The following is a 72,089-nucleotide window of genomic DNA, read 5'->3' as shown; positions in this document are numbered from 1 at the left end:
ATGACATTGTGATCTGCAGTGAGAGTAGGGAGTAGGTTGAGGAGAGCCTGGAGAGATAGAGGTATGCACTAGAGAAAAAAGGAATAAAAGTCAGTACTAGTAAGAGGGAATACATGTGTGTGAATGGAATGGTGGGCATGCAACGAATACAGGGGGCGAAGGTGGATGAGTTTAAATACTTGGGGAAAACTATTAAAAATAACAGAGAGTGCGGAAAACAGTCAGTGCAGGCAGGGTGGAGTGAGTGGAGAAGAGTGTCAGTAGGGATCTTCAATCTGTGTAGAGTGGTACCACCAAGAGTGAAACAGAAGAATTAAAAGAGGGTAGTGAGGCCAGCTATGTTGTATGGTTTGGAGGCGGTGACACAAAAAAGCAGGAGGCAGAGTTGAAGATGTTCAGATTGTTGTCGGGAGTGTCAATGATGGACAAGATTAAGAATGAGTATATTAGGGGGAAAGCTCAGGTTGAACAGTTTGAGGATATGGTGAGGGAAGACTCGCAGGTGGTTGGCCCAATAGAGGAAGATGCAAAGGACAGGAAGGATGGAAACACATGATTTGCTGTGGCGACCCCTAATGGGAGCATTCGAAAGAATAAAAGAAAGAGGTTGCTTGTAGTAAGGAGAATTATCACCTGGCACAGCAGTTCCCCTCAGCTCTGTGGAGCTTTTTAGCTTCTTTCAGCTCATTTGTTTTCATTGAAATTGACAAAAACAATTAGGGGTTCATTGTTTATGTTCAATGTACTGTAAGCTCCCTAATTGTCACCGGTTGACTGAGCTTAGAAGTGGTACATGTTGGCTATGAAGAAAGGGAGATTTGAATTGATTGAGTTTGGGAGGAACATGGTATTCAACAAGATGAATTAAATCATACAGAGCCAGGTAAACACATCTAACTGACTGATTGATCTTCATTCTGATGGTAAATGAATGTTATTACCAGCCAGCAACACATTTTCCAGGCAAAAATTATTTGAATCAAGGCACATTTTCTGTGTCATAGATGTGCCTGTTCAGTATTCCCCTTTGTCTATCAAAGCCTTCTCTCTACCACATGAAAAGCAGTTTTGTACTGTGCCCTTAAAGCAACTTTTGATTTGCATAAAAAAACTGTTGTCATGGCTGCTTCTCTCAATAGGCAGCAGTTGTAAACCAGTTGAAAGTACAATGAAATTAACTAAAGCACCATCTGATACTCAGTATTGTGAAAACTCAAGCCCAAAAAAAGCAGCCAGAAGCAATATTGGAAGGTTAAGTGTTACTTATTTTTCTTAGTGCCAAGCAGGAAAAACAGTTTTTTGTGACTTTCATTATTGTATTATTATTTTACATTGTGTCATTATAGTTGTTGGAACTTGTTTGACCTTTTGTATCCTACACAGTTTATTGAGGTTCTTAAAACATTTCAGTTCCATCAAAATTATATTCAAAATGGAACACTTAAGTCATATTGGCAGATGATTATGGCACATATGAGAAATAAACACATTTAATGAACCATGTCGCACTATGATAACATGCAATGACTTAGGTGTTGAAAGAGAAGAAAAAGTGGAAGACTCATATTTATGTCTTTCTATTCAAAGCTTTCATTTTTATTAATTTGCCGTGCAGCACATTTTAATTGATCTTAAATTACTTTTAAATTCCGACAAAACAAAATGCTTAATGACAAGCTGTGCTTAAAAAAATGTTTTAATGAATTGACTAAGTCCTCAAAAGAAAACTGGCATTCTTTCATAGAAATAAGGCATGTGTTACCCAGAATTGCAGAAAACAAATTGTTCAGTCGACCTTTTTATTCATTATGGACTATTGCAATGACATTTACATGTATTCTAAAAAAGAAAGTAAGATCATTGGCAGTGCATTCTATTTATTTATGAAGCACTTCCTGAACATCTCACGTCTTTTTAACTATTGATCAATGTTACACTGCACTAGGTCCCAAGATTCTGGTCCTGGAAATCATCTTAGTACAGACATTGGGAAACTGGCTTTTAAATACAATGCTCCACACAAGTAAAACTTTCTGCGGAAGCTTTTAAAATTAGACAAGCTAATCCCTTTTAATCAATCATAGCAGTGTGAACACGTATGTTTTTTAAATTGATGTTGTCCCATGTGTTGATTTCTTTGGCCTGTTTGTGATATCTGTTGATACTGTAATTTGTGTGCACTTTTATTGTTTCTATTGTTCTTATATATGATTTGTTGTTGCTGTTAACAATAACTTTGGTGTGCTTTTATATGATCTGTAATTAAGATGTCTTTGTAAAAGAGGAATGGCCTCTATGTTTAAATTAAGGTTACAATAATAATACATATAGCTGCTGTACATTTTCAAAAGTAGTTCAATTTGACCAATGGATCATGTGGCTCTCATTAATTATAGGCTAAATGTGTTGCTGATTTAGGCCAGTTGTTTCCATAGACCCATTGCTCATAATTTAATCAGTGAATGTAATCATACCTTATAAAACAATGATTCCCCAATGAAGGTATGACCTTACCGGCTTACTCATTACCACACAGCCAGTCAGTCCCTTGGTGCCAGCATAAACTGAAAACACATTTCCTTAAGAAAAGCTACAGATCCCAGTGCCCATTACTGTCTCATGAACCTTAATTCACATCTCTGCCTCACTGTTGTCTTCTTACGCCTCACCTAATTTAGAAAGGAAACATTTTTTGCCTGTGTAGCCGCCCCTCCATCATGTGATATAATTCTCTTTATCATGTGTAAACATGTATTGCATTTGTTACGTGGATGGGGACATGCCACTCCCTGTTGTTTAGAAGCATAGTATAAATGTTTTCAGAAAAACCTCAAGTTCAAATCGAGCATCCAATCTTACAAACAGACAGTAATGGGGCCCAGCCCAGATTGTGGTGACAGCAGTCCATCTCACTAACTATGTCTTCCTGGTGGATCCCTATAACTGCCTAGTGCCTCCTAGAAAAGAAGAGAGTCTAGAGAGATCCTGGTTTCCCTAGTTTGGATTTGGTTATTTTAACCCAAAGAATTAAATCCATAGGGGTTGTTTGAATCGTTTGTAGTCTGGTCCCTCACCTGGGACCCGTTTTCCTTCAAGCCTCCACCACATAAGGTGACAATTCTCCAACAAGAGCTCCCAGTACCTAGTATTATTCATTTGCAATCATTGTAAAATGAATAATAAAATTTGCCAATTTGTTTATTTGACATTCTGGAGTCGAAGCAATTCATTTAATAGTTAACAAAATAATAAAAAGTTAAATTTATGAACTATTTCCAGTTCCAGCCCTATTTTTTTATCCAATATAACCCAGTTGCAGAAAAAAAGTAAAGAGGCTGACTGAGAAGAGAAATTACTTTAGAAAAGGTGGATCAACTGCTTTTCAAGTTTTTATTTAGCAGTTGTTGCTGCTTCAGTTGTGACAAGTTGTTTCAGAGGCTAAACGGCTGATAGTTTTTTGCAAGTGTTGGAATTCCCCATGGTGCTTCTCATCTCCAGCCATTCCTCTCCTACTGCCTCCCACCTGTCCTTCTCCTCTTTCTCCCTCTCTCCCTCTCTCCTCTCCACTCCTCTCTCACGCTTAATTTGTCTGACTCTACATGTAGAAAGAACTCTTTGGCTTGAGGAGCAGAGATGTGGGGGAGAGAGTGAATTATAGATGGATGAATAGAGACTGAATAATTAAAAGAAACAGAGGCAGATGGGATTGCTTTTGGGCAATCAGGCAACTCTCCTGATATTGAACTTCAATTCATCTGACAGAAAATGCGGTTTGTAGATCCAGGGTGGTATGATGGTATGTATGTGCGCGTGCTTATTTGCATATATGTATATATATGTGTGTGTATTCATGGGCTTGCTCAATGTTCAGACGTCCCCTTCTAATGATTGTCCAGGCGTGAGCAGTCAGACATACTCTCCCTGTTTGTTTTGCCTCCTGCTTCCCTGCAGCTAAATCTGGTAGACACACAGACAAAAACGTCCGGTTGCTTGATGTATTCAAATAGCTTTGCTGAATAGAATGAATAATACATGGTGATTGTATGTGTTTTTTTTGTGTCAGTATGATAGAGGGCGGTGGCAGGGAAGGTGCCTATCTGAAGCAATAACATCAAAGCTTTCTGTGACTATACAGTAGTAGTGAAAACAAACAGCATAGGAGTTGTAACTGCCTGTCAACCTGTCCACCAGTCTGTCTGACTATCTCACCGCCTGTTGGTGTGCCTGTCTCCACATCACTACTTCTCTCTATGTGGGAAGTTTGAGCATAAACCTGGTTGAATATCGACTATAGGAGTGATGTTGAAGTGACATCTAATACATAAGTGAATGATACATGCACATGTTTATATATTACATTGTAAATCAGTGTTTGTGATCTGACACCACTATGGTACATTAACTTTTTCAGCTTCACTGATTAAAACAATCATATCCTGCAATTAAAGAAGCTGATTTGATTAATGATTTCTCTAAGCAATTCTTTTAACACTATTGGGAAGCAGGACAGTCAACAGCTGGTCTAGCACCTCAGATGGGAGGTGTGAGTGTCTCACTTCAAAGGGGAATCCAAGCTGAATACATGTACAGCACTATCCACTAGACTAGCCAACTGTGAAGTACATAGAGAGAGTAGAGACAAAGAGGAACGTAGGGTTAACTTTCTCAGTTAATATCCCGCTGTGGAGACAATGAAGACATGAAGACAGGAAATGAATGGCACAATCTGCCAGAAAACTGCACTCTCTCTACAGTAAAACCCTCTCAGAGATTACTGTGAAAACAACACGTTGCTTTCGGTCAGATTGCAACCTGCAGCTTGTACTTTGAACTTTTCCAGGAAAAATCACCACTAACCTGCTGTTACTGTGATTTTCTGTTCACAAACCTGTGTATCTATATCTATGTATATATACTCTTTGTGTGTGTGTGTGTGTGTGTGTGTGTGTGTGTGTGTGTGTGTGTGTGTGTGTGTGTGTGTGTGTGTGTGTGTGTGTGTGTGTGTGTGTGTGTGTGTGTGTGTGTGTGTGTGTGTGTGTGTGTGTGTGTGTGTGTGTGTGTGTGTGTGTCTGTCCACCAGATAGAGCAGTGATGATGATAGGGTAATTAGGTTGCCGATGTGGCTGCCTGCTCGCAGAATAGGTCAGAGACATCAATCACACAAAGCTCTACAATTCAGGCCTGCTGGGAGACTGTTGACGGTGTGTGTGACAGAGTTTGAGAGAGACACAGAGAGATGTTATTGTGTGCTCATACGGGTGTGGGCTCTCACTCTGTGTAATTACAGAAGCAATGTTTGTCCAGTCTAAAGATGTGTTCACAATGCAGCAAGAAAGTCACATCACAAAAACAGCCTTTCTTTTCTTTTTCTTTTTTTTAAACTTCTGCATATTCATCTTATTTCATCACATCACATCTCATAACTGTCAATGTGAATGGAGGAAGCCAAACCAACACCTGTTCTGGAAAAAATACTTTTTTAAGATAAACCGCACATTCACTCTAGTCCTATTGGGATAATTTCCCTGAGATACTATTAATCCAAGACAAGAGTCCTGATCCTTGAATCCTTCCTCTTATAAAAGTGAATTTAAATCCTGCATTTGTGTAGCTGGTCTATCAGTCACTCACACTCCCCACTAAGCCTCTGTGGAGTAGTCAAAATCATTTTCAGCGGTTAGCCTTTTTCAGATTGTTTCTGTCTTGATGATTCACATAATTTCCTAAATGAAATATCGTCCTGTATTCAGGCAGTGCACTGTACTGTTTCCATAGCTGTTTTCAGTCACCGTGACAGCTTCTGTTTAAGCCTCCAAAAGGGCTTACTGCTGTTTTTTCTCTTTAAAAAAAATGTTTTCTTGTTCCCACGTTCTCTTGCTCCCTCCTGCATGTTGACGTGGCATTTCATAGTCAGCCATTAGCATGACTCATGTTGTTTAGCAAGCATCTGATGAAGAGACACAATGCTACAGATGGAGATGTCAGAATCTCATACATTCAACATACCAAAGCCAAAATTAGAGCATAGCTGCAAGCCAGTGTTAATTTGGACAGCAAATTTTAATTTGGTTTTAGTCATAGGCTCTTGAGTAAAATGCCATTTAGTTGTAATCATATGTTAGTCATCTGAATTGTTTTTAGGAGGGAAAAAAGCAAAATAACACCAATGGGCATTAGAAGATTAGATTAAAAGAGTACAAAGTCCACATTTTAATGTAGCCCATTTAAACCACACATTTAAACTGGATCAACAAGGGATCTGTTAACGCTTATGGATTGGTAAAGTGGCTAGAATGTATTAATCAACAAAACAACAAAAACTGAGACAGTGTGCAAAAAATCTCAGTCAATGCATGAGAGTTGGCAGCTCCTTCACGATTGTCCCATCAGCATCAAGATAACTAACATTGACAGTACAATCCTACTTAGGTCATTTAAAGTTTGGCTGGAGTCAGTGGGCCAATGAACATACACTAGCCTATTAGCCTATTTTCAGTCAGTGATGATAGTTAAACTAAATGATGTGTTTCTCACCTTTCTAAACAGGCAGCCTCCTGTGTGGATTGACAGACAGTGATTGACAGTCAACACATGCTGTGGCAAAGATCAGTGACTCAAAGCATGGTCCAAAAACTTAGGATATGTAGATATAATCACCTGATTGCAGGCACTGTATGATGATTCATTTATTTTTTAAAAGACAGTCTTCAGCTAGCTTTTTTTGTCAGAAAACCAAAATATGCAACATACTCTGTACCAGAGTCTAATGTTGGATTCCCTTTGTGCAGCTCACATCATCAACATTTTAAAAGTCAGGTGGTGAGCTCCTTCTTCCACCCTGCAGCTTTACCCACCTGCCAAGTCAAGCATGGCTTGTAGATGATGAATCCTCCAACATTGAAGACCTCTGTCCTCTCCAACCGAGTCATGCATGACTTTTGCTGAGCTCTGCCTCATAGCTCCAAGGTTATTTCAAAGGCTCAGTGCAAGATGAGCCCAAAGAGCCTGCATGCTAAATCAATGCTTGTACATGTAGTCACACTGAGGCCACCAGGGAATATGCCGTCTGTGGTATCTGCACTTGATTTCCTTCTTATGTTGTTCTTGCTTTTGTAAGCATATCGTAATACTTAGTTTATGGTTATTACGCCTCATAAGAGACGCGATGAGCTCAGTTTGTCAGTTATTCCTTGAGCTGAAGTTAGCAGCATTATGCTGAGCTGTGTGGTTTGAATCTTTTGAAACAATATTCATGGGACTATGGAGAGTTTTCCCTTACCTCTTAAGTCTCAGAGGGACCATGTGTGTTTTTTTTGCAGCTACCAAAATGAAAATGAGAAGCACACTATGGATTTCTTTTTCTTTTTTCTGCATAATGATCCAAACAGTTGGGAATCAAAAAGGATGTATATGTACTGTATACGGTATACAGTACATATATAAACATAGGGACAAAACATTTCAGAAAAGAGATTAATGTCCATACAAGTAATATATTCATCCAACAAACTACACAACATGAACTGTCCACTCCTTGCACATAATCAAGAATCCTCACTAATTAGATTTTTTGTGACCCCCAACCTTGATTCACTGGCCTTGCTCCCTTCCAGGCCTTTCACTGCTGTCATCTTTGGTCTTGACCCCCTGACCTGCAGATAATTAAATGTGCTTCCTCTCTGGCTGTTTAAGGCATCACAAGCCTCATGGCCTTTGAAAGTTGGTTTGGTTCTGTTTTGGCTGGCTGCAGGCGTAGACAAAGCATGGTGTAACCATCTCCGTCTGACAGATGGTCGGTTTGTCCCCCACTGTGGTCCAGATTGAATTATTTCAGCATTCAAACAAACAAACATTCAAGGTGTCCACATGATGAATCCTACCAACTTCAGTGATCCCCCTCAAGTGCCCACCACTTTTTCAAACTATTGGCTGGATTGCCGCCAAATTTGTTTCCGACATTCACATCCACCTTGGGATTCATTGTAACAGCTTCTTAAATATGAACATTTCCGGTTTACTTAGTCTTCTATGATCATAAACTGAATATCTTTGCATCGTGGACTGTTGGTCAAGACAAAACAAGACATTTGAAGATGTCACCTTCGGCTTTGAGAAACAGTGAGTGACATCTTTTGCCATATTCTGACATTTTATAGACCAAATAACAAATCAGTTAATCGAGAAAGTAATTAACTGACTAATCAATAATGAAAATAATTGTTATTTGGGATTCAGACAACACGCAATGCAAAACTAATGCCACCAACTTTAACCGCATTGTGTGTTTAGTGCTGAAAACTAATGTCAGCATGCCAACATGCTATCTAATAGTAACTAATATTTCAAATAGCATCATTTTGTTTTATCTTGTACTACTTCAAAGCAATAATGGATTTACATTAATAGTGATTCCTTTTTTTTGGACTTCTATAGCACCTCATTTGTTTTAATAAAACATTTCACTGTTCTAAATACTTCACAGCTCAGTGGATAAATAAAACCCTAAAACAGCAAAGCTTGGCAATTCTTAAAACCTCAAGGTCAGGCCATGAGGAATGCTTGGTCTTCATTCTGCTTTCACAGTAAACAAACATCTCTAATTAATTCAGGCTTTAGCTGCTATTTTTAAACAACTTTGTGACACTTACAGTATCATAAATTTCCCAGTGATAATAATAATTGCCCCTCTAATCCTTCTATACATTGCAATTAATGGGTGGAAAGGTTTATCATTGTGAGTACAGAGATGACTTGAATTATTCTTGGGGGGGAGAAAATCATTTTCTGAAGTGTCAAGGATTTGTGGCTTCTTGATGCACATGCTCACACACACACACACAAACACACACACGCATGTATAGCAAGGAGCTGAGCAGGCAGAAAATGGACAATTGTGTAAGCAGGGTGGCAGATTAATTTGTGTGGTGCAGTGTGTGCATGTGTCTGTGTGTGTGTGAGAGAGAGACCAACAGACAGTGTCTTCTGCCCGAGGGGGTCAGCTTTGTGCTGCAGCAGTGTGGTGCTGAGTGGTGACTTGTGCAGCTTCCGTTGATAACGTACTCCAGAGAGTTTGTCACTCAAGAAAAAAACATGGTGGTAAAGAGACGGAGACACAACACAAGAGGATGATCTAAACTGCTGCACCAACAGATGCTGACACAGTCCATCCACTTTCTTCATCTCAAGTCTCTTCATCTTGCACTCCAGCTTTCTGCTTCAATCATCCTCTGGTAACTTTTTCCATTCCCAGCTATAGCTTCCATATTTATACCACATTACTATTTCCACCAACCAGATTCTCTTTGCATTTACCACACCAAAAGTGGTGTGTTGTGATTAGGGCCATTAATCATTTTTATACTGAAATCGCAACTTGAAAGAGTTCAATTTTCTGATGCTAATTATAACAATAATTATGTTAGTTTGCCGAGCAACAAAAAATAAATCTTGGCCGTTATCTGGTTAATATGCTCTTCACAGGCTCGTGTCTGTACATAATATGTTTAGCCACAGATTGTGTTGTGGGAAAAAACACTCAACAACCAAAGAAGTAGCGAGTATTTTTCCAGATAAACACATACACTTGATGAAATGAGAAGCAGCCACAGTTAGAAGCACTGGAAAAAAAAAACAAATCACAATGAATAACATCAGCATGGCTTTTGTACAGTGGCCATCAATGCACGAGCACGAACTGGAACCGAAATTCAAATCTGATTAGATACTGTATTAATAAAAGACAAAAGAATACAAAAGGGAAGATCTGAACAGCTGCCGGGTTGTCATAAAAGAGAAACCAAAAGACAGCTAAATATGCTTTCATGAGAAATATCTGAACTGTTGGAACGCATCTCACCAGACTCCTTGGATGAAAATGCTTCCTCTCTGTTGGAAAAGATTACAGTCCTCCGTCATCAATCTGTCATCCTTAATAATCGCGTTGGTGCTGATTCCAACTCCACACATCCTGCTCCTCAAGATTCATCACATCAGAGGCTTTCACAACCAACACTCTGGGCGTTTAGGTGTTGGATCAGATTAGTTTGAGGTCCAGTAATGCCCAAGCATCACAGCTTAGTTTTCAACACAGCCTCAGGGTATCAGTATCAGAAAGATACCTGCTGTTAGTGACCCGACAAGACACAGACAGAACGCAGCCTGGCTCCAGCTTCTCCGATACCGGCCATGAAATACCTTCATTTTCCCACTATCTCCAGTGGATGTGGCAGCAGAACATTGCCACTAAAGCAGTCAGCCGGTGACATAAATCATCGGGATGGGGCACCGTTGATAAGGGCTATCTGGCTGAAAGTTGGGGAGCATAGAGCCCCACTGACTAGACAGCAGGCAAAGTGGGATTAGGGTTGAAAAAAAAGCAAGGTGGTGAACTTAATTCTGAGTCAAAGTGCCACTTTCCCTCTGTGATAACAGCAGGGGGAGGCCTTCGCTGGCTTGATCAGTGGGATCTGGAGACTTTGATTGCTTCTGTGATGGCCTAGACTGTCCTCTTGTGTTTTTTTTTCCTAACATCTTTTTCTTGCCTCTTCAGAAAGAACTTAAAGGGGTCCAAGGTCAGTTCCGAGGAAAAAGGCTGGCTGGTCGAGTTTCAATTTCACCACAGTGGGGGATTGCAAAGGATACTGTAGCCTGGTCGTGTCTTTGGGGGATTGTGGGGCAATGAGATTCCTACGAAAGCCATTTAGAGATTTATCAGCACGAGCCAATCACTGCAGCCACTGTGGAGCTGCGAGGACCATCCATCACGGCAGAGAGAGCAGGGTCTGGGACGCCTCTGTCACTAGATAATGCATTGTGAGGAGGAAAGGGGCAAAGAAAGTCTCGGGAGGAGGGTGAGCGTCCTCCACTGTCCTTAAAGGACCTGTCTTATTTCAGTCTGATGTAGTCTTTAACTGTGGGCGTGACTTGAATGCTGCAGCCAAGACAGAGACAAAGTGAAAAACAGTCCATAATAAACACCACAAATACAGAACTTGCACAGAAACTTCAAAACCCTTCCCACACTCTAACAACCATGTTTTTCTAGCAGCTTCAGCCAAACGCCAGCAGCACCAACCAGGCCTGAGCACAGAGAGCCAGAGGATTCAATGTCCACCATCATCACCCAGTCTGGAGCAAATCCCAACGCCCAGCCACTGGAACAGTGGGTTTGATTAATGCCCTGACCCCTCCAACTGTTAACAAGTGAGAGAAATAGAGAGCCAGAGGATGAGAACAACCGAACAAAAACGAAATAAATGAGCAAAGCAAGGGTGTTCAGAAGAAATCTTTTCTCATGGGGATTTCCCCAGCAGCAGCAGCTGTCTTTAAACTGGAAGAGAAACCTGGCAGTGGGATGTGAGGTTATGTCCCACCTCTGCCAGAAAGAATTCAGCCTCGACAAAAAGAAAATCCACCACAGAGATTAGAGTGATAATATTTCAACTGACATGAGGCTCTGCAGCAGCCAATCTGAGTGCCAACGAGAGATCGGAGAGAAAGGGAAGGGAAAAAGCAAAAGATGCTTTTTTCTGAATCCAATGTGAGATAGATGAGGTCTATTATATTACCTAAGAGCCAGAGTATATTTTTTATTATTGGCAATAACATCTGCCCCATATACTACGATGAAAGAAAAAAATCTGAGCTCTCTTTAATAAAAGTGTCTATCAGATAGCTATTCTCTCTTTTGTGTCCGCAAAGGAACCGCAGTTTAATCCTCACCACCAAGACCTCTGACACTGAAAACTGGGAGATAACACTTACTAATACATATAATATTCTGTGACAAATCAGCTCTCTTTCTGAGGGCAAGCATAAGTATCAATACTTCATGACCAAGCATGTAATGAATGTGTACTGTAGTAATTTTTAAGGCTGAAAACACGCAACGATTGTTTAGTTGGTGTTGTAAGTTCATCATATTGCATTTGTGTGCAGACGAAAGAAGGACAAAATGTAATTAGGATAATAATCCGATCTACATGAAATGTATTTTTTTTAATTAATTCACCAACAGTAAGCTCTCAGTCATTCATCGTGGTTTTTCTTATTTCTCATTTTGGGAGTGCTGTGCATGTTGGCCTGCTGTACGCGTCTACAGTGTCCAACTTGGCCTTTAAAAGTTGGACATGTCGTTAGTGCACCCTTGAATACTGTCTGAGTGATATATCACTGTCAAAAACATATTGTGTTGTTAGTTTTTTCTGTGTTCTATTTGGATAAAATGATGGAAATAGTAAAGTTTTCCAGCCAAGATGAATCGTTGCCGAGGGTGTATGACTTTGCCATGCTTCAGACAGCAGATCCTTGAAGATGCCAGCTGTGGGTGGCTTCAGGTTTATTGAGGGTATTGGTGGAGCAGACGTTGGTATCTTGATATCTCTGTCTCTCAGATGATGGATTTCTATCTGGCTGTCTGTGCGAAATGTCAGCGTGAGAAAGAAACTCTTGAGCAGTTGACACTAAAACATGTTTTTCTGGTGATGTTGGTGTTCTCAGCAGTGGTGGGCAGAAACACATCGCTTGGTAACACAATACAATAATGTTATTTTTTCTGAGTAACATGTGGTGTTAGCGATTAGTATTTGAAATTCACAGATTACATTACAGTTACTAATCCGCTCTGTTACCTCCACAGCTTGGTGTCAGCTTGCTGTCTGTTTTACTGCAACTGAGATTAAGGGTTGATGTCTCTCACTATGAGTTTAGTGAAGAGATATTTCTGTTTCCAAAAAGAATAAAAGTACATTTGGTAAAGTGGGTCGACGTTATTTTAGCCATAATTGTAATGTATTTCACCTCGTAAATGGTGACATAGTTTAGTAATTAATGTTACACAACAACACAACAACATGAGACACTACTTTTGCTAAAAAAGCAACTTTTAAAAGAGACAATGATGAGCCCTGCATGGTATCTGGATGTCTCCTATATTAAAAGGTAGAATATGAAGTCATAACCGACCAGTCAGGCGTGTGTAGAGGTGTTTGTGGTTATTTTGTAGAACCCTGGTGTCATTTTGAGCCAATTTAAAGACAGTAAACACTGAATGGCTGTGCGCTCTGGCAATGCACTTCTCTAATTGGAGGCTGCAGATTTATCAACACCTCTGTCCTTCAGATGCAGCAGGCATTTAATGAACTGAAAGAGAAGCTTCTCATACAGTGTAAAACAGCTGTGGACAGCAGATACTGTTAGAATCACCCACATTCTTTAATAGATAAACACCGACCAATTTACTGACTTTCCAGTTTTGGTTGCAGAGTGTTAATTGAAACAACTTATTCATATTTTAAGATTGAATCCATTGTTGCAGCACCTGTGCCTCTCCTGAGGATCAAGGTCAGGAAAATGCCAAACAGTCGGAGCAGCTGCTTGTGCTGCACAGCCACAAAAATATGGCCCAATGTCTCATTTTCTATTTCCACAGTAAATGCAGAAAACGTGACATGTGGATGTGAAGGCTTTGGTTTTTTAAATTAAAAGCACCCTTAACAGATCGGTGCTGGCTAATGAAAGTACTGTATAGAGTCATTTAACAAATTACTTGAGGATAATCACATGTAATTACTGAGTGATGTGTCATTAGTGATTGATTACATTAATAAAGTAACCTTTCCAACATGGATTATTTACCATTAAAATACAGCTGCTATCAAAAGGTGCTACAGTATTATGTAAGCTGAAGAGTTAGTAGGTGGCTTGGATAATTTTCTTCCAAAATGAGAAAATGCACCGTCAAACAGAATGATGATAGCTTACTTTGGAAAGTGATTTAGGATGGGCTTTCCTATAACTCTTCTTGTCAGCACACCTTGACTGCTATTTGAAGACACGTGTCCCTGTTGCAGGCCAAGTCATTGAAAACACATTGTGAAATGTAAAAGAATGATACTGATAATTCCATCCCTGTTTTTCTTTTTTTGTTCAAAAGAGACTCTAGAGAGATAATGCACATACACAATTTAAACTGTGTGGTATTTCCATGCAGTAGTCAGCCACCATGACTTCATCTGTTTGACTTGGGGACCATTTCTACCCTTAACATCTGTCTGTGAGTGTTGTATGAAGGAGAATGATCCAAAGTTAATTTCCACTGCTGGCTTGTGTGTCTGGATGCCTTTAAGTTAAACACTCATCTTCCATTAAAAGAGCTACTCCTATTGTCTTGTGCACACTAATGTCTTTATAGCTGGGCGGCTTTGCTCAGGATTGATAAATATTGTCTTCACAGATGATATTTCTAATAGGCCAAAGGGGTTTGTCTCAGGAGATTGCCTGAATTTTCCCAGAAACCACAGTCATTAAATATTTGCTTGATGCACAGTGATGTCTGTGTAATGCAGGGTAAGCACCACACGCCACCATATACTTACTTAGTTTAAACTCTCCCTTCAGACTGCAGATGCAGGTGACCATGCTGTCACATTGAGATTCAGATTTCACTTACTTTGGCCCTTATTTCACTGTCCTGAAAATGTCAGTTTCTTCCTCTATTTTTTTCTTTCATTAGGTGACTGAGTCGAGTTTTACTCTATAATCTTCTTTGCCCCAGGGAACTCTCAGTCTCTCATGTTTCACCACCAGACTGGAGGCACTCCATAGGCAATTGTAGAGTGAAGAGTTCATGCACTCATAATGAATGACGCTGCCACCTCCTTTGGCTTTTTACGGAGTCCTGAAATGACTGCCTAGCTTGCCTAGAAAACCGAAATAAAACACAGTGTTTCTTGCTTGACAGTAAGCTGGGTAGGATTTCCTTGCACCTGACTAGTCCTGAAAGACTCTCTACCTCGGTTGACCCTCAGAGCGGGATGGAAAGGAAAAGTCATTTAGCATTGTGGCGCTCCACAGGATGACTCACTCCTCTATTGCCAGAACCAGATGAGAGGGGAACTTCCCTTCTTTCTTCCTTCAGCGACTCCTGTCTCTCCCCTCCTTTCTCAGTGTTGACGTTTCCACTGCATGATGAGTGCCTGGGTGATATTTATGTTCTGCTTCTTTTTCCCCTCCCGGCACAGTGTCTGACACATTTAAATAAAAAAAAGGAAAGATGGGCATAAAATGAGGTGAGCGCCAGAGGGTGAAAATGATGGCGGGGAAAGTAATCTGGAGAGATATTGTATTTCCAGTACTGTATGGCTGCAGGGGGTTTTATCACTGGACAGGCCATGGTGCTACAAAGCTGCTTCCAAGCACCTGTCTCATATTGGAGAGGGACGCTCTGCCTCCAGTGTTGTTCACTCCATCATTCCTGTGGCAGGCAAAGTGCTGGCAGAGACTTTACAGCTATCTGATCCATCTCCCGGGCTGGCACTGCATCGACACACATCTCCTCCTATGCATACTCTACTGCATTAAAACATTTTCTCTAGTGCACATAAGCCTAGCAAAGACAGCTGTGGATTTGAGTACCGTGCAGTGTGCACAAGCATGATCGACTTATCAGTCTAGATGTATATCACGCTACGAAAACATGCAGCAGCTCCTCGGTTTGATTCATCACACACAGCACACTACTCACATTAACAGGGCTGAGGCTCAACAGAGGGGAAGATGGTTAAATCATTTACTTATGAGACTAGATATCAGTCCCACCCAGAATACTGGCACCACTTCTTTGGTTGTTCAGTTAATAATAATAAAATACTTAAACATACCGTAGTCCTGTAAGCCTCTTGTTCCTGGAAAAACCTGGAAAAGCAGAGTTTAGAGGCAAAACAGAAAGCTGGAGTGAGCTATGCTTTTGTACACTGGTCCCAATTAAAGGGTAATTGCAGTTTCAAATGTGGATTTTATTCAATCCACAGACATTCCATTGACATTATTCAATATTTCCTTTTTCTGTGGGCCGTCATCCCTAATGGAATATCATTACCTTTCAGACGTCTTCAATAGTGTACCCTCATTTCATTTTAGATGCTGTATCATACAAACTATAGTCTATAACCCTCACAGGCAGTCTCTTCTGGCCCAGGAGTCATTTATAAACCTTTCTAAGGGGAGGTACACTTCCTGGGTCATAGGTGACTTGAAGTCCCTTCTCCAGCTGTGCAGAGTTGACCTGTGTGATAGTTAATCATTGAAAGAGGGAATCAGATTGGCATTCCGGACGAGCCCGTAATTGTTGTGGAAATTTACCTCTTGCACTTGACTTCAATAAGTAAAGAGACAATTCTCATTACAGTATTGTCACACTTTCTTTAATGCTGAGAGCGTAGCACATTAGACACTGACATACCAGCTGCTGCAGAGGAGTGAACCCAGAAGAGTGGGGCAAATACTCTACTCAAATCTGTTTCTCACCAACCTCTACGAGTCATTGTGACTAATCTATGCGTGGTTATATCCAAACAGACATGACAGGATATGCTTCAGCATGAACAGATGTTCTTTGTTTCTCTTCCACTTGGGAACATACTGTTCAGATGCACAAACTTGATTTCTCATAACTTTCGCAAATCATTTTGAGTTCACACAAGCATTTGTACATATTCATACAATAATTTCCCTCACAACTGTAAGATCATTACCCAAACTGTTTCATCATCATCATCATCATCATCATTACAGTTTATGCAACCATAACCACTAGGGTCATGTATCTCTTCTTCTCGGAGAATTTGATACATATCAAAGCTAATTCGAGAAGATTCAACTCAATTGTTTGTTTTTTTAATAATTAAAGTGTTACTAGAATAAATTATTACCTCATTTGTTTATTCAAATGCTGAATCAGAAATACCTCTGAAAGATTATGTCCTCTGCTGCACAAACAAACATGGACAGTGTTACACTGGACAACTTCTTAGTTAGTTCCTAAGGCATTTTCACTGAGATGCTGATGACAGGGTATTGTTTACCTCACTCCATCAATATAGTATTTTCTGTCATGCTCTGTGGTCGCAAGTAACAGTTTTGCCTCCAACTAGTATAACATGGCCAGTTGGAAGTAATATTAGCTGCTAGTGCTAGCATTTTTCATCTAGTGCTGACTGCTTGTTTTTGTCTTTCTTTGTGTAACTTTATCATTAGCACCTCTTTAAATTAGAGTTGAGGTTGTATGTTGCTTGACCAGTAATGTCAGGCGGTGTTGTAGTTTCTTTTAGTGTGGAAAAGTTGCAGATGACTTGAGGCAGGTATGTGATTGAGAAGAGTTATTTGGAAAGGTCTGTTAAAGGTTTATTGACAGCCATTTTTTTCCAAATTTCATGTAGAATTTGGGTCAGATCTGTGATTTTGTATTGACGTAGCCAAATATCTGACTCTTTCCCAATATGTGTCGGTTAATCTTTACACCCCTGATATTTGCTGAATATGAAGGTGCTTAGCAGCTCTGGCGTTTATGAGCACACACAGGAAAATCACACTTGGATGACCATATCAGGAGAATGGAAATATTGTCCGATGAGGAAAAAAATAGAGAAATAAAATAGTGTCAAAGCAGATTTAAAGCTGTGAAAAAGCACAGGTGTTAGTGAGAAAATTTACTTTTGATACATTCTGTTACATATCACAGTAAGCCATGACAGTGAGTCAGCATGCACAAAAACAGCTAAATGGAATCCAGCCATCTTTAAATTGATTATTTACACATTTCTACTGTGACATGTCAAAATGTCTTCAGTGAAAAAGGCCTGTACAGTGTCACTAACAACCTGACCTATAAAAAATGGATATGTTTTCAATAAAACAGACTAGTGCCTTGCTATGCCAGCAATGCCAGTCAGTATACATCTGTGGTGAGTTTGCCTAATGCAGCTTCAGATTTTCTGGATCAAATGACTTTGTCGCTTGTTTAAGTGGATCCAAATGTATAGTTGATTCCAACTGGAAAGCAGCATGTGTGGTGGGAGTGTGTGTAGAGGGGTTTAGTCAGCTGAATTTATGTTTGATGAAACCAGTGAGTTTTTCCACTGATTATTTCCTACTGACTTTACTTGTTCGGTGATTAATTCAACACATCAATAAGACCCAACTTTTAATAAACTGGAATAATTACTTAAAATCATTACAGAATATAACATAGTGAGGACCAGAGCCCCTTACTCTTAGCAGGACCAGCAGCCAGGTTACACGGGCACATCAATGAGCTTAGCTTTTATACCATGAGTCACTATGTCTGATGCCTCAGGACTTGCTGCATATTGATCACAGCCTGTAGTTCAGTGGACAAACACAGACACAAAACCAGAGCAGGCTGGCTATCACATTTCCATATCCACTCTAACATGATGGTGCCTATTGATTGTGCTCATCCCAATGTCTGCTAATAAATACCTTGTTGCTTCAGCAACAAGGTCAGTGTTTCCCTGAGCTTGCATCTCTCCAGTATGGATCCCCAGTACTGCGTAAATCCCCCATTTGCTCTAAGTAGGACCATCTGCCATTACTTTCTAATAAAGATTAAATATATAATATATGAAGATTTAAGATCTTGGATAATGGTGTCGAGGCAAATAGATGGATAATGATAATAGATGGCTTTAAGAAGAGCAAAGCCATCAGCAAGGGCAGGGAGGAAATCAGGAAATGAATAGCTGCAGTAATTGTGTGTGTGTGTGTGTGTGTGTGTGTGTGTGTGTGTGTGTGTGTGTGTGTGTGTGTGTGTGTGTGTGTGTGTGTGTGTGTGTGTGTGTGTGTGTGTGTGTGTGTCTGTGTGTGTGTGTGTGTGTGTGTGTGTGTGTGTGTGTGTGTGTGTGTGTGTGTGAGCTTGTCTTGTCTTGTCTGGCAGAATTTGCAGTGCACAACACAGAAACAGCAGGCTGCTTTCTGGCAGCCTTCCATTTGTTTAATTATTTTTCCTTTTTTACCCACCTGACAGGCCTTCACTCACTCAGAGTGTTGTGACAGTTTGTAGCAGCAGCAGCAGCATCCAGACAGCTGAGTGAACGACATTGTACTGAGCTGCTCACTTCTCTGTGCTGTCCTCTCCATTAGCCATTGTACACTTCCTTGACTGAGGCAGCATGTCAGCTACTTATTGTCACCTCAATCATAATGAAAAGGATTGCTCAATTCTTAGTAATCTAGTACCAAAACTTAATGATAAAATTGGTTATTTACTTTTTGTGTAAGTTTTTAATAGTTCTTAAACTTTTGTTTTTTTTAACCAGATATAATTAGTTAAAAACAAGTAATTTAAGCCTTTCTTGCATTCAGTGTGTAGAACATCAACACAGCACAGACAGCGGATAGGGCTATTTGTTCATTTTCGAGCAGAATAAAAGTTTAGTGTAATGATGTTTAATTTTAATAATAGAAAATGAATTAAAATAGAAATCCAGGCCAAAAATGGCCCACAACATAACCCCTGTGAAAACCACAAAATGTTGTTTTTACACTTTGGGGTTTTGTACTTTTTTTTTGTAAAAAATAAATATATTGTGTTAGTTAGTTGGTAAGCTGATTCCTTTAACTTCAAACAGACCCAGGCTAGCTGTTTCCCCTGTTTCCAGTCTTTGTGCTAAGCTAAGCTAGCTGGCTAGTTAGCTTAGCTTAGCACAAAGACTTCTCACAAATATAAGGCTAGAAGCAGTAGCCTAATATTGAACAGCCAGATATGAGAGCGGTACTGCATCAATCTAACATAGTGGTATTGAGTAGTATCAAGAACATTGGTAATACAGTAACTAGACAAGGTAGTGGCCAGAGTTGGGAAAGAAAGGAAGGGAAAGTCATTTTTCTTTCTGTATCCACCTACTGTAGCAGTGCTAGAATGTTTGGAAAGAGGAAATGGAACTGGGAAAAAGAGACTAAGAGGGAGAGAGGGGTGGCTGATTCATAAAGAAACATAAATAGTCAAAATCAGAAAGAAAAACAGAGGGAAAGTGCAGACAAAGCAGGTTCTTTGCTGGAGTCCTGTCTTCCTTACGAAAACAAGCTGTAAGTTCCACTGAGCTTGCGCATCAAGAGCTCCTGTCCCTCTGGCCGTTACCCATGAGCTCAGGGCCTGGACACCCATCCCATCCTGTCCCAGAAAGACGCATCGTCCGACATGGTCGGGGTGGAGGGGCAGGTGCTGCGCCCCAGCGGGATGACAGGAGGGGGAGGGGGAAGACGACAATGTATGCAATTCCTGTCTGGCACACGGTCAAGCTCTCACGGGAACAAGGCACAGGAAGTGTGTGTTGGTGTGCGTGTGTGTATGTGTGTGTATGCTACAGTTGGGACTCTACTCCCCTCCCCTGTGAAAGTGAAAATCTGGTGAGGCAGCAGGCACAAGTGGAAAAAACTGCAATGCACTTGGATGTGATATAAGGTCAGCAGTACTGTATATGCGCAGGCTCTCTCTCTCTCTCTCTCTCTCTCTCTCTCGCTCTCTCTCTCTCTCTCTCTCTCTCTCTCTCTCTCTCTCTCTCTCTCTCTCTCACTCACACACACACACACAAATATATATATTTATATACACACACACATCATAAATGCCTTTCAGCAGGTCTGTTGTAAAAGTCAAACGATCCATTTGAGCCACATTATACCCCAGCTCCTCCTCTTCCTTACATGGAACAGATTCAAACAAACTCCCACAGACTCACTTATTTTCTGTCAAAACATTCATCAAAAATAAATCCAGTGTTTCACTCAATTGACAGTCCTCCAGGAAACCCGTTCAGCTGTCACAAACATTAACCGTCATGGTTTCAGCAGGTTAAATTCCAAAAGGTTACATGGTCGTGAAGTCCACACAGTCTGTGCTACAGTGTGAAGTCATTAAAGTTGCAAAAGGCAGCTTCACACTTTGACAGTCCCGTGCGGCATCCAGAGATCCTGAAATGTTTGAGATTCTACAGTTTCAACTGTAACACGAATACATTTTCATTTAAAAATGCATAACTTTAAGTTAATTTACGTTTATGGCTAGCATCCACACTACTCTGGCATTTTTTAAACCCCTAAAATGGAACCTTCTGAAAACTGATGCCGTTTTAATTTGACAATTATAAAATTGTATTTTAGAAGCAGAGACTTTTGAAAATGATGACGCAGGCACCCATGTTCACTTCATGATTGGGTCTTATCAGTCACGACTTATCCACCTGGTTGTCGGTCCAAGCAATGAAATCCCTGGTCTTACTTTTTGCCATTACTATTCTTCCAGTGAAATATTTTTTGCAACCAAGCACAGTCCTCTTTCGGTTGGTAAACAGCTTTCAGGTGTATTACCACATGTGCCTGGAGTTTATCAGTTCCGCAGTGCAAACTATTTACAGCGTTCATCCAAAGTGCTCCCTTTCACAACACTGCCCAGTCTGTAACTCAGACCCAGTTGCCAGACTTGGTTGAAATCCCTCCATCAGGGTTATATCCAGCTCCTCTCCAGACATGTCCACAACGTTCAAGAATCTCCTGGCAGCGCCCAACACCATCTTAATCCTTTCTGACTTCCCCTACATTTCAACAGCACAACTGATAACGCCAGAAAGCTTTTCTTGTCTATGCAGATATTTTGTTCAGCTCCTTTCTTTTTCTGCTCTGGTTTCTTTTGTACTGCCACCATCTCGTTGTTTCTTTCCACTCCCTTAACAGCTTTGGTGTAAGACGATCTCTTTTCTGCTCTGATCATACTCACTTTCACCCCTTTAATCCCTTTTGGACACTTTGCTTGACCCCGCGTGGTGCTTCCTCTCGCAGTGCAGGTACTTTGCTTGTTCTTTAAAATCCTCCATATGGCAGGTGTCCTTCCCACATCTCCCACATCCTCTGACTTTTCTACACATTGTAGCAATCTGTCCATTTATTTCTGGCAGCAGAACCACCTGAGAGGTGCCCTTTTACATGGCCTCAAGTAGTAGCACACATAATCCAGGCACACTCTATCCGGTACTTTTCCTTTAAATTTCAAACATATTGACTTACTGTCTTCCTTTTTTTTCTTCTCTGAATCTTGTCATTCATCTTAAAAACACACCTTCAACATCCTCAAACAACTGAGCTGCCATTGCTTCTGTTCCAAGTCGGAAGCTTTCCACACATCTATGATCTTTATATGTAATAATATCCAGGGTTTTCAATCCCTGATGTTTAGATACACAATCGTAGATGGGCATCCCTATAGTATCCTGACCGACTTAACAGCTCTAGCTCTTGACAAGAAACTTTCCAACCTCGTGGATTCTTGAAAAATAGAACAGACTGGTAGACTGTGGATTAGACTGATGTAGATAAGTGTGTTTTTGGATGTAACTGTGATTTGTAGGGTGGCAATGGTTTCTGGGTTCAAATCTACAGGCTGGCTAGAGCTTTTCTGTGTGGATTTAGCATATTTCTCCATGTCTGTGGTTTTCCTCTCCTCCCACAGTCTAAAGACTTGTACTTCAGGTGAACTGGAGCCTCTCTAGGTACAAGTGTACATGTTGTATCCTGCCTCTCGCACTAACACAAGCAGGGACAGAAGATGGATGAATAGATGGAGATTATATTAGATTTACTGTAAATATCGAACAGGTTTTTTCTGTTTTCCTCAAAGACTCATACTGTAGCTCTTGACAGTCCTACTGGTGCACACATTAAACTCAGGGTTACACTACAGTCTCTGTCTTTGGCAACGCTGCCATTCATTTGTTTAGACTTGGAATGCTGAGTTTGTAATGATCCTCTCTGGGTCTGAGGGTCTAAGTAGAAGCCAAGGCGTGGGCGCAGAGGGGAGGAAGTGTACAGTAGCTTGGGTGAAAGTTGGTCTAATCTGTGCCAAGTGTGAGAGGGGGAGGAGGTTGTGTTAAGACTATGATATGAATGATGTGACGGCAGATGACAGACCTGGTCAGAGCACCCCAAAAGGTTTTGAATTTATCCAATGAATGCCAAATTGTTGCTTTGTCAGCTACACAGTTTCATCACAGACTCTTCTTTCTAGAAGAAATGCAATTACATACATTTCTTAACAGTTTTACAAGAATTTAACAAATGTAAATCATACCAAATGCATGAAAAATGCATGATGGTGAGTACTGTTGTACAACTGCCAGCTAATTGCCTCCGAATAGTGTTGGTTAAAATACATCTGTCAGTGGAGGATTGCATCTAACTGAACATCACCTTAACTTTATTATAATATAAATATAAATATCAATTCTGTACTTATGGTGGCCCAGAAAGCTCAATACACTACAAAATAAGAAAACACAAATCACAACCAAATACACAAATGTTGAAAAAGAAAAAAACACAAACATTAAGGGAGGGAGCTGCTGAATTCTGAGGAGCAAATCTATATTTGCAATCTTTTTGTATTTGTTTGGACTTCAACCTCATGAATGCGTTTGCATTATTTTTCGCAAGTATTTGATGTCTGGCTGATCTTGTGTGAAAAATGCCTCTAGTTCACAGGGAGGGATGTGTTTATATCTGTAGTTTGTTGTAATAAACAGAGGAAGGACTACAGTCGGTAGTTAGCATGAGATGATAGTCACCAGAACTAAAGAGACAAACAATAAGTGGCTGCAAACTGAAACTACGTCTTCAGAAATACAGTGAAAAGACACTGATTACAGCACTTCAGTGTTCTGGGAAGTGCACTGTAAATCACCAAAGATTGAGACAAAATAATTAAAAAAGAAAGTCACAGATTGCCACTTTTACAGAGTAATACCAGTATTTTGGGTCCCTGTTGTTCCATTCTTGCAGCTGGTGTCTGCATGCAGCCTGACAACGATGAGATGCCGAGTGCATGTCGTGTAAAGTAGACTCTTTTGGTGAAATATACACCACGCTTCCTGACAGACAACTTTGTCTGGCATTAGGAATTTAAAATCAGAATATCTTTACAGTACAGTGCAGACAAAAGTTTAAAGGTTCAGTATTAAAAAAAATCACGATACAAGTCAGATGTAATAACAGTGGCAGTGTAGCGTTTGTTCAAGTAGACGTCCACCTGCTGTGCACCGTGACAAACCTTTCATAAGAAAAACAGCATTTTATCACTTTGAAAACAGCAGTTGGAAGCCCAATATGTATCCTTAAGCAGAGGCTGACTTCCCTTTGTTATTCTAACATGGCTGCTTTATCTTGAGGAGATAATTTTCACATAAAAGGCATGACATGGTACCACTCATTACCTTGTTTCATGCTGTGCACTACTCACACATACTCACACATACATGGTCTCACACAGATCATAATAAAAGGCTGTCCTATATTCCTCACAAATGAAAGTTATATACACATACATACACACACACACACACACACACACACACACACACACACACACACACACACACACACACACACACATAGACCTGACAGATTACAGCCAGCATCTGTTGCCCAGATATGAAGATAGTTGCTGCCACAGCTGTTATCCAGAGGAAGTGGAGCTCGGCAGGGAGGCAGCCCGAGGCCAGAATGCAGCCAGGGCTCGGAGAGGAAAAGGGAGGATGTTATCAGCGTCTCCATCTGTGGAGGCACAAGACAAGATGAGAGACACACCTTTCATTAACCTTCACCTTCCTCCTCTTGTTCTCACGTGTGTGTGCGTGTTTGTGTTTATGTGGTCAGATGGAAGATAAAACGCTGGCAGAGCAGATTGTGGAAAGTTACAAAGAGTGAAGCGGGTGTAAAACGCTGCTCTGTCTTTGTTTGTAGAACCAAGTCAAGAGTTTTCTGTGTTTACAGAGTATATTAACCATATTCTTCAAATTTGATTTGTATTTCATTACATTAACATTTTGAGTACTGTTTAATTGTTCCATATATTCACATCTTTGGTGTTTTTATCACATTACATATGTGTACATAATATTTCAAACAAAAAAATCACCTGAAAGAATATCTTTTTATGGGGAAAGAAAGGAGCGCACTATAATTCATTATGTGCATCCTCTAGAAACAAGTGGTTATGGACACTTGGGGACATAGTTCGTAGTTTTTCTAAGGAACGAGTGAATTGAGAGATGCATGACAGACCCCTGGCACAAAAAAGACAAAGGGATAAAAAAGTGAATCAATATCTTGAACTTATTAACCACTATATATCTACTAAGACTGATTAAGGCCCCAGTTTCACATATATCATCTTTCAAATTCCACTATGGGCATATTTAGCAGTTGGCAAGGGAAGTAAAATAAAGGAACCAACAAATAAAAACAGTCTAGTTTTCTAATTGTATATTTCTTATGGAGCCAATTATTTGGATCCACTGAATTTGGATGAGGCCCATTCTGGATGAATTTTTACTGCTGTAATGACCACTGTAATGACCACTACCCCACTGAAGGATCACTAAAGTGTCATCTCACCGTGTCTACCTCTGTCAATCCTAATTCAGGAAGTGTTGACCCGGGGAGTAATATTTTTTAGCAACAGTTGACCTTTGTCAGGCTTAAGTGTTATGATGAGGAGACCTGTAGCTTAACGCTGGCTGACAGGCTTGACATGTAAGTTTTGATTGGTGCCAAAGGGTGTGTCAGACACTGACATGAAAAAGAGGAAAAAGAAATTGGGCTGTTAACATTCATGAGAAATGATCACAGTGTCAAAAGGAGAGCATCCACTTGTCATGGCTTCAGACAGCACTGATCTATCTGACTGGCCATCTTTCTTCTGTTCATGCCTGGGATGTCCACATCTATCTTTGTTTCTTTTTTCCTTGCTTTCTTTCCTTCCTTCCTTCCTTCCTTCCTTCCTTCCTTCCTTCCTTCCTTCCTTCCTTCCTTCCTTCCTTCCTTCCTTCCTTCCTTCCACCTTTCCTTTCTTCCTCTGTCCCTTCTTTTCCATTGTTTTGTCCTTCCTCCTTTCCTTCCTGCCCCCCTCCTTCCTTCTCGTCCTCCTTCCTTATTTCCTTTCTTCCTTCGTCCCTTCATTCTTTCTTTCCTTCCCCCATTCCTCCCTTCCTTCTTTCCTACCTTCGTCCATTCTTTCCTTCATTCCTTTCTTATATTCCTCCTTCATTATTTCCTTCCTTCCTTCCTTCTTATCTTCCTTGTCTCCTCTGTCCCTTGCTTCCTTTACCCCTCCCTCCCTCCGTTCCTGCTTTCCAACCTTCACCCCTTCTTTCCTTCCTTCCTATCTTTCTTTATCCCTTCCTTCTTCCCTTCTTTCCTTACTTCTTTCCTTCCTTCCTTTATTCCTACCTTCCTCCCTCCCTCTCTCCCTTTTATCTGTCCTTCCTTTCCTCATTACTTTCCTTCTTCCCTACTACACTAACTCCTTCCCTCCCTTTTCATTTCTTTACCTTTTATAATTTTTTAATTTCAGGCTTTTCGTACCTTCCAAACTGTCAGATCCGACATCAGTCTAGGCATCACCATCCGCCTTTGTCAGCTTTTATCAGCCGGCTGCACAAAGACACATTCACTGAAGCTCTGGATGCACGAATATCACTCATATTCTGTCACTGCTAACTAGAGATAGAAGAGTGTGAGTTTGCAGTGTGATCACAATCAGGGCACGTGCGCACATGCCAGCAATAAAAATAGACAAACTGAAAAAATAATGCAGACATACTGTAGGACTGAATAAATAGACCCACCAGAGAGCATCACAGCATCACAAAGCACATCTCAAAGCCTGTCGTGAAATGCTAAGTGCATATCCCTGCTTATCAGCCACCTGTCCGTCCAGCCCCCACTGCTCTCCCAAAGCACCTGAGCTGCTGGCCACTCTTCTTAGGCCCTGGACCACACTGTTATGGCTGTGGTAAACATGTGACTGAAAGCTTTAATGGGAAGTCTAAATCACAGACCTGTCACTTTGTGCCTTCATTCAGATTAATGTGCACACCAACCGACCAGGCATTAAGCCCCACAGGCCCTCTCAATGACACACCTCAGCGCTCTGTGGCTCACTGCTGCGCACCTGCCGCACACAAATACACACCGAAAACCCACAAGGAGGCTTGTCATGCTCCCTGAGAAGCTCATGCACTCAAAAAAAACAAAAAACACACACACATACACACATACACACATGCCTTCACCGGGAAAAGCAAATAAAATCAGCACAGTGCAACCTTGGAAAGAGATGAAATGGAAAGAGTGAAACAATGGGAATGTCAGGGAATCAAATGTGTCTCAGCTGCAGAGTCTTCCAACAAAAACACAACCGTGGCCATGCTCGCTACCTCATCTCACCATCAGCCTTCAGCTAGCAACCGAAGCACTTCAACATGTACCGTAGGACATCTCAATGATTAATATTATTGGTTTCCATTCAAATGTCCTGTAAATTTTAGGTGATTGTTTGACATGAGACAATAAATATGAATCAGGTGTGTTTCCATAAGCCTGGGGGATGAATTAAATGGTTCCTTGATAAAAGAATGAAGTACTGTGAGAAAGATTTATAGAAATCTGTCAGCTAAAGATTATGTTTCATTTTTACTTGGAGATTTTACAGATAGAAATGACAGCACATCCAACATTTGTAGATGTAACTGTTCTTTGCTTTTTTTTAAATCTTCAATGACAAACCTTTGTCACTGCAAGTGGGCATTAAAGGGTGTCTTTTTTTCCCACACCGAATGTCCACTCCTTCAGTTTAATGTACCATCATTCCTTTGAAAACACTTTATTGGAAACAGAGCTTTTAACACCCAGAATATTAACAGTCTCAGTCACTGACCAAAAGACAGTTTCATCCAAAAGAATCAGATGTTAAGTATTACTTTTTCTGGGATTTGGCTATGAATGAGTGCCTCTTTTCTTTTCTTGGGACAAGTTCTAAAGTGGCACCAGATAATGCTCTCTATAAAATGCTCATAAATCATGCTGCTGTCTTGTCTTTTTCACTTTCTCACAGCTTAGAATAAATTTAAACAGCATCTGGCTAATTCTAATGAAAATAGTTTCATCATCTGTTGGAGAGAAAGAGAGGACAGGAGATATGAAAGGATGCTCTGCCCTCATTTGGTGGAAGAGAGAAATGCACCGCTCAGTATTCATGACTGAGACCTCATAAAGCACTAACATTCAACCCTTTTTAACTTTCAACTGTATTTTATCTTTAAAGAAAACTGTACTATTACAAAGCTCCACTAAACACTGACATATCAAGTTAAATTGGTATGATCAAACACTTTGCACACACATATAAATGATATTATAAAGGCAGCAGAGGGCTGTTACACATACATTTATTAAACACAGTTTCTGTAATTGTGAATCCAAGATACAGTATACAGTATTACACACAGGCTGTGCACTGACATGAAGGAATAATGTGTCATTATTATGCAAAAATATGTAACAGTCCACTTTATGTGTACTTTCTTAACAGATGTTGGAGCTTTAACCCTTACATACTGTTCAGGGTCACATTTTGCCCATTTTTACATTTGAGAGCTGTAAAACACCCTATACACATTTCTTTTAACCAGACTTTTCCTATTTTGACCCACAGTATATAAAAAAATGGAAATAATAAATGCATCTTTTTTAAATTTTTTGTACAGTTGATAGAATTTTTTATACATGCAAATGTACAAGTTTGACCTGTGTTTATTAAAAAAGAAGAAAAAAAAAACCCAAATCAGAATTCAATGATGTTGTATTCATCATATTCCATAAAATCTTCTCCAGGAGCATAAATGGTGATTGTGAATGTCTTTTGTCTATTTCATTAATCAAACATTTATTAATGACTGACTTGGAATTTATGAATGTGAATTGGTGTAGAGACTAATTATGAGGTAGAATAAGAACAGTATGTAAGGGTTAACTATCTAATGGTTACTTACCAGTGTTGTATAACAGGACTTGGAGAGGAATGCTGTGTCACAGTGAGCTGTGACAGCTGTCATGGCTTACAACAAACTGATACCTAAACAAAAAGTTTCTCAATACAAAAACACAGCACCAAAAATACCAGAATGCTTAGCAGCAACATTGCCCAAATACTGCCCACAACAATTTCTAGGATTATTTCTTAAATCTATGTGGACTTGTGTACAATGTATCATATGATACTTGTTGATCACCACTGAAAAGGGTCTTCAACTTAACTACTTATCTACAGCTACATCCTGATTCCAAATTTGGTTTAGTACAAAGAAAGACAAACTAATAGATTAACAGCAAACATTCACTACTTCATTTAACTACTTCAAATTAATGCTTGTGCTGGATTTCAAAATAAGCTGCATATCAGCTTTATAAGGTGATATGTCAGCGTTTTGTTTACAGCTGCCACCAAATGGACAATGAAGCACTTGAAGCAGGGTTAATATTACCGTAAAAACACTAGGATAAGTGCTCTTTTTCGGTAACAAGAACAAATAGTCCTTCTAAGAGCTCTTTTCTGGAAACGGGTTATTGCCATTTTGCCCTCCTACCTCTACTCACTGAAAGGAGACCCCTCAAATAGTAGCGGAACAGTGTTTTATTTTTATGGCTTTGTTAAAGGAGTAATCATGGTGACATTTGCCACCATGATTACTCTATGAAATAGCCTCCCTTGGTAAGGCCCTCTTATAATTTCCGGACCCCTGGTTGAGAGCAGTTCTGTATTACACCAATTAGAGCGGTGAGTCATATGTCACTAGTCATCGGAGAATTCTGCCTCCTCCACTCTGTGCTATAAATTTACCTCCAGCTGTTACACTTTAAAGGCCGATTGTCAGTCTGCTTCTGACTGACAGCTGAAACTGATTAGTTACCTACACTCTGGGGTTAGGGTGAGAGATGAGAAGCTGTGTGTGTGAGGAGGTGAAAGGTCAGGGTACTATCCAATATTACAGTATATCTCAATTGCAGTCATTCATCTCCTTTAATAGCTCTTTTTTGATGGACCCATTCACAGTGTCTGACAATCATACAAAAAAATACATACATTAAAAGGTTTTTTTTCACCATGCTCTGTATTCACATAGAGGAAGGCAACAAAGAGCTCTATTTTTTACTCTTTCTTAAACGTATCAGACTCTTTCACAGCTGTGTCAGAGTCTAGACCCAGCTCCCGAGGCTTAATTAGATTAATGGAAGAGATGGGAGAGTGTCTAATGACCTATCTCCTTGCATCACTGGACAGCGGAAAGATGGAGAGGCATGCAAAAGTGCATGGGTACTAGCCTGCTTCCTCCTTCACTCATCCTTTCCTCTCCTCTAGCTTGTGACAAGTCGATGGTCCTTGAGAACGCTCGGAGATGCATTACACGAAGCCCACGGCTGAGTCGAGCCCCCGCCTGCATGACTGTGGCGTTTCATTGGTCGCTCCTCAGTGTGACAAGAGGAGTGGAACAGCAAAATACGGGCTGAGTGTGTGGGTGATGGTATAATTTTATTCTTAATGACAGGCGAGCGTATGAGTGTCTTACTCTGATAAGGGCTAAATGAAAGCAGGAAAATAAGCAAACATAATGACAATGTCAATGGAGAGAGATCTGTGAGCAGAAATAGCCATAATTTAAATGTAACCCTGCATGTGTCATTTTGACTATAAAGTCTACATACTGTGAATAGCAGTCACATGCATGCTGCACAGTATCTACAGGAGCAGACTGCTGAAATGTACAGGCAGACTACTGGAAAGACAAAATATATGAAAATGTCAGCAAAGGTGTTACAGCTGGATAGATTTAAAGGTACCCTGTGGTGTGTTTGACTACTTGTGAGGGTTTGGAGCAGTGTTTTGATGAGTGGGTCTACTTGTAAAAGTTGTGGCCATTGTGTACTTTCAGATTTAGTGTCTGGACAGTTTTAGTGGGCACTTCTGAAGTTTTATTTCTTTGTCAAATAGTCATGATTTACCTCTTTAACGTTATTCCACTGATTGACATTTAATGGGAAGTTACTTGCCAGGAAATGTATTAATATCCTAGAAAAGAGGCAGGGAAGATGATAACTGCATGCTAGCAAACATAAATGGAAACAACAGGTTTTAAATCAGTTTAAAAATTTGGCTTTGGAAATGTTTTATACAGAAGAAAATGCTTTCAACACGCAACAAGGATACAAACACACAAGTCATTTTAGAGAAAAATACTTTAAAGAGGCCATGTTTTGTGGTATTTTATTACTTTCTATACTACTATGATGTCAGATATATATGCTAAACATAGTCAAAATTCCATAACCTGAGGTGAAAATATTTAAATATGCTTCTTGGAAGACAAAAGTCAGGAATTCAACCTGCTCTGAACGCCTCATTTGTAACTTTACCTTCATGTTGTCCACTCACATATTTCAGATAGCTTTCAGGCTCGAATATGTACACATGTATGAATGAGAAAATCCATCTACTATTGTTTGTTTACATAGCTTCCAAAGCTGGTGGGAGTCTGCTGAGGGGCAGTTTCCAAAAGCCAGCCAATCAGAACAGAGTGGGCTCATCAGGAAGGGGGCTTTAAAGATACAGGAGCTCAAACTACCTTTTTCAGACAGAGGCTGTCATGAGGGGCTGCACAAAGGACCAGTGTAAAATAAATGAAGAGTTTTTGAACTGTGAATCATGCGAAGCCCCAGAATATAAATATAGACCTGGTAATGTACATGATTTATCCTCTCTAATGTAAACATAGCTTTTTTTAGAAGAAAATTACACAGGGTACCTTTAAAACACTTCAACATTATTAATGATACTTGTTCTTACATGTATTGAAGTAAGTAGGAAGAGTCAAGTCAAACTACCTGATTCCCCATTTCTTTGTGCAAATTAGACATACTGATAGTGTGCTATTGAGTCACACATGCACTTAAAAACATCAAAAAGCAGATTCAAATTTTTGTCAATATAACTTGTGCATAACAGTCAGATATCATATATCTATCAGTCAGTACTTGTCAATATAAGTTGATGCAGTTGTCACAGCAGGATCAGGAGTAATGTATCTCACTGTAAATGCAATGATGAGTACAGTCTCTATGTACAAAGAGTCTACCAATGTCTCAGCCCTGCTTTAATGATCAGCCATAAGCCTATTGGGATCCTGTATGACATGGTGATGGGCTTAAATGTCGCTCTTGAGGGTGGTAGCTGTGCAAGGGTATTAGTGGTGCTAAAAGCAGGACGTAATACCATCAGGGCCAACTGGGTTTTGAGGACGTGTTACTTTAACAGCAGGGCAGAAGGTAGTGGATGAAGCAAAGGTAGACAAGGTCCTCAGGATTCATTACATTCCCCTCCTAGTCAACAAGGCAGCAGATGCACCTTTACGTTTCTGGACATGTTTAGCAAGTTGAAGGGCCTCCTTAGTGGCCCACAGGTGCCAGATGCTTCTAAAACCACCACAGGAGCTCCTGGCCCGGCTCCAGAACCAGCTCCGAAACCTGCTCCGACTCCAGCACCAGAAAAGGTAAAACATGCAAACATTTTCTGTGATCTTGCAAACTTCTTAAGCTTTCATATTGTTCAGTGTGTGCCAGTAATACAACAAGAGTGGTTACATTTGTTTCTTGTAAGATCACAGTAGTGGCTTTTTATCTGTCCCTCCATCCATTTAACTGCTCAGATCTTATGCCAACAAAGAATCAAATAAATGTGTTTCATTACATTGACCTCATTGGAATCGCTAATTACCCAACAGGCACTTTTAAATTAATTTCATCTTGAACACCGCAGATTTTGAAAAGTGTCTATCAGGCATGGTAGTAATTTGTCAAATGTTAAATTCACTATACTTTAAAAATGCTCTCTAAAGGAAAGTGTCCCTCTAATGAGCGGGGCTTGACTAATGAAGCTGACTATCTGACTTTGGGGAAAATGTTGATTTGTCTTGTAGGAGGAGAAGCCAGCCGATAAGGAGAATGAAAAGAAGAAGAAAGAGGACAAACCACAGGGTAAGTCATCAATCATTCGAGAGCAGGTTTAGAAGATAAATTGCTGTATGTTGTTTGTTTAGTTTGATGTCAGGAATATGTTGTAACCCTTTAAATAATATTTCGGGCTAACAACAATACACTAATATCACAGTTTTACTCGTGTAAGTTGATTATTTGATCACTCTTTTCTCGCTTGCTATGTCCAGCTACTGTGACTGTGTAGAAGTTTTTTTATGTATGTGTTAGGAAGCTTTAAATGGCTGTTCTCAGCTTTCAGCACACATGTAAGGCAAAGGTATTGATAAAGAAGAAAAACCAGATTGATAGAAATGTGTCTGGTAACAGCTGATCGATATTGAAGATTTAGCTTTGAGCTTATTATCAGTCCAAACATCAGTTGTTTAGATTTCTGAGGTCTGTGGGAAACATCATTTTAGTGATTTGATTGTATTTTTTCAGCTTAGACAGCATAGACACCTTTCTTGTAGAGAAATGATTGTCAATGGCAATGTCGCCCACTTTCAGCCAAAACATCTCGTCATTCTCTTACATAATGTATCAGAAAGTCAGAGAGAGAGCAAACCCAAACTACTCTTAATCAATCTTATAACTGCAGGACACACCATATGTTGTGGATATATACAGATGAATCTGGCCTTCTGAAAAGTTTAATGTCAGCCATGACTTTGGTTCAGTCTATGCACACTTTGTGTCCTTCTTCTCTACAGTATGTTGTATTTAATCAGTGCAGCAACAGTTAAAATAATTAAACTTTGCCTCACCACTATATATATAGATCTTTCTTGAAATGTGGTTTAGACGGTTTGCATCTTAACTGCTGCTGTAAAGACACATTAACTGTATATTCAGTGTCATCAAGAGGGCATTATTTTAGGGCGGCTGTGGCTCAGGAGGTAGAGCGGTCGTCCTCCAATTGGAAGATTGGCGGCTCGATTCACGGCTCCTCCAGTCTACATGTCGATGTGTCCTTGGGCAAGACACTTAACCCCAAAATTGCTCCCGTTGCTGCGCCAACGGTGTGTGAATGAGAATGAATGGTTAAATTCCCCCTGATGAGCAGGTTGGCACCCTGCGTGGTAGCCCCTGCCATCAGTGGATGAATGTGTGTGAATGAGTTGTAATGTAAAGTGCTTTGAGTGGTTGTAAAGACTAGAAAGGCGCTATATAAGTACATTTTATTTAATTTTAAAACCTTAGCACTTTTCTAAAAAACAAGTTATATACTGATTTGAATTAAAATAAGGAATAAAAAAGGTAAATAAAACCAAAAGGCAACAGATAAAATTAGATAAAAATTGCAAGGCTTTAAAAAGAGCAGTAAAACATTTTCTAAAACTGACAGGTTGTAGCCCAAGTTATACACAGCACCAATGGATGTCTCATCAGCTGAGACCAGAATGAAGTGCATCACAATGATTAAGTGTGTAGAAGATATAACTGTGGTTGTTCACCTCTCTTAGAATCAACTCCGGCCCCAGCCCCTGCCTCTGCCCCTGCCCCGGCTCCTGCCCCTGCTCCTGCCCCAGCTCCAGCTCCAGCTCCAGCTCCAGCTCCAGGTCCAGCCCCTACAGCAGCCCCAGCTAACCCTGATCAAGCTGGACCTGAGGGGTAAGACATCTACTCCTTTGTTCTTTGTCTTGCACAGTGATGATCATCAAGCACGATCAAATAATTCAGCAACAATCACAATGAAATTAATACACCTTCATCGGCAATTTTCCCCACCTGATGTGTTTCAGCATTTAAAAAAAGATGAAACAGCATGATCCTCAGCAATGAAGAGACTGGATAGGGGATTTACACCTACATTATTTACTCAGTCTCCAAATTCCACTTTAGCTAACCAAACCACACGCCTGCCAAGAAAGAGACACCGCGAATCACCTGTATCAAATTAATCAGCCGGTGGACACTAATTAATCAGACTCCCCGGCAAGAGAGAGAGAGAGAGATGAAGAAAGTCTAATGTGAGATCTTAATCCCCTGTTGCAACATGCATATTAGCAGTGGGATGACCTGAAAGTGGATTAAAAGCTTTTCAGCTTTTAAGATGTAAGAAGCTCACAGGAGCTGCTTCTAGTCCAGTACTAAAAGCCATGAGGGCGATAGGTAGTGACAGATGCAGGTGATCCTCACAAGTATAAACATACTTGTCCAAATGAGGTGACTTGTTGTGAATCTTTCATCAGTGGACAATAAGGAAGTGATGGTAAGAGCTGGGGACTCTGTGTGCAGCACATTTGGAGGTGCCTGCAATCAGATGTGTGGAATAGAAAGCCTGTGAGTGTCAGGAGTTCAAAGGTCATGCAACAGAATAAAATTCTAATCAAAAACTGATGTCAAAATGCATGCTGATCAAGCAAGTATAATCAATATTTTTATTTTAATATTTTTTAAGGTATCACATGACTTTTTAGGAGTAAAAAGGGGTCCTTCATCATAATGAACTTAGAGAATTAACAATCAACCCTGCAGTCCCCTTCAGCTCTATGGAGCTCTATCTATAGCAACTGTTAGCTTATTATTTTGGTTTTACAGCACATCTATTTTGGTTCAGTCCCATGGCTCTCATTGTGTGTTGTTATTGGAGGGAGAAGGCAGTTGTTTTCAGCCACAAAGCTATAAAAACAGTCTACATGCTACTTGTCCTGCACCAAATGGCAAAAAGACAAGACTACTTGGTGAATAAAGTGGTACATTTAGCAGTTAATTAGCCAAATATTCCCTTCAGGAGTTAGTAGAGACCAAAAGCTAAACAGAGAATGAATATTGGACTCAAATTTGCCTGCTGGCCAGAATAACAAGTCCAAATGAATGCTAATACTACGTGTCTCTCCAAAATGCTAACATCAGTATGCTAACATGTTTCCCGTTAATATTGACCATGGTTACTTAGTTAAGCATATTTGTGTGCTAACATTTGCTAGTAGCACTAAACATAACGTATGAGGTATGAGTGAAGCTGATGGAAATGTTTAAGTTTAACTATGCAGATGTTTGGTCATAAACCAGTAAGTATTGGGCTTAATGTTAAATGAAACCAGGTGAAGAGTTAAGGGGCTGCCAGTTATAACAATTCATCCATATTTTGTGCCAATTCATCTAGTAGATGTTGAATGTTAAGATATTTAAACCAATATAATAAAAAAAATTGATGTGCTGGTTAACTATAGGTAGTTATTCAAATGTACCATCTGTGCATCATGGGTATCACTATCAAATTTCACAGCAATTCATCCAACAGATAGGAGTGCTGGAGTGCTATATTATGGTTAGATACGATTTTTGATTATTGGAAGTATATTTTATTGACTTTGATTTGAAGATCTTAAATGAAATATATTGTCTTTTTGTTTTACCAAGCTTAGGTCAGTTACCATGCACTGGTGATTGATTTGTAATGACTGGACACCCTTTCCTGGCTTCTTTGAGCCAGATGTACTACTGAATTTTGTCCACTAGGTGGCGACAGTTGAGCACAGATTCCTGTGTCTATTCTGCTGAGGCTGAAGTTGTCTGGTCAGCTGAGCCTTTCTGCTTCAAATGACATTTCACAGTGGAAATCTCTTTATCTGACATTACAAATCACAATTACCACACCAAGTCATGTATGAATGGTAGTTCCTGTAGACTGCAGCCTATCTCAGCACTCTAGCCTTGAATACATTTTTTATGCCATACTTTATTTACATTTGGATTTAACAGTGTTATAATTTGGCAAATACCTCAGAACAGTCCTCATAGAGATGTTGTGGTTTCTTCATCCGCCTCTCATCAGAAACTGGATCATTTGTTCTGCTGCAGGAATTATTAAACATGTTAAGTGTTTCTAGAGGATTTTTCTAAGAAAGTCTTAACCAACATAAACATTGGAGTAAACTGTTCTCTTTTTTTACTGACTTTTTTTTTTTTACCTTTATCAGACAGGAGGACCCTCCTCCTCCACCTCCACCCATAGTCATCAACAAGTACTCAGATGAGCAGCTCAGATCTATAGTCAAACTGATGAGAGAAAGACTGGTGATCTACGTGGAGAAAGTGAATGATCAATATGCTTCATCCCCAGAAATCACCCCTCCTGTCAGTGAGTACAAACTCAGATTTATTAAGTTTCAGCTGTATTACAAAACATCATATTTTTGAATATCTTGTGAATTACAAGCGACACCGTTTTGAAATTATGTGTATTTCCTGTGATTTTAATATTTTAGTACATTCAGTCTTATCATTGTCTTTTCAGCACCATTGCTGGGCAAAGACCACTATGCACAAGTCATCGAGGAGAGGAAAAGGCAAGCAGAGGAGGATCGGATAAAGAAGGAGGAGGCTGATAAGAAGAAGAAAGAGGAGCAGGAGAAGAAAAAGAAGGAGGCAGAGGAGAAGAAGAAGGAGGATGAGGAGAAAAAGAAAGCAGAGGGTAAAGAAATATATAAAAAGATTTTCATGTATGATGTTGGGATGGGGAATGCTAAACAAAGTTTTGTTGTATTTTATGTGCAATAACTATAAAGTGTCCATCTATCTATCTATCTAAAGCTTTGGAGAAGGTAGAGACAGAGGAGGAAAAGAAGGCCAGGCTTATTGCCACTCTCTGGTCTTGTGTAGACTTTGTGCTGAACCCAATAGAGGACATAATGGACTCTGTGCTGGGGAACACCATCGACCCTTTCACAGGTAAACTCCTAGAAGGTAGTCTTAGGACTGCGGTTTAGAGTTCATCAGAGACGTTAATTTCCCATCATCCCCTCTCCTTCAGACCGCCGCTACATCGCCTGGATGAGCATTGTGACTATTGCCTTCAACTACAACGTCTGGTTCATCACAGCCCGCATGTGTTTCCCGTACCACACTGAGACCGCCATCCCCTACTGGTTCGCAGCGGACTTGGTGGCTGACCTCATCTACCTAATAGACAGCATCTTCTTCCAGCCCCGAAAACAGTTTGTCAAAGGAGGAGACATCATAGTGAGTCTTGCATAATCCTAACAGATGGAGGCTGTCACATAAGAGACTAGAAAATATTTTTATGATTTTCTCTTTCATTATTTCAGAAAAATAGACAGATGACCAAGATGAACTACAGACAATCAGAGAGATTTCTGGTATGATATTTTAGGGCTTCTCTAAAATGTGAATTTTAGGATGGATGTCACCTCATTGACCTCACACATGTGTCTCCTCTCAACAGGCAGAGATGTTGTGCCTCATACCTTTCGACTTGCTGTATTTACAGTTTGGATTCAAATCCATTTTCAGAGCCAATCGTCTGCTGAAGGTGAATTTACTTATGTGTTCCCCTTGTGTTGTCGAAAACATTAAAAATATATATATATATATATATACTCAAGAGTTTTTATTTCTTATCTGTTGATGACTTTTTTGTGCTTGCTCTCAAGGCAGAGTCGTTTTTCGAGTTCAGCGACCGTCTAGAAAGCATCATGGCCAAGGCTTACATCTGGAGGTAAGTTACAAGATTTATTTATTTTTTTATTTTTTAAAGCCAGGGTGTGTTTGACTTATCTCTTTTCTCATCTCATGAAATGGTTAAGCAATTCCTGCAATTTAACACATAGCTCTCTTTTTAAATGGCATAAGTAAGTAACCTCTTGACTCATCTGTTAGAGTGATTCGCACCATCGGCTATCTTCTCTTCATGCTCCACATCAATGCCTGCTTTTACTACGTGGCTTCAGCATACCAGGGCATCGGCGGAACTAAATGGGTTTACTCTGGCCTGGGCAGCGCGTAAGTGTTGTTACATTCATGCTTGTGGATGGGGTACATGTGTTTGCATATTGCACAGTTTCTAACTATAATTCATGTGTAAAGCAGAGGTATAACATCTTGCTCAATTGTACTCTCACTATAGCAATTCTAGTACTGTAATACTATTATTATACATTTACCTAATAACTTTCCACATTGTAAGTTTATCCCAAATTCCCAGATAATCACACTTATACTTCTGGGTCTAACAGGACATTAAAACAGTGCCTTAATGTCAAAGATCCCCTTCAGACATGTTCAGTTACCATGTTAAAAATCCTTCAAATTACATCTACTTCTTCTCCCTTGTTGAAATATACTGAGTCTGTGAGTAAACAAATATTTATCATTTTGAATTGAATTGCTGGACACAAGGTTTCTTCTACTACTTCTACCACTGTAGGCTTCAAGTTTGCACATTACACTTGTTTGAGTTGTTTACTGGCCCTCAAGTGGATCCACACTGGATGTGATGTCATAAAATCATGCTTGAAACTGTATTTAAAGACAGCCTCCTAGTGTCAAACGCAAGCTCAAACATCCAAAGAAAGTAACAAGAAGCTCAAGCTTTGTTTTATTGTTTTTTTTTTAAAGTTTTTTTGGTGCTCATTTATGAAATAAAGCTTGATCATATTAAAAAAACTTTTAAAAAGTAATTTCTCTTTTGCTGGTAAAAAACAAACGAACAAAAAAACACATATGGGTTGTGAAGACCACACATAGCAAAATTTGAACAGGTTGAATAAAACACAGAGCTCTTATCCGTCTTTATTTGTTGGCTGCTGCACTGAAACAGAGTTCCAGTCTCTTTGAAAATTATCAAAATCATACCTGAGATATCTAAGGAAACATACCCAAATGTAAAATCTATTGTATGTTCCATCTTTGCTGCTGCTGCAGTTACCTCAGCTGCTTCCTCTATGCAGAGAAGTCCCTGTTGATGATCGCTGAGTTGCCATTACCTGACACCATGTTCGGACAGATCTTTCAGATGACTAACTACCTTTTTGGGGCATTCTTTATGTCCATCATGCTTGGACAGGTAGTTTCCGTCTTTGTGAGTTTTTTGATCAATATTTTATGCTTTCTTCATCACATTTTTTCTTTTTTTTGGGTGATTTGGTCGATCTTTTTTTTTGATGTTTCATTTTGGTCTCCTTTTTTCTTTTTTACCTTTCAACCTATCTGTTCTATGCTTTCTATTTCTTTTTGTTTGTTTAATTATTTTTAAATTTGGCAGCAAGACATCCAGGGAATCAAACTCGGAAAAACTGGAGTAATAGCACATTTTAAAGCATGCACTGAACTCTGGACTATCACAATCCCTCCTAAACTCATGCGCACACATACTGTTCTTATTCCCCCATCAAAACAACAGGCCAGCAACATAAAAGTATAGTTTGTGACAGCCCCTCTAATGCCCCCGGCCTCTCCACAGGTACCTGCGATGTTACTACTATGCTGTCCGCAGTCTGATCAACATCGGGGGTCTTAACGAACCCCACACCGTCTTTGAGATTACCTTTCAGCTGACTAACTTTTTCGTGGGCGTCTTTGTGTTCTCCAGTTTGATTGGACAGGTAACATAGAGACACGTTCTGCCCCCGTAGTGTGAGTCACGGTCCCAGCATCCTAAGTTCATCTGGAAACTTGATAGTCTTAGTCTTCTTAGTGTGGTGACGTAGAGATAGATGAACTAAACCTGCCCAGTTAGGATTGATGCTGGCAATCATTAGTCTCCATCATCCATCACTCCAAATGTTGTTATATTTCACCGGTTCCCTGTAAATGTCTTGACTGTCAAAAAGGTTGTCAAAAGTTCTAAGTGTGGCATCTTTCTTTCTAAAAGATCTCCAAAGTCATCCTTAGTTTGTGTATTTACTCTTGCTATCATCCTGCCTCAGATGAGAGATGTCATTGGTGCAGCTACAACAGGGCAGACCTACTTCCGATCCTCCATGGACAACACTGTGGCCTACATGGTGACCAACCACATCCCCATTACGGTGCAGAACAGAATCCGAACTTGGTACACCTACACCTGGGACGCTCAGGGCATGCTGGGTCAGTAGATACCAGATGAAGTATATCTGTCAGGAAGTCTGGGGTTATAGACAAACTTCAAATCTTCATGCACATGTCACCTTAAAAACAAGACATGGTTCTACTTTCCCTTGCAGCTCCAGACTCCTTTCACACCCAATTTAGACCCAGAACTAACTAACAGTTTTGTTTTGATGATTTCAGATGAGGGTGAACTGCTGGATAAGATGCCTTTGGTGATGAGAACTGCAATCGCTGTAGACATCAACCTGTCAACTTTTCAGAAGATTGAACTTTTCAAGGTGCAGGCAAACAGGAGCACATATATAAACACAACACTCATAGTAAATCAAGCATATTCCATTGTATGTTTACTTTTTTTTTTTTCCATCCACAGGGCTGTGACCAGCAGATGTTGGTTGATATGTTACTGAGGCTTAAGTCTATCGTCTATCTACCAGGAGATTTTGTCGTAAAGAAAGTGAGTTATGTTATTGGCATCCTGGATTTCAAATGTTGATTTCACTTGTTTGGTCTCAGATCAATACAAAAATAATCCATCCCTCATGTCATGTCTACCAATTTGTATTTGTCACTTTCTTGTGTTGTCGTCTCTGCAGGGTGACATCGGTAAAGAGATGTACATCATTAAGGCTGGAGCTGTGCAGGTTGTGGGAGGACCTGACAACAGTATTGTGTTTGTCACCCTGAAGGCTGGCTGTGTGTTTGGAGAAATCAGGTAAGATACAGTTTCTACTTTCTAGGTGTTAGTCCACAACAATGCACTGCTTCTAACCATTTTCTTTTCCTCAGTCTGTTGCAATCATCCAAAGATGGAGGAAACAGGCGTACAGCTAACGTCAAAGCTCACGGCTTCGCTAACCTCTTTGTCCTGGAGAAAAAAGACCTGTTTGATATTCTCGTCCACTACCCAGCATCTCAGAAAGTGCTGGCCAGGAAGGGAAAGTAAGAACTGTTGTTTTTACAATATACTTTTTGTCTAGATATTTCTTCATTCATTTAACAACAGTGAAAAAAAAAGAAAGTGAAGTGTGTTTCATTATCATCAGTGAGGGATCAATCTGAATCAAACAAATCAACAAACTATACCGACAACTGTTCATACCTATGACTCCAGTAATTACTTATGTCAATAAATCTGACCAACAGCTAAAAACCCTAAAATAATGTTTGCTGTTTGTATTAATCAAACAGCTTGATGGTATCAACATTGATTGACAGTTGTAATTGCAACATTTACTTTCAGAGAGTACTTAATTAGATCTGTCTTTCCTTCAAATAGTTGTTTATAGACTAGATTGTGTTATTTATTAGATTATCTACACTTATACACGTTTTCTCCACTGTAGGGACAAAATGAGATTAATGCTACAATTGCAACAGCTCAACAAAACTTTAACTTACAAGTATGAACACCCGCACTTCATCATTTGTTCATATTGTGTATAGGAAACTAATGAAGGCCAAGGGACCAGCAGCAGCTAAAAATGAGCAGGAAAAGAAGAAAGGACTTGCACTGTTCGGACCCAAACCTCCAACACCCAAATTGCTCCGTGCTTTCGGTGGAGGTTTTAACCAAAAAATGATGGACAAATTGAAGGTAACAACACTTTTCTCTCAACTACCGCCTCACAAATTAAAATATCTACATTTGTTCTTTAAAGTCATTGCAGTTGCGCTGACTGCTTAACATAATGTACTCTTTTATTTTTCTTCCGCAGACTGCTGCTTCTGGCTAGTGAAGACTTTGTTTTTGTTTTTTTTGTTAATAGCTCCTTTTTGGGAGTGTGAATGTACAGTTTTATTTTCAACTTCGCACTACTTTTTTGTACCGAGCATGTTTTGTTTTATGTTAAGATATTGTTTGACTCTACACAGGCAGGGTTGACCATAGTGAGGAATGAGCAAGATTGTGAGCATTACTGTAAATAAATTAGATGTGGAAAAAAAACGAAAAAAGAAAGAAAAATTCAAAATTAAATTGAAAGCATCTAACTGTATTACCCAACCTGGCTGCGAAACAAATAGTGCTGAGCAAACACCATAAACTTTATTTACCCATGTATTTCTACACTGTTGTGATGAGATGTACAGTAAGTGATTCCAGAGACTGTCGACCTCAGCTCCTGCCTGTTGTATACTGAATATATATTTTTTATAGTTTATAGTCTGGCTGTTTTTATTGGCTGTATTTAATAAGCCTTACAGAGATTATCCATCATTATAACAAACTTCTGACAGTAATGCTGACTATATAATATTTGATTCATTTGATCTCTGTCCATATCTACTTAAATAAAATACTTTCCAGCCGACTTCTAGTTGCATCCTGTGAGTTGTATTATGTCCTGTTTGTGTGTTGTCAGTTTTGTGTTGGCACAGTAGGAGTTACAGACCAGAAGGAGAGAAAGGTGCAAACTAATCCGGTAAGCCAGACAGGGATGTCGTGAGAGTTAAGTGCAGCAGGGAACTCCACAGTCAGGTGACTTAAATAACCTCAGCACAGGCTAATTTTACCCCGTCTGGGTTCATCTCCTACAGTCATTACTTACTATAAAATCACATACCTGATTATGTTATATTTAAAAATGCATTAAATTCTGTGTCAAAGTTAAAGCACAGCATTGTCACTTATTTATTTAAGATTTAGGGCAAAAAAGTAACTAGTTTATTATAATTACTCTCATTCTCTAACCTTCAGCACTGTGACTGGGTTTAATTATTACTCATAAGACATTATTTTATCAAACATTAATTATTGCCACTATTTATCTGCCAGCAAATAAATGGTCCATGCTGATGTTTACTTTGGTGGCAATAGACAGTTTCCCTGCCGGACACTGATTGGACACTATAATAGCTGATCTGGTGACTCCGGGAGTAATGTCACTCCCCTTTACAGGGGATTAATGGGCTTTAGGAATTAATTGTGGCAGTCTGTTGTTTGGATGGAAGACAGGACTGTCTAGGGTTCTTGTAAGGATCGTTGATCCACAGAGAAAAGGGTCCTCAGGAGGAGAAGTGGATGGCCTGTTTGCTGTAGCTCACACAAAACTCCACCATGTTCAGCAGGTTGAAAAACTTGATGGGGGCACCCGTGCCTCCCCCTGCCCAAGCTGTTACCCCACCTTCCACCCCAGCTCCACCACCAAAGGTAAGTCCTGGACTCCTTTTTTAATCTTTGGTCTTACTTTGACATTTGTAAAATCAATACATTTTACTTGCTAATTTTATAAAATTGGTCATTCATATCAGCTTTCCCCTGAACAGCTGTCTAGCAGATTAAATATATGCAAACGTTAAATAAATTGGATTCTGTGTTTTCCTTTTGCTTGTCACACACAAGTTGTTTTAATTACAGTGAGAACCTCTGAAGCAGCTCAGCACTGATGAGAAGAGCAGTCGATGTAGTCTCAGCAGAGATACTGGGTCTAGATGAGCAGCAAGTCTTTCATATGAATGACATGAATTGAATTGAATTGAATTGAATTTTTTATTTCCAGGAGGAAAAGCCTCCTGAAAAGAAGGATGAGGAGCAGCCAAAGAAAGAAGAGGAAAAGAAAGAGGAACCAAAGAAAGAAGAGGAAAAGAAAGAGGAGCCAAAGAAAGAGGAGGATAAAAAAGAAGAGGAAAAGAAGAAAGAGGAAGAACCCAAGAAGGAAGAGCCAAAACCAGGTGAGAAGTCTTTTGATTTATTTACTCTTTCCGTGGTAAGTTTAATGCTGTTTATGATGTCACCACGTGCTTGTTTTCCAGGAACTGCTAGATCAGATTTAGTGTCACATGTACTGTCTTTACACAGAGCTGTACACACCAGTGTTTAGTGTTATTCTCTGTGCTTTACATTAGTTTTTGCAGAAGTCATTCAGATTTTGTTGTATTGGACTCCCTTTTTTACACTTTGATTTTATGTTTTACCAAATGGAAATTAACTGAACAGTACTGTTGAATGAACCAATGATCAGAAACACGGCATATTTCTTCATATATGTAATACACACAGGCTTGTTTTAAATGATAATGAAACTATCAACAACATACTGATATAAATACATGATGCACACTCTGATGTAATTGCGATTGGTGCACAGCATAAATGTATCACTTGACACTCAAGTTTTATTACAGGTAAAGCGGGCTAATTTAGTCAGATTTGATTAATTATAAAATGTTACTTTAAACTGATAAAAAAGCAGAATTTCTGGTTATGTTAGGCAGTTGGTTCACTGTGGTTAGAGAGATATTATAATGTCACTTTCTTACAGCTCCTGCACCTGCTGCCCCTGCTCCAGCTGCAGCAGCAGGTGATGCTCCTGCCAATCCAGAGGGGGCTGAAGGGTAAGAATACATCATGAATAAATAAATGACTGTCTCATCAGATCACAAACTAAAAGTCAGCATATAACAGTGTTAGTACTGATGGCTTAATTTGGAACTCATCTGATATTTTAAGCTTTCCAAAATCACCTTAGGCTACACATTGCAGGCAGGTCTTAATTTTAAATTTAGAATTTCTGTGTGTGACCCATTTTCTAAATTAGATCTTGGGACATTATGTGCTCTTCCACAATGTAGAGTTTATTTTGGAAATTAATTGAATGATAGTGCAAGTGTTCATTTCAAGGATTAACTGGTGTGGAGACCAGGTGACAGATGGTTATCTGAAATTCACGTGGTTGAGAAGGTGAAAAAAGGGGCACTGACATCTGTGCACAGATAAATGTGGGAGAAGGAGATATGTTACCTCTTTGCTGAATGTTTGCCTTGTATCTCGGATGTTGTATTTCTTACTGGTCCCTACAAAGCATATGATCAGTATGATTTTCCTTTATCTGATTTGAAACCATTTTATCTAGAGAATGTTAGAGAATGATGAGTCTACAGGGATTAGATAATCACAACAATCTTCTCTTCTTGTATTACAAATCATCAGAAAACAACAAACCCTTTCCATTAAGTGTCAGTGAGACTTGGTTCAATAAGTGTTTGTTAGTGTTGAGTTACTTTATGTGCCTGTTTGAGTAAGAATAAGATAACAGAGATTAATTGTTTCTTATTATTGATAAATATGTCCAGCTAAAGATTGCTGTATTGGCACAACGTGTACAGTTTACCACCACAATTTGAAGAATGGTTGTACTTTCAGGTGATATTGTTGGTATTGCATGAGGACAGTGTTGGAAGAAGTACTGACATTTTTACATAAGTAGCAATACCTTACTGTAAAAAAATACTGTACAAAAAAGTCTTGTATTGATTCTATCCTGAAGTAGTATAGAATAGAATTAGTATCTTAAATTATTATCATTATAAAGTACAGTATTACCTCTGAAATGTAGTGTAGAATCAGTATAAAGAAGCATAAGTCCTTTAATATTGTACTTTGGTGCAGTACTTGACAACACGCTGCACTCCATCTAACTGATCCTTCATGTTTGTTATGTTTCCTTTCAGGCTGAGATCATACTGGATTAAATTCATACTGAGTTATGTGTGAGGCCGAAAGAGGATAATTAAAAATATATATTTTTAGCATTTTTACTTCACCACTCATCATCAAAGATGCATTAAGCAACATTTTTTTTTCACTGTATTCAAAATGCAGGCATTGTGATACCAGCTGAGACTGCAGCAGTGATTAGGAGTATGCAAATAAACTTGACTAGTCCAAGAATACCTTGACCCTACGGTTCAGGAACTCCTTGTGCCTCTAGTATTTAGGTAGTGTATTACATCAGCTTCATTTAACCATCATTTAACTTCAAAAGATTTCACTTTTTTGCAACTTCTTAACAAACTGGAGGCATGACTGTTGCTCCGGTGTGCCGCTCAAATTTCAACATGTTCTCTTCACTTTCCAAACAGGATACATTAATCCTTTTCATGTTATCATGCAGACTTTTACCTACCTTATACAGTCTACCCTACATATCTGCCCTGCATATTGTTTTATCTTTCCCTACAATAAGAAACAGTGACTGTACAAACTGCAATAACAGCAGCTACAGTCACACTGTGACTAGCAGCCTGTGACTCCTAAAGTAGGAAATGAGATTAGGAGTTTAGTAGTGTTTGTGACTGAGAACAATCAGACAGCATTCACACATACACACGTTGAAGGGTGTATTTAGATAATAATACATATTACTTTTTCTTCTGATAGTGAATTATGTTCTTTCTTTTTTGCAAGACAGCTTTAGCTGAATTAGTCCTGTCTAAAAAGAGAAAATAACACAGATTTAAAAATGGTCTTAATCCTATTTTCTCTTAGAGGTTCAGATAAAAGTGGAACAGAAATCCAATCTTGCTAATGTCAGGCCTCTTAAAGAGGTGATGTAGGGTTGTGTGTCTGTCTGAATATTACACTCATTGCTCAAAATTGGCTCTCAATCTGGGTTTATTTAAAGGAAATTCTTATTTCAGCAAAGTGACTACCCTGATCATTGTGTCCCTCTCCTCTTCTGCTATCATCATCATCATTATATAGCAGTATACATCTAAAATAACTACAGGGTACATCCAGATGTATACACACATACATCACATGTACACAAGTTACAGTTACCGGGGTATTTTTAGTAATACTATGGCAGAGAAGTCCAGGCCAGGGATCTGTACCTGTAACCAGATGTGAGCAGTGTAAAGAATAGATGGAGGGATCATTTACTATGTTACATTAGTATGTTCCTATTGGAGGCAGTAAACATGGTGAAGAAAAGGGGGAACAGTGGAGGAGAATGGGTTGATTTATACTTTTGTAGAGTAGCAGAAAGTGCTTTTTAATCTATAACTTTATATTTAAATGTTATTTCTCTAATCAGGCCCAATCTCTTCCCTCCCATAATTTGTTTTATGGTGTTCATCTTAATTCATCTGTCTTTTATGATTTGTATTTTTTCAGAGAAGAACCTCCTCCGCCTCCACCTATTGTCTACTTTCGTTACACAGATGACATGCTCAGACATGTGGTCAAGATATTAAGAGACCGCACGGAGACGCAACTAGAGAAAGTCTCTGACCCGTATGCAACTTCTCCAGAGATCACCCCACCTGTCAGTAAGTACAGCCAGAAAACCAACCCGCAACCACACTTCAAAAAGAGCCATTTAACAAATCACCTACTCTGTTCTGTTCAGCGCCCATTCTGAAGAAGGAGGACTACATCAAATTGAAGGAGGAAGAGCGCATCGCCAAAGAGGAAGCGGAAAAGAAGAAGGCAGAGGAGGCGGCCAAAAGGGCAGAGGACAAGAAGAAAAAGGATGAGGAGAAGAAGCTGGAGGCGGAGAAGAAAGCTGAGGAGGAGAGGCTCGCGGAGGAGGCCAGGAAAAAAGCCAAGCTCCTCCCGGACATCAACTGCACATGCTTCGATGTCCTCTTTCGTCCAATAGAGGAGAGGATGGATACGGTCCTGGGGAGCACCATAGACCCTTTCACAGGTGTGTGTGTGTGAGCTCAACCAAGGCTAAGTGTGAGCTGAGATGCTTAAAAATACTGAAATGTGCGTGTTTGTCTCTGCAGATCGTCGATATATTTGCTGGCTGGCTTTTGTAGCGGTGGCATACAACTACAACGCTTGGTTTTGCTCTGCTCGACTGGCCTTCCCTTACCACAATGCTGCTTATAACCCCATTTGGATATTTTTCGACGTTCTTAGTGACTTAGTGAATGTTATTGACATTTTGATGTGGCAACCCCGTCTTCAGTTTGTCAAAGCTGGAGACATTATTGTAAGTAACAGTATCATTATTGTATTTTGTGTGTGTGTGTGTGTTGTTGTGATTTCAATTTCTAATTAACATTATCTGTTCTGTTCTGTTTCTTGCAGAAAGAAAGAGCCATGACTAAGGTACATTATCGGAATTCGAGCCGATTTAAGGTGAGAATGTTATATGACCAAATCAAATCACAGAATTAAACAAACCTGTTGTGAAACATTACCAAATTTCATGTTTCCTTCTCTTTTGTAGACTGATATGGTCAGCATCATCCCCTTTGACCTCCTCTCCGTGTATTTTGGATTCTCTTCCTTTTTCCGACTCAACCGCTTCATCAGGGTAGGCAGGCAGAGGTTTATGTTTTACTGGACATGTTAATGAAGAAAAACTGACATTTGTTGGTGTAACTTCACAGTTCTTGTCCTGTTTCTCCTCTTCTATTCCTTCCGCTCTCTCTAGTTGGATTCCTTCTTTGAGTTCAGCGATCGGCTGGAGAGTATCATGGCAAAGGCCTACATATGGAGGTACATGCTTGTGGAGGAAATACAGGAGTAATGTAAAACGAGCTGTGATAGAGATTAACATTGCTTTTATTGAGTTTTTAGTGCAAAGGCTACTTTTTTTTTTAATTGTTAGGAATATGAGTAAAAGAACACATCTGTTAGCAGTTTTCAAAACCAAATAATCTACTGTGTTTGCTTGTTATTGAGCCACTGTCGTCATTGTGTCATTGTTATCAAAGATGTTTTTTTTTAACATCATTCATATTATGCTGAATTAGTTATCATAACATTTTCTCAACATTATGTGTCTTCTGCTGGTTTCACAGCAATATATATACAGTAACAGTCAAAAATGTTGACACATTTTCTCATCCAAGAGAATAGGAAGACATGTCCACATTTTGACTGGTACTTTACACATACATAAATACATCTTTATTCTCTTTTATTTGATCTAATCGTTATTTTCTTTTTCTATCGCTCTCTTTCCGATTACAGAGTTGCTCGCACCACAGGCTACCTGCTCTACGTCCTGCATCTCAATGCCTGTATATACTATGTTGCCTCAGTGAGCCAGGGTCTAGGATCATCCTTATGGGTGTATAATGGAGATGGATCAGCGTACGTATTTTTTTAACATTTGTCTTGTTTATGTTTATTTATGATTAAAGTGCTTTTATCATTGGAGCTCTCCATGGTGCTTTCACACCAACATTAAGGTCAAATCTCTGTCTCTCTCCGTGGTACTGAAACACTGAAAGCCTCTGTCCAAGGTGCTGAAAATGTTATGCAGTCTCTCTATGGCTGAGTATGAAATCACTCTATTTACTATATAATGCATTTTATAATTTTTATTTTGTTTGCTGTTTTCTTTAAGTGTCCAAATTACAAATGTGAAATTGAAGCTCTATACAGCACCTCACAAAATTCTCACAATGGAATAAAATGTTTTGCATCCATTGCATGTACACTGCTTTCCACTAATAATCCCACAATACAACAAGTCACATTTTATAGATATGACAATTCCAGTCATAGTTATTTTAGAGTAAATTACCAAATATATATATTATATAAGGGCAGTATGAGTGATTTCAGGCGCAGCTTATCTGGAAATGCCCTAACAACCAGAACACCATAGCAACCACCTACTGACACCCTAGAAACCTCGCCAACACAGAGAAAGCATCTCACGTTACCCAAAGATCCCTAGCATACAATACCAAACAATTATAGCATCACCACAGCAAGAATCTAATCTGATCCAGTTTTGTTTAAGAAGGAAATGTGTAAAGTGTATTAGGAAAATGTAGCTTTTACCACTGTTACACCATCACTGTGTTGTAACCTTGGTTTAATTATTTCATGTGTTTCTCTAAATGCCGCTAAATGTGTATGTTTATCAAAATGAAATGAAGGTGCTTTACTGCATGTTGCCTGTAATTTTTCATTCCTTACTGTCCCCTCACAGGTACCTGCGTTGTTACTACTTTGCTGTCCGCAGTCTGATCAACATTGGGGGTCTTCCAGAGCCTACAACAGTCTTTGAGATTAGCTTTCAGATGATTAACTTCTTCACTGGTGTCTTTGTGTTCTCCAGTTTGATTGGACAGGTAGGAAGACTCATAAATCTATCATGTGGCAACTGTTTGAGGATCAAAGACCACTAGAGTCGTCCCTGTCATTCAGTTTGTTACTAAGAATTATTATCTAGTTTTATCTATGTAACGTATTCTTAACACTCTCCATTTCTTTCTTTCGTTCTTTCAGATGAGAGATGTCATAGGAGCCGCAACAGCAGGTCAGGCATATTTCCGGGCATCGATGGACGGCTGTGTTGACTATATGAACACATATTCGATCACCAGGCAAGTCCAGAACAGAGTCAGGATGTGGTACAACTACACTTGGACTGCTCAGGGCATGTTGGGTGAGTCTTTTCTTTCTTTCATTTTTTGGATTACCATTAGTATGTATTTTTTCTTATATATTTTTTATCTCTTTCATTGAATTAGTGGACCAAATCATGAAACCTTAACCAAGTTGTGACAGAACTAAAGCGTTTAGAACCTCTACGATGACATTTGGTGGCATAGCTTTTAAAACTTTAAAACTCAGTTTCAAAGCCCTTTAGCCAAGAAACCTGATGAGACACTAAAACTCTACTGAAAACCAAACTGATGAAACTCTTATAAGAATAGTTGCTCCATAAAGCAGGATACCGTACTACAGAAAACTGGAGAGGGCATGTGTTTACTCTCTTTTTTTGGTCTGTTTTTTTCATGATCACAATTTTGTTACATTGACAGAACAAGCTGTGCTTAGTTGTAATCACAAAATCACATATCAAAAATCCGTTTTTTAAAAAAACATAGCATGTTTACCTGTTTACTTGTTTGTCACTTTTAGATGAGGGTGAGCTGCTGGATAAGATGCCTCTGGTGATGAAAACGGCCATCGCTGTGGACATCAACCTGGGCACTTTCCAGAAGATCGCACTGTTTCAGGTGTCTCAACGTTTACCGTGTCCTTGCATTAGAGAGCGAACACCAAGATGACACACTACACAATCAGTACACACAGACATGAAATCAGATGACACTGTTGTGTAAAAACCTAATGGCTGAGAAACAATGAATGTATTTCAATATTTAACCAAAATATGGAGTCAAACAGTATGATAATACAGCAGCATACTGATATTGTTTCTTTCAGGGTTGTGACCAGCAGATGTTGGTGGACATGTTGCTGAGACTCAAGTCTATTGTTTATCTACCAGGAGATTTTGTCGTGAGAAAAGTGAGTATTTGTGTGTGTGTGTGTGTGTGTGTGTGTGTGTGTGTGTGTGTGTGTGTGTGTGTGTGTTAAAAGATTGATGATCATGAAGCAAAACCCCCAAACAATATGATCAAGATTTTGTGTATCTGAGTGTAACGCTGACATCTTTCTTGTGCTCTCCTCTGCAGGGTGACATCGGTAAAGAGATGTACATCATCAAGAGTGGAGCGGTGCAGGTGGTGGGAGGACCCGACAACAGTATTGTGTTTGTCACCCTGAAGGCTGGCAGTGTGTTTGGAGAAATCAGGTTAGTCTGCAGGAGCATCTAATCTTGTATTTTTCTCATCTAAAGCTAAATTACACCAAACTTTAATATTTACAAGTCTTTTTATGGGTGTAATGAGAATAAATGGATTTTCAAGCTAATAATGCTGCTCTGTTGTTACAGTACGGTTATATTAACATATGAAAAAGATGCTCCACGTATCAAAGTATGCTAAAGAACAACCTACATCCTGCAAATTTAAGTTTTCAGAATTCTATCACCTTAAAAAAAAGTAGTGCATATCACAGGGCAGTTGCACTAAATTACATTGTTTATTTATCCTATGCATTTCCAATTGTATGGAATGCCAACAGTACCTTTTTTTTAGCTAGTTATACAACTTAAAAAACTCAAACTCGACTCATTGTTAGTTATTGACAGATGGTTTATTTCTGCTTTCATTTGTCACAGTTTACTACAGTCTGCTAAAGATGGAGGAAACAGGCGCACAGCTAACGTAAAAGCGCATGGCTTTGCTAACCTCTTTGTCCTGGAAAAGAAAGACTTGTTTGATATTCTTGTCCACTACCCAGAGTCTCAGAAAGTGTTGGCCAGGAAGGGAAGGTGAGTGATATTCTAACTTTGCTTGAACAACAGAAAGATGAGTTTTGGTCAAATTTCTCTCAAGTATGTAGAGGTTTTGTTGTGATTATGGTTGTTTTAGTGACATTTAAAATCCTTGTTATACTACTGTACATAAAATGAGGCTCATTAAGGATTTTGTGTGTATGTGTGATTGTACAGGAAACTGGTCAAAGCTAAAGGCCCTGCAGGGGGAAAGGAGGATAAGCCAAAAGGCAACACTCTCTTCGGACCGAAACCACCAACACCGAAGCTGCTCAGACTCTTTGGCAATTTACGTAAACTCAAGGTAAAGTTTTCACATTGAGGCAACAGTCTTCATAGAGGAATAGCTGCTGAGTTATTTCAAATTGTTTAGTTATTGATTTAGCTGTGAACAATTGGAAATAAGCCTGAATTTGTCAGTTTTTTAAAAGCTAAGTAATTCAAGTGACCTTTTCACTTCTGTAGATAAAGTAGCATTGTTCTAGAACATTTAATCTAGCGGAGACACTAATGAGCCTCTAGAATAGTATTAACGTGTCTTTTTTCTGTCTTTCGTCCACAGGCAGAGCAAGGGAATTGAGATGTGTGAAGTCTTTGAGCTTCACCATTTCACATTTGATTCAATTAGTGTGTTCCACTTTTCATTGGCTAATGAAAGTCTCAAATGGTAATATATTCACAAGGGGAGTTGTGAAATGCTTGACTTGTGGTCCATTCCAACACCAAAGCCTCGGGATAAATGATGCAAGGTCTTTAGCACAGACATTTAACTGAAACCCATAAGATGTTATGGAAAGTTGCACAACCTTAATGGAAATGTAATTATAATCTAATGATCTTCACTTTGTAACCTTTTTGCTTTCAAGATAAAGAAATGTCTAATTTTCAATTGATTAGTGCCAGTAACCAAATCTGAAAGTTAACATAATGTTTAAAGTGTGTATATTATATATTGTGCTTTATTTTTTGTATATAAAACAATGTTTACTACACAACGTGTTGTTTCGTTACTCCAGGATGACCTCTGATCCTGTCTGTAGTTATTTCGGTTTGTTTGGAATCTGGGGTTTGTTTCTTTAATAAGTGAATTAAAAAAGGAATTGGAAAGTTAGGCAGAGCAGCGATAGCGTTTATGTTGTGTGTGGACACATTAACCACTATTAGAAGCAATTATAACAGACATAATTTCAGTCTGTGAAGATGAAAATGTTCTCCATCAAGAAGTACATTTTTGTACGGCCACTATTATAGTCTATATAAAATATTAGATATAGATAGTCCAGCTTTCATTTTAATTTGTCCTCTTATTCTTATGCTTTCAGACACTTACATTACCTCTATTCAATTTGCCTAAAGGACTTTTGCAAACAGTTGTTTAGACTGCTTTGTGGTTATAATACTATATTAGTGGTAGCAACTTGTGCAGCTCAGCATACTGTAATAAGCTTAAACAATCTGTGGAAATCTCTGAGGCTGAAGAGATGGTAACAAAACAGACAGGAAAGATACATTTTAAAGGTCAGTGTTATTTGGTAATGATAACACCTGAGCAGCCTGAAGCTTGTGACACACATCATGAGTCCACTTCACAGAATAAAACAATGCACATAAAGCTACAGAAACATGATCACTAATTTTTTTTTAAAAAGAAGCAGTTTAACATGATACATCATACTGAGGAAACGAAAGTACAAACAATCGCAGAATACACTGAAAACAAAAACAAAAAAAGTGAAAAATAAGGCGTGTACACTGTTTTAGTAGTTTCCTGTTCTTATGCACAAAACTGCAATTGGACATTTTCTCTCTCAATATGCAGAAAGCAATTACTGACTTACATGACCTTTTGTTTGAATTTTTGACAGAGAACTGTTGAGACTTTGACTGTCCCCCTGCTCCAGCTGCTGTGTGATACTGAACCTTTACAGTAAGTTCTGGAGTCTTAACGGCAGTTAAACAAGTCTCTGTTCTGAGTCGGTTACTTGGGTCTTGTAGTCTGCAGGATACTTGGCCAGTGTCGTCCAGTTTATTGCACTGGAAGTCTTCTTATAAAGACAGTTTCTTTAACTCGGGAGCTTCCAGAAGATCATCTGTCTGTCCTCTCCGCCTGTGATCACTGTGGTGCACAACTCATTCATCCACATGGCCGTGACCGCACCTGGGCAAAGACAATAATGATCACATTTTTTTTGTTAGTACAGTGGAAAGTGCCTATAGTAATCACATCTGTTGGGGTGAAACTGATTACTATATGTGAATGATTATTATAACCATGTCACCGCCCAATTTCTAATGCAATTACCATCTAATACCATCTTAAAATACTTATTACATGAATACACAGTAATAAAACAGAAAATTCAGTCCACTTGTTATTTCCCAGCTGCATCTCATTGGCAGTTTGTCATAAGCTTCAAAGAGACTCCCTTTTTCAATAAGGGAAAATTACTTTTTTCCCATCATAATTTCAATCTGCACGCAGCATCAGCCTCAGGTAACAGCTGGAAGCAGCTGGAACGACAAGGCAATAACAGGTGCTGCAATCCATATGTTGTCATGTCTGAAAACCCCCAAAATGAACACTGGAAGCAGACTACTTGATTACTATAGATAAATTACCTAACAGCATTTGTATTAGAATGATTCTGTCCAAAGCTTTTTGATGCATATAAGCAACTGAACACTGTAACTGTGATCACTGTAGATGGAATCCACTTCATAAAGCATTAAACAACTTTTCTCTACTGCTACTGGTAGCATGTTTACCTCATGAAATTGTTGCTACATGACAAACAAAGATTTACAGCTTCTGGCATTTGCTTCGTACTTTATTGCAGAACACTGCGTCGTAGTTGGCGAGCAATCCACCCAATCTGATTTTGCTTTCTATCTAAAAGGAAAATTGCTTCTGGCACAAAACTACTGCCTACTAATGATACAGCTAAAGCTTTCAGAGTACAGATGGGGGAAGAAGAGAAAAGCTAATGGAAAAACTTGCCTCCCATCTTTGGCAGAGAGATAACAAATGACTGCAGGCAGGAGGAATGGACACAGGTAGTACATTTAAAGTGTAACTTAACACCCCTTAAAAGCTTGTCTATTCTGACCTCTAGTGGTTTAACTTGTCGCCTTGCTGTGGTGATGTAAAGGTCCAGCACCCAGTGACATCATTGTCACTGTTGGGTGCAGTCAGAGGTGAAACAGGCTTGAACCATTTAACCAGAGGACAGCAACACAATACTTTTCAGTCTTGGGATAATAATGTGTACCTGAGTGAGCTGGGATCTTGGCAGTGACTGTGTTGCTCAGCAGGTCCCACAGCAGGAGGTCACCAGACTGCCCCCCACACAGCACTGAGCACCCATCCCAGCAGAAACACCTGCAAACACACACAAATATCACAGCCTACATCCTGCTGACTTCCAGTTTGCACTATATACTGTACATATGTGAGTCCTAATCCTGTATTAATCAAGAACAAAGAAACTGTCACTTCATAATGGAAAAAAGATAGTAATCTAATTAGATATTTTAGAACGTTCTGGCTTTTCAAGAACATTCTGTCAAACTGTAACTTGAGGTGAGATTTTTTTCATGCTCTGCAGTTGTTGGGAGCTTACCTTTGCTCCACTTCAGATTTAACAGATGAGATCACCATTCCCGTCTGAACATCAATAACCTTCATGCAGGAGTCAGCACCAACACTGAGAACGTGTCTACTGTCTGAGGACGAGAAAAAAAAAAATCCATATTTTACCTTTAAAGTCTGGCATGGTTTCTAGGCAATTGCTGTCATATTAAACACTATTTCAGCTTTATAAGATTGCAAGACTGGGCTAGTTTAGGTTGATGTCTCATCTGTCTCAAAAGGGGGCAGATTGATCACACTGCTCAGATCTTCAAACAGCACTTTCAGATCCCCCGATCATTTTCATGTGATTTGTCAGTACAGCTCTGATGACTAACAATGGTGTTTAGTCAAAGATAAAAAAGGAAAACTGAGATGTCCACTTCTGTAATCTTGGCAAACTAATTTCCCTTGTCTTGCCAGTGAAAGTCCCTTTGACTAATACAGCAAAACAAATCAAACATATGCCACTTTGATACAGTGTTGAAATGCTTTGTTAGGTGTAATAAGGTGCTTAAAGAGCGAGGCAGAAACAATTACTGTAATGATCTTGGAAGAAAAAAAATCATTTCCCTGACCTGAAAGGCAGTCTGTGGGCTCTGATGAAGTGAAGCTATCAATCAATAAGGTAGATTACATACAGTATATATATATTGATATTTTATTGACGTCATGGTATGAGACTAGGTATTGTCTTACATTTCGATCCTAATATCATGATATGCTGTAAGTGTTGCCTTTTACTGGTTTTTAAAGGCTGCTTTACAATAAAATGATCCAATTTTTGAAGATTATCAGACCAGCTGTCCCCTACAATACTGTTGCAATACTGATAGAGGTATTTGGTCAATATTGCCCAGCCCTACCTAACACTTTCACATAAGGTTGAATTCTAAGACTTTCTCTCCAGTGTATAGAACATAAGTGGTTGAACACATACCAGGACTAAAGGCCATGTGATGGATGGTCCCGTCGTGACAGTGGATTTGCTGAAGTGTTCCATAACTGCTGGTGTCCCAGATGCTGACGGTCCCATCCTTACAGCCAGACACCAGCAGAGTCCCTGCTGGATTCAGACCGATAGTGTTCACCTGAGGAGAGTGATAGAGGTCATTAAACAGACAGAAAACATGTTTGTTCATTTGCAGCGCTGCTTTTATTTTTCAGTGTCTGATAAACATGTTTATGTAAGAAAATCTGGTTTAAAGAGGGTTTTAACTTTTTAAAGCATTACTTACAAAGGTGAACGTCATTTCTATTATTCCATACTTACATAACATTAAAACACGTAGTTTTCTATTAAACAGTATGAGAGAAAATAAAATTCCACCCTGATAATAAAGACATGTTGAGTCACAAGTCTTAACAGCCAAACCGGCATTGAAACAGACCCCATTAAACTCAATTTCTTCAGTATGAATCAAGGATATTATAAATGGTTTAAATACAGACACATTTCTTCAGCTTATAAGTAACCTTACAGTACAGTATAAACCACAGTTTAGCATCCTCACTCACCCCAGCATCATGTTCCAACTCAGCCAGCAACTCAAACTGGGATCTCTTGTGACTGGATAAGCTATCAGAAGCACAGTGCCAGACCTGCGATATCAACCACATAATTCATTGTTCTCAACTGTTCACAACTGTCAATCAGACGATAAAATACCAAATAAAATCATGTTATTGCATCATTATCAAAGCCTTGAACTTACCTTGACAGTGGAATCCCAGGATGCCGTGTAGAGCTTGTCGTCAAACCAACACATTGTACTGACGGCATCATCGTGACCCATCAGCGTGTCCTGTCGCCTGCCGTACGGGATGGAGTAGAAATAACTACAGAAGAGGAAAGTGCGGGTCAGCCAAAGTTTTACTGTAAAACAAATTCAAACATGGGCTTTTTTTCCTCTTTTTTATACGTACACATTGTTGTCCCACGAAGAACACACCACAGTTTTACCATCTGCCAGCGTCAAACATGATGATAAAGCCTGAAAACAGTCAAGAAGTTCAGTTCAGAGAGAATAAGAATATAACAGAAAGCAACACAAGAGAGAAAAGTGAAAGTAAATACAGCTGCATACCATGTTAGAGAAAGACATGCTTCTCTGGAAGTCCTTCATCTCTTTGGAAAACATTTTAAGTGTTGAGTCTGGAATAAACAGCGACATAGTCAACATGAGGAAACGGTAAAGTTGTCCTTTTGTCATCTCAACTGTAATCTACACTGACTTTGTAAAAGAAATGTTTCCCCGACCTTGAGATGTGGAGAAAACAGCTGATCCGTCTCGAGTCACAGTGATGCCTGTCACCGCCCTGCACATTCAGAAGAAGGACGTCATTATTTAAAAACACCTACAAAAACCTGAATATCCTGAAAAACTCATGCAAGAAAAGAAAATTAAAAATGTTTCTACCAAATAACTGATTATATAAGTAGTTAATTTTTTACCACAGCCACCTGTCCTCAGCTGCTCCTCCTTTAACACTCGATTAAAACGTGTCCTCAAATACATTTTAACACATTTCTATTTTAAAAACTATGTATTAACTGCAAAAGTATAAAAAGCATGAAGCTGCTGCAGCTGCCTGCTGTCTTCTTGCTTTGCATGCACTTCCTCATATTCGTACCAGAGATTTCATTTCACTCTACACAGTTATATGGGGATATGCAGTTTGATTTGTACTCTGTCCTCACTGCAGCCAGCTGGACGCCTCCTGACTTACTCCTTATGGATCCTGTGGCTGGTCACTGGTTTCAGATTGCTCATGTTTGACCAGGCCATCTTCCTGCTCTCCTCTGTCAGGTCTTCAAAGGACGAGTCTTCACTAGGAGAGGCTAAAAACAACAGAGAGAAACCGGCTGTGTGGGTATGTTGAGATACACGCAGGAAATATAAAAAATGACATCTAAACTATGTGTTAGATGTTTGTGGATGTTTCCTGGCATATCTTTTTGTCTCCTATTTGCTTTAATGAGAGTTTTTGCACATGACAAAGAACAATTTTTAAAAAAAAAGACAGTTCTCTATTCACCAAAAACTGGGCTCAATATCAGATCACTCGTCTTATCACTGTGGTGGCATGACTCTGCTCTGTTGGTAGTGTGTTTCTTACCTGGAGACAGTTCGCTGACAGGTGAGTTGAGGCTGGAGCTTCGAGTGATGTTATGAAACCTGGGCGTGATCCTCTGAGGGTGAGGGGTGATGAACAGCTGTTTGGGCGTCTGGCCAAACTCCAGTATCTGTGTCAGCATGGCGATTCTCTGGTCAGGGTCCTCGATGCTTCTCACAGACATGAAGGTGAAAGTTAGGTTCATGATGCAGTGTTAAATCATTTGGAGTGATTAGTTCTTTGAGGAATTTTTATGTTATACCTGTCACAGTCTATGCCGCCTTCGTAGGTCAGGGGGTGAAACACTGAAAGACAATCAGATAAATATTAGCCGTTGTTCAGTTTTGGTAGATTTGATGTTAAAAATTAGCTGTTATGTATTTTACCATTGTGTGCTGCCACAGATTCACTGCCTCTCTGTTTGAAGCCAAACACCAAGTCGATCCACTCATGAAGGTGCTCTGATACATACTGACTCTCCAGGGCTGTCTTGTGCTTTTGAAGAAAATCATTGGCATCTGGTGTGATGACAAAAGATGACAAATATACATAACCTGAAAGAGCAATAAACCCTACCGCTTCACAAAATGACCAGTATGACAGGATGATACAGACAGAATTTGGATGTGTATCATCATCAGATGGTCAACAGGAAGTTACCTGAGGCCCATGGTGGGAGGGTGACTTCACAAACTAAGCTTCCGTTCTGCCTTCTGCCCAAATCGAGATTCATTCTGTTTTCCAAGAAGTTGGAGTCGCTCCCATAAAACTCTGGAATCAACTGCATGACAGAAGAGATAAGTCAGATAACATACAGTCCATCAACACTCCACAGACTGCACTGCCAGGAAGACCATCCAAGGAGAGAGAAAATGAAGATCACAGCTGTACAGACTTCTAATAGAGTTAGTGTCTGCATACATACACACTGTGCTAATATACTAATATAAGGTGCAAAGGTATTACTGCCTGAGCAGCAGTGTTTTCTCTCTGCAGCTGCACCTGTTTGACAAACACCTGTTCATGAATAAAAACTTGTATTGTCTGTATTTATACTGCGTACCATCTCTGCTCAGTATATAAATGATACACTTAAGTTGAATTTGTAATCTTTCTCAATTCAGTGACATTATGACGTATGTCGGTCAGTCAAAGACATTGGTAAAGGCTGCTCTGGTGTCCTCACTCATGGCTCCTCACACATCCCTCCTCACTACTCAGAGGAGAAATAAGCACTTTGGGACAGCTTTCATGATGGCGGACAAGAATAGAATCTGGGTCAAGTGAGGAGTGATCAAATAAAGGGAAGTAGGGGAATAAGGGAGTGTGTGCAGGTTAAGACATTCATTGGACATGGCACAGATTTCGATGCACTAAATTCACATGTCCATGGCAACCATGCCAACAAATAACTATTACACAGGCAAAAAGGTCCCATCTATGAGAAGCACAGAGATATATTAATGAAGGAAACCTGAATGACTTTACACCTACAGTTAAACAACTTTATCATTTTTTACATATTTTAGCCACATTATAGCATAAACTCTTCACTCAAAACAAGTATTTGGTGAATATGGCCCTTTAGTGTCTCACTTAACATAACAATAAAATGTATAGATAGATTGATATTTTTACCTCTTTGAAGTCTGTGGCCCCGTCTAAGCAGTTTTTCCATGTTTCACCTATGCTGTAACAAGATAAATAATAATAATCTTAGTACTGAATTTAATTTGGTCATTTATAAGATTAAAATGTGATTAATTTACAGATTAATCATCACATTTCCTCCATTTTTCACACATTTATAATTTGGCATTTTATTGTTATATCCAGAAACTGTCAAATCGATTAAAGAAATACTGTAATCACAAGTTTAGTTGTTACATGCTGTTCAGGCATGATTTCAACAGGACTGTGATTTAACAGCATTGAATCACATTCAATGCTGTTAAATCACAGTCCTGTTGAAATGAACTGTGTCCAGCAGTCAGTATCAGCATTCTCATGGTGTTGAACACGGATCACACTGAGTCATTGTTTAGAGTTAGCTATGTAACACAGAAACATGTCTCATGCCACACAGGACATAACTTCAGCTCACATATTTACAATGAGTGAACAACTTAAAGCATAAAACATGATTTTAGTTATAGGCAAGATAAGTAATCATTTAATTTCACAGTTTTTGACACAACAGAAATAATTTAGCTACAGTTTATTGTATTTTGTTGTCTCACTGCGGGATACAATGACAATACACACAAACAGTAGCCTATAACAATAATAACAGGAACAATACCTGTTAAACATGCGGTCTGCGTGGTCATAGCGGCCATTCTGGAGACACAGCATGTGCTCTGGAGCTGCAGAGGAGAAGACAAGAAGTATGAACAAAATATCATCTGGAAGATAAAAACAAACTTCAGCAGAAACAAATCAACAAATTCTGTACTCATATGAACTGTTTCCTTTCATGTTCTTTAGAGAATTTCCTCCTTCTTGACTTGAAGTATTTGAATGTCATGATAGCGGACTGACTGGCTTTGTACTAAACAAACCTCAGATTACAGCAAACCCTGACTGCACTGTTACAGCACACACAATCACAATCAATAGTGGTTGGCCACGTATAAACACACTGAATACAGCCTGTGTGTTCTGTGGTTTCATGCATGGTACTTTGTGTGTATTGGTATTGTTATAGTGTAACATACCGATCCTGACCAGGTAAAAAAGGACGTAGCCTGGAGATGAATAGTGGCTGCCGTAGATGAAGCGAGGCTCGGGCATGCCTCTGTAGCGAGACTGAGGGCAAGATAATAGGTCGGTGGTTACTGAGGACATTCTAATACAGCAACACGGAAACATCAACAAAAACTCAACTGAAGTACAAATAGAGAAAGAAAGATGCCCATAATACAGTAAAAACCACACTGACTTTATCTATTGTATGAGTTTTCTACTGTCTGTCTCACCAGCAGTCTGTCCAGTCGCTCTTTGTTTAGGGCTCCCACAGGCTTGCTCAGGTCTCTGAATGTGGCGGCATTTGTCATATCTGAGAGGGAGAATACTCATTAACATCGGATACGTATTTAAAATGTGTGATTATAGACCCTGTTCACACTTGGTTTTAAAATGTGTGTGATAGGTTCATAAGTGGACAGCACTAAATACAAGAATAGAAAACCTCAGAGACAAAATTGTGATCCAATCACTCAAACCACTTGCTGAGGACACATTTGACCACATGTGTCCCCTACAAGAATTTAACAGGAAAACACATCATCAATCCAAAAATGTGATGGCTGTTTTGGTGACAGGGTGCCAACATCAAATGACTTCCTGCATCCCTTTGTCTCAACAGCTGGAATAGCCTGAACATGTGTATTAGCTCATGAAACTTTTTTTTTTCTTGGCTAGTTTGTGTGAGACAAATGTGGCACTTGGCTAGAAAAAGACTGATGTAATAATTGTGCAAGGGGTTCTTTGACCTTTAAGCAGAAGTGACGTAGATAGTGATGACATCTGAACACATGTGGTCAGCTGGGAAACACATGACAGACACTAAGTGTGTGAATGGCGATGTGTCTTAGCTGTCCACTTGTGTTCAGATAACTGAAAGGCATTTTAAAACCAAGTGTCAACATCCCCATAGTGTGAATAAAACCTAACACTAACCCTAACCTCTACTGCTCTAATGGCTAAGCTAACAGACATAGCAATACATTAATGGTATCATCAGAGGTGAAAAGGACATCAGGCCTCTGCAGTATGTTGTATATTACTCTGTACACATTTGCCTCTGCTGTTGACCCACCCAGCTGCGGGCTCGTATAGTCGGCGATGACCCAGGGGAAGACAGGATACTGAGAGAGGTCGTTGCAGCTGCGGTCAGCCAGGTTGTTGAGGTGGAGGAGATACTGATAGTTACTCAGATGGCCACGCTGCCACTGCAGCATGTAACTCTCTGCTGTGTGCTCTGTAATGTGGTTCTCTGAGAAAGAAAAACATTCCAGTTAGTACATGTGTATGTGTGTTACGGGGTTTCCCCAAAGGCTAATACCAATGATATTGGAATAATGCTGCATACTTAAATACTGTTAATCTTGTGGAGTTTAAGAGAAGATATTTTGGGAAATGAAGACACAGATTCATTACTGGCTCCAAGTTTTCTTACCCAGGAACGTGGCGATGTAGTAATACATTTCATCTCTGTCTGCCGTGTTGTAAAACTTCAGGTAGATGTCAGAGCAGAAGTCGTTCTCAGTACAGAACACCTCGAGACCCTGAGTGAAGAGAGACACGTACACATGAACACATCATTAACCTGCTTCTATACTAAACTGCAGCTACAGCACTCACAGTAATGTACTCACCAGTGGTCTGAGTCCATGTCTTCTTTTGTAGATTCGCCTGATTTTATTGAGTTTGATCTGAATCACCTGCTCCTGGAATGAGAAGTCATAGAAAAACAATATTATGAACCTGACCTTTAATTTATTTGTATTGTGGTCGCAGCCTGTCCACACAGGTTTGTCAGCTCACCGGGTATCCATTGAGGGGCTGGAAGTAGAGGTTTTCATCTGTTATGCAGACGTGGCCCGGGTTGCACACCAGAGGCATGACCATCTCCACTGAACACTCCATGTGAGGCTTCTCAGCAACACTCTGAAAGCTTTAGATCATGTGCCCAATATGGTTGTAGTCTCTTATTTTTTGATAATTATATTATTGTAATGGTGCTCGATGCTTGATGTCAACATACCAGTTTTTGTCAAATGATGATCTTGCCAGTCGTGATTGTAAATTGGCTGCAATCTAGAAAGACAAATGAAGAAATGTATAATCAGATTATGTGATCAATACCTAAAAATCAAGCACTGTAGAATGATCTTTCAGGCCTTACAATGCCTCCTATTAGCACTGATTGACTCACCATTGCAGTCTGATCTCCAAGCTTGTCCAGACAGGATGCTCTGTGGAGCTGCAACATTGACCAAATTGAAAAAAAGGAGCAAAACAAAGTCAACACATACCAGAGCATTAAGTACTCCAATTCATGTACTCTTCAGTCTCTCTTGTAAAGAAAGATTGGCTGATTATGTCACAACTTAGCTTATTAAAGAATTACGCTCCGCTCTATTCTCGAGTCGCTGTGTTAACACAGAAAGTTGGAAATTTCCTCTCAGGCTTGGAGCCACTATTGGGTTTCTTTTATTTAAATTGCTACATACCTGAAGTAATGTTTGAACAATATCTTCTGTTTTATTCCAACCCTCCAGCTGAAAGGTCATCGTCTTTGTCTCCTTTATTCAATGACAGAAGAATGATTCATTTAAAGGCAGAAACACATCTTGAAGCCATTTCTCTGTTCTCTGAAAATATTTTGGGTTAAATACATCTTTATCCAAATCAGTAGAGATCTTAATGTTGACATAATTACATACTAAGTAAGAATTTGCTGTTTTATGTGTCAGGATTAGCTTAAAAAAACTGGACTGAACCTCCCATGTAGTTAAATGTGATGCCTCAAATACAAGGCAGCAAAGTATCTGAGCCTGTGATCACTGTTCTCAGTTCAGCCAGAACATGTTTTTCGAAACTAAAAATGAACTGCAGCATGATGAATGCACAGACTTGCTCTTCAGGTATTGCATGGATGTATTATCATAGTACAAACACAGCAAAGAGCACAGTCACATGTGTGCAAACAGAGAGCATACAAACATCAGGAGACCCCCCCTCCCCCATGCTTAGAATTGGCTGACTCACCCTTTCAGTTCTGTGAGGTGCTATGACATTGCTTTCTTTAATGTAAATAACCTGCAATGAAAGTGAAAATGGAAGTGGTTTACTTTTGAAGACCTGTCACAATAATATATAATAATACATGAAATAACTAAATCTAGTAAATCTAATTTGGTACACAATGCATCTTTATAGATCAATAAATAAAAAGATATATCTTCATTAAAATAATAACTCACCTGTCCACATAAAATAGAGATTTTAGATGGTTTAGGTCTATAAGGAAGACAAAGAGAACAACATATCACTTTAGTCCATTGCATAATAATATTTAAAAGGTTTTTTTGAATCCAATATTATAACACAATTGAAACATTGGGATTCTGTGTAACACTGTACAATAACCAACTTCAGCTTTGCTTAAGATCACAGACAGTCTGACGTGACAAAACCAGTTAGACTGACTAAATAAAGATCAGATAGAATAGCAGAGCTGAAGCCATGCTCACTCATTGAAGGGGTTGGTCTCTTTCTCCACAAACTCAATCTTCTTACAGTCTCGAAGAAGAATCTGCAGATACAGGAAAGGATGTACGATGATTTACAAACAGCTGATTTAAAGACAGACATTCAACGTACAACACAACATCCATGCAAAGAGCTTTTTTCATTTTAGTATGTTATATTTCATTCTGCTCAATCTGCATATATATTTTTAGTTCTTATCATTTCTGCTTTTCTAATTTGTATATTGTAGTGCTGCAACTGCTAACTTCATTTCTTTTTATACACAATTTCCAGTTCAGTTGGATTTAAACAAACCTTTAAAATTGGCTCTGCGAGATCCTCTGGATCAAAAATGACTGATCTGGAGCAGACCTTGAACGAGCCTCTAATTTTTCTGGAAGGAAAAAAAGGAAAAACACTGTAAACAACAACCCCCTTCAATTTAATATAACCACATTAATGCTAATAAGAATGCAGAAAGGATCCTACAACTCTAACCCGATATATGAATTCATACTTTGCACAATAAGAAACAGCTATAGGGAAGTTTCAACAGCTTTTTTTTTTTGAAAAGTCAGCATAAATAGCTGGATCAGGTACGGTGACAGCGGGCTAATCTGATATTCTTTTAATAAATCTATATATATGTTACAATTTGTTTTAAAATGTAAGGAAAGCAATGTTTAAGTCAAGCCAGATGTTTCCTTACACATAAAAGAATGATCCAAGTCTAGGCCCAGGTATCTGAATTTGGATTGAAAAAGTCAGATTGGTGCATCTCTATGCTTTACAGTGATTTTTGTAAAGGTTCATTACCACTTTTCCTCCCTCAGGTGGATACAATCACAAGAGGCACTGTGTAAACACAACTTATATTCAAATTCATGTGCATCTTGTTCTGTGAGGTTGTTGAGTTTCTTTTAGTTTGCTCAAGCCTTCCTAACAGGATAAGATCATGTTTGATCAGCTGCTCTTTGCAGACCAAAAGAGTTAAAACAAGCTTTAAAGAGTCAGAGGCCTCACATAACAACACTGCAAATCATCATTACAATGAAACAGCAACTAACATATCCAACATTTTGGTTTTTAACCATTTTTACTTTTTTGATGAACCTATTGTCAAAAGTTCAGGAAGAAACAGCATCTACAGTCTTTGATGTTACAGTACAGTAATTATGATGATTCATATTATTAATCATCTGGGTTACCTCTCCTTGGTTGAACTGGTGGTCACATGGTACGCAGTGTGCTGTTCAAAATAATATTCCTCCAAATCCAGCAACAAGAGAGAAAATCTGGAGAAGAACAACAACACAGGATTGTGAAATAACAGAAGACAACAGTTAGAAGTCAGATACAGCGTGTTGATCGTGTAAACAGAAGGGTCAATGCACCACGAAAATAAAAAAACCCAGGATTGCAACCTGCTGTCACTCTGACACTCATTGATGGAACTTTTAATTCATGGACTGTAACTAGACACATATATTATCGAAATGTGAATTACTCATTAGGACAAACTCTTCAATTACATATGTGAATTTAGCCAGAATCTGTACTGTCAAAAAATGTTGGATTGGTCCTTTAAATATATACACATACTGTCACATGTACTGTGTGCTGGATCTTCAGGTTTGACCACAGGCCGTTTATCAGACTAGCACTGTCTCACTGAACATGAAAGGTTTTTAAGTATACATTGAAATGTTTTGAAGTGTTTTTTTTTTTTTTTTTGCATTATGACTTTATTGAGAGTCAGTGTAGCAAGACAGGAAACAAGGGATGACAGAGGGGTGTGAATGGTCAGAACTAAGCTGTGGACATTGTGGTTTGGTGGTACACACTTTAACCATGAGGCCAGCACGGACAGTGTTATTTTAAAGGAACCAAACTTGTTGGTTAACTGCTAATCTACACATGTAGTGCTGAATGAAGTTTTTTTTCCTCCACTTTTTGACAGTGTGAAACAGCTTCCCACGCTTTCTTTTGTTTGTGATAAGAGAGGCAGGACATGTCCGGTTCATATATACTGCAGTATCTCTGAAAACACAGCAATAAAATGCATATTAACCACGTCAACTGAATCTGGGTAAGACTAAAAAGCATCTCTTAAAATGCTGGAAAGTTCATTTGGGGTAACACTGCACTGTAGAATTTTCAAGCATCAATATCTCAGCGATACACTATATGTGACAATAATGGTGTAATGGTCCAGATTTAGACTACACTACCCATAAATCTTGTTGCCCCGCAAAATGATTTCTGGTTGAGACTTTCTATTGCACCACGCAGCAATTTTCAGAACTTCTCAATGTTTTATTTATTTATGCTGCATCTTCCCATCAAATTCAACCTCCAAAGTACACAGAGAGCACTTCTGAAGCTGCTAACACTCCCGCTCTTCATTGTGCTTATCTGATTTTATCAGGATCATTAAAATTTTACCATACAGCTCATTTTATTCGTGCTATAGTGCTCCATGAGGCATCTTTTGCCAGACCTCCCAAACAACTAACTATAAAATAATGATGATGTATAAAGACTTCAGAGAGGCAGCAGGATCCATTACTCAGGTCTGCTGCAGCTCTCTACAGTATGAAACATATCTGCTTAGCAATGCATCACCACACCAAAGTACTGTGAGCAGTGCTGTGGGTTTAAAGTGTGTGACGTGCTCATTACCGTCATTAGTAGAAAAGCAAACACCTCTGAAAGCAGCTTGAAATCTCTCAAGAACAGCATCATAAGCACACTGTAAACACACTGTGAATAGATGTTGACTACTGATAAGTGAAGAGAATGTGACAGTGCGGTATATACGTATCAGTGCAGTACGCTGAGTTGAGCTGACGCAGCAATATGAGACGATGCAGCTCATGAGCGTTGGCATCACTATAATGAACACCTGAAAACCTGAAGGCAAGAAACTGTGACTTGTCATAGCAGGAAAAGTGCAGGTCAGGTGTAACTAATAACATTAATGACGGCTGAAGTGTCCCAGTGAAGCATTTCACTGACTCAGCACTGATCTGACTAATCAACACTTGAGTTTCCCGCAGTGCAAAGGTCTATAAGACAAGTCAGAGCGGGAGAAGCATATGTTTATCTAATAACGTTAATTAATGACGGCTGTGTTCCATTTAGCTGATCCAGTTCCAGTTCACTGACATGGCTTAACTGCGACTATTAATGGAGCCATCATTAGTGATATTATTTACATTGACAAGTGCAGGGACCATTATGTTTATTATTACATCAATTAGTGATGCACTGATCCACAAACTGTATTACTCAACCACAGACAGCGTCCACAGACACACAGAAGCACACAGAGATTTCAGGTCATTTTGCTTCATCACTAACTAACTTATGTTATTTAGTTAGTTACAGTTATTTAGAATTATTAAATTCCCAGTGAAGTTTACTATTTCAGTGCACTGATGTCATATTTTATACAATAAAATTGTCAAATGGTAAAATATCAAGCCTTCTTTACATATCATATTTTTAAGGGATCATTGCAAAAAATGTATGTTTATGTATATATTCTTTATATATACAATTATTGGGTGATATATCTGAATTTTTTTACTCCTTAATATCAGTATCGGCATCAGCTCCAAAAGTCCAGTATCGGTCGGGCCCTAGTTTTCAAACAAGTGTTTGGTTAGTCAGCAGGTTTCCCCAGAAGTACATCTCCTTGCAGTTATCAGCCAAGTGTTTGATTAATGTATAATTATCATATATACACTTTTACATGAATCTATACAACAGAAGAGTCAAGTCAGCATGATAAACTAGTCAGAATGGTAACACTTACATTGAAAAATACTGGAATACTCCTTTAACACAACTGGAACAAACTACCGGCAGAACTGAAATCAGCCCCAACTGTGAATATTTTTAAATCCAGGTTAAAAACACTTCTTTTCTCCTGTGCTTATGATTGAGCTCTTTTAAAGCACTTTAAATTGTAATCTTTCATTTGCACTCTATGTCCTTTTAATGATTTTAAAGCAAATCATTATTTTATGCTGCAATCTTATTTTTAATGCTCTATTATAGTATTTTATTTCTCTCTCTTTCTATGTTTCTGTACTTTTTTTTATTATTAGTGTGTGTGTGTGTGTGTGTGTGTGTGTGTGTGTGTGTGTGTGTGTGTGTGTGTGTGTGTGTGTGTGTGTGTGTGTGTGTGTGTGTTTGTGGGGGGGGGGGGGTATGTATGTGTTGGATGATTGGGTTTTATTTTTATTTCTCAAATTCCATGTTTTTTTCAATTTTTTCTGTTAAATGTTTCTTTTATGTAAAGCACATTGAGTTGCCACTGTGTATGAAATGTGCTATATAAATAAAACTGCCTTGCCTTGCCTTGCCTTTAAATGCAGTTTCTTTTTCAGTGACATTATAACATTCAGTGTTTTTGCTGTCATGTTACTTTACATGCAAATTAGTCCAATGAGTTCCCGGCAGTGAGGTATATAGATATAAGACTTCGGGGAAAATAAAGGGCAATGGTATCAGATCAGTCCTCAGTATCAAACAGTACCATGAGCTGAGGTATCAAGAGAAACAGGCGTGGGTGCATCCCCATGATACATATCTAAAAAGCTTTGTATTAATATGTCAATTTGATAGTACAGTGATTCTACTGCTCACCACACTGTGATGATTGAATTGAAAATGTAATCAATCTTTAAATCTAATTCCTCTGAACACTATACTAACAGACACATTGTGTGTCTGCACACAGCACTTAACAGCTGCTGCTGAAATTGTTTAGACTCCATTCTTCAGAGCTGAGCAATTCTCTCTCCCAGCCAAGTTCATCCTGACTGTAAATGCAGTTCCTCCCTTCAGATCAGAACCACAGGCAGCACAATTTAAAAGCTTTTACTAGATGAGTCATGTGACCCTTCTGGTAAATTTGGAGCACATAGTTTAACAAAGACGTACTCAATACTGCTTTCATTTACTCACAGCAGCCATTGTATAGTCAATATGCACTTTAAGACAGTGGTTCTCACACTTTTTCCATATCAAGCACTCCTAAACTGACACAGATTAAACCACAGACCCACATCTATTAGACTTTTCTTTTTGGGATGTTTTATTATAGAAAGCGTATGAAGCCAATGACCAAATGACTCACACATTCTATCATTGTGTTACTAATGGATGGGATTATAGTGAAAATGAATCCCCAGACCCCACTTTGAGACCGAGAGACTGCTTTAAGAGCCTTGGGTTGTTGTTTTTTTTAAGCTGACATGATGTCATTTTGAACCACTTTCAGCATTTGATGTGTTGTTCTCTTCTATAAATAGAGATGACGTGGGACATGTCATGATAGTTAACTATGAACAGACAACACAATAAGAAAAATGGATTAACAGCAGCTGACATTCACAGACTGAACTCCTGCTCTGCCCTCTCTGTCTGTCTATCTATCTCTCTCTCTCTCTCTCTCTGTCTATCTATCTCTCTGCTTTCAACAACAACAGCGCATCACACAGACAGTGCAGCTCTCATTAGCTGAGTGGCGCAGCCTGACCTTACTATAATGGGATTCACCCAGTCGAGAAAAAACAGTGTTCCTGCTGCAAAGCTCGGGCTCAACCCGCAGAGAGAGACTTCCTACCTGAAACAAAGTCATGTTAACGCGAGGTGAAGGAGCACAAACCTTTCCTTGTGTCGTTCTCGCGTCTTTAAAAAGGCCATGACTGCACACCATCCTCCGTAGAGAGTGAACATAGAGCAGCCTCTCTGTAAACACGGAAACTTGTCTAACACTGTCACGTGACTGACCCTGGCACAAAACAAAGAGGGTTCACTCTGATGCTGTTTCCAGACACCGTGACTGCATCACAACATTTCGCCCAAGCAGAAGAACCTTTCTTTTTATAGAGGACCGTGTCTTTTATCAATGACAACATGATATTAGAGTATGATTCGTCCGTTATTATAGTTTCATATTTAACTTTTTTTAATGGCAACATATTCTGGTGTCCAGACTGTGTATACAATGCTTATGATTTATGATTGCTCTAATATCCTAATTACTAAATCTAATTGTTCAGAAATATGTTCATCTATAGGACTCAGTTACATGTTATACTCTGTAATTATTTATAATAAGAAACCATTAGATTCACTTAATTAGATTCATTAGGTTTATTAGACTGACATTGTCAAGTGCGCCTGTTTTCCGGGCAAAAAGTCACTCATGAGAAATGATCTCCCAAGAAAATTAATTTTGAATGTTGAAAACGTAAATGCAAAACAACCAGGCTATTTATATCCACCTATCTTCATTGCTGTACCTCTATGGGGATACACTTCCTAAGTAAGATCTCTCTCTGACTTTGAGTTGCAACTAATGACTCTAATCATCGTGGATGTGTATGATTACTAATTTGTATTTCTATTTTCAACTGAATATTTTCTCTGTAGAAAATAAGAATAAACTGGAAAATGGCCATCACCATTTCCAAAAGTCCAGGCCTTAATAATTTGTTTTCTCTAACCAACAGTCCAAAACCATTTATATTGATATGATATAAAAATAAATAAATACATATATTTTTAAAAAGCTTTTTTTGTTTGCAAAATAACTTACTAACTGATTAATCAACTAATCATTTTACCACTTCTAG

At 39.2% G+C, this 72,089-nt stretch overlaps 3 protein-coding genes across 3 annotated transcripts; 2 read left to right on the top strand and 1 right to left on the bottom strand.

Annotated features, from left to right (window-relative positions):
* Positions 1–32,099: 32,099 nt before the first annotated feature.
* On the top strand, positions 32,100–42,284 carry LOC134002621 (cyclic nucleotide-gated cation channel beta-3-like). Its single transcript, XM_062441966.1, has 19 exons — positions 32,100–32,228; positions 32,655–32,712; positions 34,176–34,323; positions 36,639–36,799; positions 36,956–37,132; positions 37,252–37,389; positions 37,472–37,680; positions 37,767–37,817; positions 37,904–37,990; positions 38,112–38,176; positions 38,338–38,460; positions 39,920–40,061; positions 40,386–40,545; positions 40,729–40,826; positions 40,922–41,005; positions 41,145–41,263; positions 41,338–41,490; positions 41,995–42,145; positions 42,267–42,284. Exons 1-19 carry the CDS (start codon positions 32,100–32,102, stop codon positions 42,282–42,284), a joined length of 2,271 nt encoding a protein of 756 aa, XP_062297950.1.
* A 1,322-nt stretch (positions 42,285–43,606) lies between these two features.
* LOC134002570 (cyclic nucleotide-gated cation channel beta-3-like) lies at positions 43,607–54,070 on the top strand. Its single transcript, XM_062441922.1, has 17 exons — positions 43,607–43,699; positions 44,049–44,220; positions 44,811–44,883; positions 47,447–47,601; positions 47,682–47,981; positions 48,064–48,272; positions 48,371–48,421; positions 48,513–48,599; positions 48,720–48,784; positions 49,262–49,384; positions 50,235–50,376; positions 50,534–50,693; positions 51,173–51,270; positions 51,479–51,562; positions 51,730–51,848; positions 52,278–52,430; positions 52,611–54,070. Exons 1-17 carry the CDS (start codon positions 43,607–43,609, stop codon positions 52,753–52,755), a joined length of 2,229 nt encoding a protein of 742 aa, XP_062297906.1. The 3' UTR covers positions 52,756–54,070.
* On the bottom strand, positions 52,793–71,211 carry nsmaf (neutral sphingomyelinase (N-SMase) activation associated factor). Its single transcript, XM_062441921.1, has 31 exons — positions 71,117–71,211; positions 66,645–66,731; positions 65,752–65,830; positions 65,439–65,500; positions 65,169–65,205; positions 64,954–65,004; positions 64,416–64,487; positions 64,118–64,165; positions 63,947–63,999; positions 63,727–63,856; positions 63,558–63,629; positions 63,359–63,467; positions 62,999–63,175; positions 62,157–62,236; positions 61,896–61,986; positions 61,481–61,544; positions 60,817–60,868; positions 59,839–59,959; positions 59,565–59,696; positions 59,441–59,483; positions 59,182–59,348; positions 58,792–58,903; positions 58,322–58,380; positions 58,149–58,216; positions 57,988–58,055; positions 57,777–57,900; positions 57,580–57,663; positions 57,002–57,152; positions 56,054–56,156; positions 55,703–55,812; positions 52,793–54,591 (listed from the first exon to the last, which is right to left on the bottom strand). The coding sequence occupies exons 1-31, from the start codon at positions 71,185–71,187 to the stop codon at positions 54,497–54,499; spliced, it is 2,772 nt and encodes a 923-aa protein (XP_062297905.1). The 5' UTR covers positions 71,188–71,211; the 3' UTR covers positions 52,793–54,496.
* Positions 71,212–72,089: the final 878 nt, after the last annotated feature.

The sequence above is a fragment of the Scomber scombrus genome, chromosome 20, assembly GCF_963691925.1.
Source record: "Scomber scombrus chromosome 20, fScoSco1.1, whole genome shotgun sequence".
NCBI classification, from domain to species: Eukaryota; Metazoa; Chordata; class Actinopteri; order Scombriformes; family Scombridae; genus Scomber; species Scomber scombrus.
This window is presented reverse-complemented; position numbering and strand designations above follow the sequence as displayed.

Bases quoted from the DNA above. Each gene is read 5' to 3' on its own strand.
- LOC134002570 (XM_062441922.1), top strand. From the start codon at position 43,607: ATGTTCAGCAGGTTGAAAAACTTGATGGGGGCACCCGTGCCTCCCCCT. The intron at 43,700-44,048 runs GTAAGTCCTGGA...TTTTATTTCCAG, and splicing joins CCCCAGCTCCACCACCAAAG to GAGGAAAAGCCTCCTGAAAA. The intron at 49,385-50,234 runs GTACGTATTTTT...GTCCCCTCACAG, and splicing joins TATAATGGAGATGGATCAGC to GTACCTGCGTTGTTACTACT.
- LOC134002621 (XM_062441966.1), top strand. From the start codon at position 32,100: ATGTTTAGCAAGTTGAAGGGCCTCCTTAGTGGCCCACAGGTGCCAGAT. The intron at 34,324-36,638 runs GTAAGACATCTA...TACCTTTATCAG, and splicing joins GATCAAGCTGGACCTGAGGG to ACAGGAGGACCCTCCTCCTC. The intron at 41,006-41,144 runs GTGAGTTATGTT...TCGTCTCTGCAG, and splicing joins GAGATTTTGTCGTAAAGAAA to GGTGACATCGGTAAAGAGAT.
- nsmaf (XM_062441921.1), bottom strand. From the start codon at position 71,187: ATGTTCACTCTCTACGGAGGATGGTGTGCAGTCATGGCCTTTTTAAAG. The intron at 65,831-66,644 runs GTAACCCAGATG...TTTTCCTTCCAG, and splicing joins ACCAGTTCAACCAAGGAGAG to AAAAATTAGAGGCTCGTTCA. The intron at 58,217-58,321 runs GTCGGGGAAACA...TGTTTATTCCAG, and splicing joins TGTTTTCTCCACATCTCAAG to ACTCAACACTTAAAATGTTT.